The 70,139-nt window shown below is 32.3% G+C and overlaps 3 protein-coding genes and 1 long non-coding RNA gene across 9 annotated transcripts; all 4 read left to right on the top strand.

The window, feature by feature from the left end:
- Positions 1-23,300: 23,300 nt before the first annotated feature.
- On the top strand, positions 23,301-24,593 carry LOC107891102 (BURP domain-containing protein BNM2A). Its single transcript, XM_016815754.2, has 2 exons — positions 23,301-23,527; positions 23,606-24,593. Exons 1-2 carry the CDS (start codon positions 23,468-23,470, stop codon positions 24,440-24,442), a joined length of 897 nt encoding a protein of 298 aa, XP_016671243.1. The 5' UTR covers positions 23,301-23,467; the 3' UTR covers positions 24,443-24,593.
- A 2,637-nt stretch (positions 24,594-27,230) lies between these two features.
- Positions 27,231-29,844, top strand: LOC107892504 (uncharacterized). The gene is made up of 6 exons (XM_016817580.2): positions 27,231-27,577; positions 27,697-28,636; positions 28,756-28,803; positions 29,223-29,285; positions 29,390-29,483; positions 29,588-29,844. Exons 1-6 carry the CDS (start codon positions 27,231-27,233, stop codon positions 29,842-29,844), a joined length of 1,749 nt encoding a protein of 582 aa, XP_016673069.2.
- A 12,447-nt stretch (positions 29,845-42,291) lies between these two features.
- Positions 42,292-43,415, top strand: LOC107892868 (uncharacterized). Of its 2 annotated transcripts, XR_005925810.1 has the most exons (4): positions 42,292-42,562; positions 42,713-42,746; positions 42,823-43,055; positions 43,192-43,415. It is a non-coding gene; the product is annotated as an uncharacterized lncRNA (long non-coding RNA). The 2 variants fall into 2 exon arrangements; XR_005925809.1 differs by having other exon boundaries at positions 42,292-43,055.
- Positions 43,416-62,852: 19,437 nt separating this feature from the next.
- On the top strand, positions 62,853-68,534 carry LOC107891101 (12S seed storage protein CRD). Of its 5 annotated transcripts, none has more exons than XM_041111646.1 (7): positions 63,014-63,034; positions 63,331-63,554; positions 64,294-65,026; positions 65,720-66,650; positions 67,490-67,589; positions 68,019-68,113; positions 68,249-68,534. In XM_041111646.1, exons 2-4 carry the CDS (start codon positions 63,359-63,361, stop codon positions 65,874-65,876), a joined length of 1,086 nt encoding a protein of 361 aa, XP_040967580.1. In that variant the 5' UTR covers positions 63,014-63,034; positions 63,331-63,358; the 3' UTR covers positions 65,877-66,650; positions 67,490-67,589; positions 68,019-68,113; positions 68,249-68,534. The 5 variants fall into 5 exon arrangements, with proteins under 5 accessions (XP_040967581.1, XP_040967580.1, XP_040967582.1 ...); XM_041111648.1 differs by lacking the exon at positions 67,490-67,589 and adding an exon at positions 67,437-67,489; XM_041111647.1 differs by lacking the exon at positions 67,490-67,589 and having other exon boundaries at positions 62,853-63,034.
- Positions 68,535-70,139: the final 1,605 nt, after the last annotated feature.

Below are 70,139 nucleotides of genomic sequence, written 5' to 3'. Positions count from 1 at the left end.
ATATAAAGTAAGTGTATATATATTGTAAAATAAAAGAAAAATGTATATATGTACAAACTAAAGTTTAAAACCAATGAAAACATACATATGTATACAAATAAATACGTAATTTATATACATACTAAAAATATATTGAAAATGTGTATGTGTATGCGGATTTAAAAATATATATAAAAAAGGGTGTATTTTAGACTATAAAGATTATATATAAATATGTATGTATTATGAAAATGAAAATGGTATATAGATATATATAGGTACATAAGTTGTAAAATATATAAATATATATATGTACCGGAAGTTTAAATAAAATCAATATAAATAAATAGGTAATAATAATAGTAATAATAATAATAATAGGACTAATTCAAAACGGGAACGAAACCTCAGGGCTGAAATCAAAAATAAAACAGAATAAAGGATCAAAATGTAATATGCGCGAAAAAAGGGGGACAAAATGGTAAATACCCCGAAGCCCAAAACGCAGTACAGAGAGGGTCAAAATTGAAGCAGAAATAAAAGCTTGTGGTTAAATTAAAAAAACAGAAAAGAACGAAACAAGGGTCAAATTGCAACGCGTTGCAAAGTCTGAGGGACTGCGCGTGCATTATACCATTTAAAGAAAACACGCGGATCCTCCCCCCGGTCGGGTACCGCGTCAAAGCTCAAACGGCCGTTTTATGACTTGTATAATATAAAAAAATGCCAAAAATATATTTTCATCACTTTCTAAAAAACAGAGAGCTTTCTCTCTCTCAAGCCCCCAAGGCCGGCCAAGATCCGGCCGCTTCCGATCATCGGGCCACCCTCCGTCGACCACCGTGCACAGTGGTCGGAGGCACAAAATCGATCTTTTTGGTCCCTTGAAGCCGATTGCCTCTAGACCACAGATCCATGGTGGAATCTCGAGAAAGATGAGCCCAAGATCCGAAAACAAGGAAGACCGCCGTCTCCTCCTCCACCGGCGACGACGAAGACGGGCTCTGACGCCGCCTTCGAAACAAATAGGTACTTTTCTTTCCCCTTTTTCTTTTGTTTTAAAGAGTAGTGTAACAAACAAAAATAAATAAAGAAAAAAAGGAAAATAGAAAACGCCAGAACAGAAAAGAAAAAATGGAATCTACCTTTTCAATTTTTCTTCTTTTTATTAAGTTGTTTTTTTTTCGAAGGAAGACCCCTTACATTTTCTTTGTATCTTTATATAGCCGTTACAATACATTTTATCTATTCTATTATTTTGCACTGTTTTTGCCTCTGCTTTGCGTGCTGTCCTTGCAGGTAATTGATGGGAGTAGTGGTGGCGTCGGTGGCAGAAACTAGAGCGGCGGTAGACGTTAGGAGCCCCCAGGGACGTGCGGCGCCTTAGCTAGGGTTTCAGAAAAGCTGAAACCCTAGTTTGACTTTTGTTGGGCCTTGCTGTAATGGGCTTGTTTGGATTTGGGCTTGTAATGGGGCTGTTTGGGTAGATTTAGTTTGGGTTTAATTAATTTGATCCTTGGGTCTCTGCTTGTTGGGCCCGGGCATAAATTAGGCTGTGCAGCTGCCCCTCTTTGTTTGTTATCGTGTAACGATAACAGAGCAAAGACTAAGAAAGACTAATTTTGCCCGGTCTCGCCGAGTCTTGACTTCTTGTGCTTCTATTCAAGTGGCTTCACTCCAGTCCACTGTGCTTATTGCTTCAATCCATTCTACTGTACTTCAGGAAAATCTGATTTGTAGCTTTAATCTTCTTCGCAAGGGAACGAAATTATGTTTTCAGTCTGTTCCACTGCAACATCAGGGGGATAAGACCTGACACGATCTCCTCTACTGTAACTTCAAAGAATAAGATCCTTTATTTTAATCCACTCCACTGTAATCTCAAGCAGATAGGATTACTATCTTCAATCTACTCCGCTGTAATCTCAGGAGATAAGATACTATCTTCAATCTGCTCCTGTAATCTCAGGGAGATAAGATCTACTTATTCTTAAGATCTCGCTCCACTGTAACTTCAGAGAGATAGGATTACTAGCTTCAATCTACTCCGCTGTAATCTCAGGAGATAAGATCTTTTCTTGTCCACTGTAACTCAGGGAGATAAACTGATGCGATCTACTCTCTGTAACTTCAGAGAGATAAGATCTTTTTTAATCCGCTCCACTGTAATCTCAAGAGATAGGATTACTAGCTTCAATCTACTCCGTGTAATCTCAGGAGATAAGATTGAAATTCTTTGTCTGTTCCACTGTAATCTCAGGAGATAAGACCTGTATAATAAACCTAATTATGCCTAATGATTAGGATGACATGATCAAATGAAACAAATGCTCCTAACTAGACATATGTGAATGGTGTTTGCATGATGCAGAATTTTATTTTTCGAGAATGATCTCGCTTAGGTTGTCATTACTCGAAGTTTATAAGGCTTTGTGACTACGTGCTACACGCCTTCTGCTTGACTGTTTTCTGAAGAAACATTTAGCCAGACTGTCCCCATTGTAAACCTCAAAGTTCTATCCACTGGGACGCCAAATTCGTACCATCATTCTCTCCAGTAATCTAAGGGTAGAAATATGTGGCTTTTCCTCTGTCTCTTTTATCACAATTCGGGATATGATTGAACCGTTCTGGTTTCCTACACCATTCTCAAGGTGTCGTACAAGTCTATGCGCAAGTGAAGGCTCTTTCTCCGAGGTAACCTCTTCCTATTGCCTGATGATCATTGCTTGCTTGTTCATTTAAGCTTTGTAATTAACACGACGCTTGTCATTTTGTTCAATCAATGTTTAGACAACAAAATCTGAAAGGATAGTCTTTAACTTAGACTCTTCCTTCTTAGATATTTCACCCTTTAAACTTGGTATTTCTAAACAATAGTCATGTTTCAGGTCCCTATATTATTTAGAAATTTTCCAGAGTAATGTGCAAAACTTCTTTCCTGAAAGTTTTATTAGTTCGTTAATCATTATTCCTATGCAACATGTTTGCAAAAAGATCATAACAATGGATAAGAATAAAGCTAGTTCTGATCATAACTCAAATAAAACATCAAAGATGGCGAAAGAAAGGCAACAAAGAAGTGGATTGAGAATGTGCGTTTTCACAAAAAGAAAGGAAGAAAGAAAGAAATAAAAGAATGTATTTTCAAGAATACACATAAGAACTAGGTGCCCCAGTTATCGCAGCTTGAGTTTCTCTATACAAACTTTCCGAAGACCCTTCTGAGTTTGACATGTGTTCAGGAGATCTGCAATACTCTGTCAATGTTCCAAGACGTTGCATATCCTTTCTTATTGGTTCAAGTAAAGCAAGATCATCATATGCCCCCGATCAAAATTTGATCCGCTCAAATCCTGATGTTCCAATCCTGCCCAATACTTGAGTCGCCTTTTCCGGGTTTTCGACTCAAGCCCTCTTTGGTCTCAAAGTGCCCTTTACGGGTTTTCACCTTAGCCTCTCCAAAGTTTTTTTTTTTAGGAAGCAAAGCGCCCTTCACGGGTTTTCACTTTGGTTCCCCTTTCTTTCAAGTGAAGTATTTCTTGACGGAGTCTGCGTTTACAGGATTTGGTAAACTTTTGCCATCCATCTCGCATAGGATCAAAGCTCCACCAGAAAAGGCCTTCTTTACAACATAAGGGCCTTCCCAATTTGGCATCCATTTTCCTCTAAAATCTTTTTGCATAGGAAGAATCTTTTTTAGTACCAAGTCCCCTTCACGAAATTCTCGGGGGCGAACCTTTTTATTATAGGCTCGCATCATTCGTTTCTGGTACATTTGCCCATGGTGAATAGCTCTTAGCCTCTTTTCCTCTATTAGGTTCAACTGATCGTACCGAGATTGGATCCAATCGGCTTTATCCAACTGTAGCTCAGATAACACCCGTAGAGAAGGGATTTCAACTTCAATGGGTAATACTGCCTCCATTCCATAAACCAGAGAAAAAGGCGTTGCCCCAGTAGAAGTTCTAACAGATGTTCGATAGGCAAGGAGAGCAAATGATAATTTCTCATGCCAATCCTTGTAGGTTTCAGTCATTTTCCCCACAATCCTTTTAATGTTTTTATTGGCCGCCTCCACTGCACCATTCATTTTGGACGATACGGCGATGAGTTATGATGCTTAATTTTAAATTTGCTACAAACTTCAGCTATTGTGCTATTATTCAAGTTCATCGCATTGTCGGATATGATCCTCTCAGGCATTCCATATCGACAAATGATCTCCTTCTTCAAGAATTTGCTGACTACTGCTTTCGTGACATTTGCATATGAAGCAGCCTCCACCCACTTGGTAAAGTAATCAATTACTACGAAGATGAAGCGATGCCCATTAGAAGCCTTTGGTGATATTGGCCCAATAACATCCATACCCCACATGGAAAACGGCCAAGGAGAGGTCATGACGTGAAGAGGTGAAGGAGGCGCGTGTATTTTGTCTCCGTAAATTTGGCATTTGTGGCACTTCCTGGCATGATCAATACAATCTCCTTCCATGGTGGGCCAATAGTACCCAAATCTCATGATCTGTCTGGCCATCGTGAAACCACTGGCGTGCGTCCCACAAATACCCTCATGGACTTCTTCCAAAATTTTCTTGGCTTCCACAGCATCCACACATCTTAACAGTACTTGATCCTTCCTTCTTTTATATAACACTTCTCCATCTAAGACATATTCAATGGCTATCTTTCTCAGAGTTCTTTTGTCATTCTCTGTCGCTTGATCAGGGTATTCCCGATTCTTCACATATTGTAGGATACTCTGATACCAAGGACAATCATCTTTTCCCTCCTCCTCAATATTGCAGCAATTAGCCGGGGTCTCAGAGATACTCATCTGAACAGGCCTCATTGCCTCAAGTCTATTCACCTGAATCATCGAAGCTAGAGTAGCTAATGCATCAGCCATTTGGTTTTCCTCCCGTGGGAGGTAATAGAAGGTGATATCGTCAAACTCCTCAGCCAATTCAAGAACTAGTTTTCTATAACCGATTAGCTTAGGATCTCTAGTCTCCCACTCCCCTTTGAGTTGGTATATCACCAACGCTGAATCCCCGTATACTCTCAGTACTTTGATGTTCCGTTCAATGGCTGCACGAATGCCCATAATACATGCTTCATATTCTGCCATGTTATTTGTACAATCGAAGTCCAACTTGCTAGCAACAGGATAATGATCTCCACTTGGGGATACCAAAACTGCCCCAACTCCATTACCCGTAGCATTTGAAGCTCCATCAAAATTTAACTTCCATACGTGATCCATTTGAGGATTTTCTTCAGTATTCGCCACATACATCAAGTCCTCGTTTGGAAAATCGAAATTCAAAGATTCATAGTCCTCCAAGGCTCTACTAGCTAGGAAATCGGCTATTGCACTTCCCTTTATGGCCTTCTGACTGACATATACTATATCAAATTCTGAGAGCAAGATCTGCCATCTAGCCATTCTCCCGTTCAAAGCAGTCGATTCCATCATATACTTTAAAGGATCTAACTTTGAAATCAGCCAAGTCGTGTGATACAACATATACTGCCTCAGTCTTCGGGTTGCCCAGATTAGAGCACAACACAACTTCTCAATTGATGAGTACCTCATTTCGCAATCGGTAAATTTCTTACTGAGTAGTATATTGCCCTTTCTTTCTTTCCCGTCTCATCATGTTGGCCCAATACGCATCCCATGGAATTCTCCAACACTGTTAGATACAATATCAATGGCCTATCTGGACTTGGAGGTGATAAGACTGGGGTATTAGCCAAGTACTGCTTTATCTTATCGAAAGCCCTCTGACACTCTTCATCCCATTCACCCGGATTATGTTTCTTTAAGAGCCGGAATACTGGATCACATTTCTCTGTCAGTTGTGAGATGAACCGAGCAATGTAATTCAGCCTCCCTAGGAAACCTCGAACCTCCTTCTGAGTGCGCGGGGGAGGTAAATCTCGTATTGCCTTTACTTTGTCTGGGTCAACCTCGATCCCCTTTTTGCTAACTATGAAGCCTAATAACTTCCCTGATCTGGCTCCAAACGTGCATTTGGCCGGGTTAAGCTTGAGCTGAAATTTCTTTAATCTCAAAAATAACCTTTTCAAGACCTGAACATGCTCTTCTTCCGTTCTAGACTTCGCGATCATATCGTCAACATAGACTTCGATCTCCTTGTGCATCATGTCGTGAAACAAAGTCACCATAGCTCTTTGATATGTTGCTCCCGCATTCTTCAATCCGAAGGGCATTACCTTGTAACAGAATGTTCCCCATAAGGTAATGAATGTGGTTTTCCTCATGTCTCCAGGATGCATCTTTATTTGATTGTATCCAGAGAAACCATCCATGAAAGAAAACAATGAATAGCCCGCCGTGTTATCTACCAAAGTATCAATGTGAGGCAGTGGAAAGTTGTCCTTTGGACTAGCCTTGTTCAAATCCCTATAATCCACACACATTCGTACCTTTCCATCTTTTTTGGGAACAGGGACGATGTTGGCTACCCAATCCGAATACTTGACCTCTTGTAAGAATCCAGCGTCGAATTGTCTTTTGACTTCTTCTCTTATTTTCAACACAATGTCAGGTCTCATTCTCCTGAGCTTCTGTTGAACGGGTTTACAATCCTCCTTTATGGGCAGACGATGCACCACAATGTTAGTACTTAGCCCAGGCATATCTTGGTACGACCACGCGAAAACATCTTTGAACTCTCGGAGCAAATTAATGAGGTCTTGCCTTGTCTTTGCGGTGATTTCAGTTCCAATTTTCACCTCCTTTCCATCCTCTAGGCTCACTATTTCTAATGATTCCCTATGAGGTAGGATATGCTTATCCTCTTGTTCCACCATTCTTAACAAGTCCGGAGATGCATCATAATCTTCGTCATTTTCAAAGTCGCGGGATCCCTCTAAACACACTTCTTGCTCAAAAATAGGCTCCGCGTTTGAGGCAGCGTCACTCATGTCATTGATATCTGAAGACCTATGAGGGCACATCAAAGAATATACCAAGAATATATAAATTTATGAATATGTTTGTGCAAAAGAATTACAAATGAAAGAATTATTTGTAAGACAATCAACAAATGAAAATGTAAAGGAAAAAAAGTGACTGATCGAGATGAACGTAGACACGTATTTCATTAAAATAATGATACTTAGGCCCAATGCCTATTTCACAAAAGATTTCATATCGTTTCTAGGCCAACAAACAACAGGAATGTTTTGAGCATTACTCTGAATAAGCCCTAAAGACTACAGGGATTTCTTCAGCAGTCCAATTGTTTAGCTCGCTTCCAGGCTCATAAGGGCAGATCTCCAACAAGGCCCTCCTTTCCGTTGCTTCTATGGCGTTGGTATAAACGTTTTCCAACATTCCTCCCATGCCGCTACCGGACACTCCACATTCAGAATGAATAAATCCTCCCGACACAAAAGATGTAGATATGTGGGGAAAGGTTAAAGGCTCACACTTAGCTTCATGTCCATTCAAACGCGCCCTTCTTCTCTCTTGTCTCTTCTCTACTTCTTTCTTCTTCTGCTTCATGTCTGGCTTGTACCCTAAACCAAATCTATCAAACTTTTCCTTCGGATTGGTGCCTCAATCCTTCCCTGAAGATATTTTCCCAATCCTTTCCCGGGCAAGGCTCCTCTTCCTACCATCAATCGCAATCCCATCTCAGTGGTCCTGGATATTTTCGGTACTGGAATTCTATTTCCCTCCGCAATAAACATCGCGTTCACAAATTCTAACGACCGAAAAGAACATTCTAGTGCCTCATCGTTGATGTCCACATAAGGTGCATCGCTGTCATCATTGCGATAATATCCTCCTCTGCATCTATTGTTACCAACCGATCCTCCGATACCAACTTCACCTTCTGATGTAATGATGAAGATACTGCCCCTGCTGAGTGTATCCACGGTCTCCCCAATAGACAGTTCTAGGAGGGTTTAATATCCATTACCAAGAAATCCACCTCATAAGTGACTGGGCCAATCCTTAATGGTACCTCAATTCTCCCCATAACCTCCTTTTTTGTTCCATCAAATGCCCTTACTATGCTCTGGCATGCTTTCATGTGCGAACTGTCTATTGGTAATCGACTAAGAGTGGACAAAGGCAATACATTTAGTGCAGATCCATTATCAACCAAGGCCCCGGGAGTGTGTACCCTTTGCATCGGACAGTAACATGCAGGGCTTTAGTAGAACCTCTTCCTCCGGATGGTATTTCATCATCATTGAAGAAGATAAAATTGTCAGCACCAATATTGTTGATCAACCGATCCAGCTTGTTTACCGAAATATCGTCAGCCACATATGTTTCGTTTAGCACCTTTAAAAGTGCATTCCGATGTACTTCTGAGTTTAAGAGTAAAGCTAGTACAGAAATGCGGGCTGGCTGTTTATGCAGTTGCTCCACAACACTGTATTCACTGTGTTTCAAAAACTTCAAAAACTCCTTTGCCTCCTCTTCTTTTATTGGTTCATTTACCAATGGCTCAACTTCTACTGCTTTCCCTTTCCTCTGTTCTTTCTTCCAATTCTCTTCCCTGGAAGACTCTGCTTGAGCGTCATATCTTTTTCCATTGCGCGTGTAAAACCTATTTCCTGATTCCTTTCTGCTTCTTTTCCCAAAATGGTCACATTACACCCGTAATTCCACGGCACCATTTTGTTATCCTTATAAGAGAAATTTGATGGTTTCTGGATTACAATTTTGGTGTTACCTGAGCCCTAACCTCATTACCCTTAGGGCGTGAGATAATGACCACAGGATGATTTATTTTTGAGCCTTTGTTCCCAACTCTGTCGCGCATATGCTCCTCATTTCTTTCGCATCTTCATAAAACCTCATCTCCTTGTTATCCATCATGCTTTGAACCAAAGCCTTGAATCCTTCACATTCTTGGATTTCATGCCCTGTTTTATGGTGAAATTCACAATAATTTCCCAATCTCATGCCCTTCCTCAGAATCTGAAATAACCAACCCTCTTTTCGCCATTTCTTTCCAGACCCGTTTCAATGAAGTTTTTACTTCAGCAATGTCAGTCTTGACTTCTTCTCCCGTACCTTCGCTAACCATATTCACCCCCTTATCTGCGTGATTAGGTAACGGATTCTTTGCGTTAGGTGAGTCGTCAAGTTTGACAACACCTAAATTGATAAGTCCTTCTACTACCTTCTTGAAGGCAGTACAATTTTCTATCGAGTGCCCAGAAATTCCCGCATGATAATCACATTGCGCGTTCGTATCATACCATTTTGGATACGGGGGTTGTAGAGGACTCAAGTAGCGAGGAGCAACAACATGTGCATCGAATAAAGTCTGATACAACTCCTTGTATGACATCGGGATTGGCGTGAATTGGGGCTTTTCAGTAGTTTGCCTAGCTCCCGACTCTTGTCTTGATGATCCCTGCTGATTAGCAACCACTTTCTTTGGTTGATTCACGGTAATTGACCTACCATAAGTATTCACATTATTTACTTCATTTTTCTTTTCCTCGGGGGTGCCCTCCTATTATTTTCTCCTCCATCTATTTTTCCACTTTTAATGGCATGCTCAATCATTTCACCATTCATGATTATATCCGAGAAATTTTTTGAAGCGCTTCCCAACATGTGAGTGATGAACGGGGCTTTCAAAGTATTAATAAAAAGCGTCGTCATCTCTTTTTCCAAAAGCGGTGGTTGCACCTGAACCGCCACCTCTCGCCACCTCTGCGCATATTGTCTGAAGCTTTCGTTCGATTTCTTCTCTAAATTTTGCAGAGTTATCCTGTCAGGCATCATTTCTGAGACATGATTGTATTGTCTCAGGAAAGCCTGTGCTAAATCCCTCCAAGTAGCAATTTTAGCTCGGCTTAGCTGATTGTACCACTTTGACGCCGCTCCCGTAAGACTTTCCTGAAAGCAATGTATTAATAATTGATCATTATTAATATGCCCCGTCATTCTTCTACAAAACATAGTAATATGGGATCCTGGGCAACTAGTCCCGTTGTATTTCTCGAATTCCGGCATCTTAAATTTGTAAGGGAGCACCAAGTCCGGAACCAAGCTCAGATCCTTTGCATCTATTCCATAGCTTTCGATGCTTTCTATTGCCCTAAACTTCTCTTCTATCCATTTCCATTTCTCCTCAAATTGTTTTGGAAATTCCTCCTTCGCCTTGTCCTTTTCAACCATCTCGTCAAGATCTGGGACAGCAATATTATTCGGGCTATCACCGGGATTAAAGCCCGCTCCGGGTTGAAAATTATTAGGATTGAAGCATCGCCTTGGAACTGCTGGGGCCTAACCGACACAGAGGGTCTCCGCGGATGCAGCTCAGTCTGTACCTGCGCATGCGGAGGCGTGAAACCTGGAGGATAAAGTGGTTCACCATTGTTTTCTTCTTCACTAACAATCACAGGACCTTTACCCTTATCTACTCCCTTCAATAATTGCGTCATCTTAGCCACCAGATCATTTTGGGACTCCTCCATCTTTTGCACCATGTCACGCTGAATCTTTTCTATTTGCTCTTTCATTTGCGCCTGCAACTGGTCTTGCATTTCTTTTTGAAGTCGCTCTAGCTTCTCCAACCTTTGGTCCATAATTTTTGCCTTAGCTCGGGTGCCGTAACTTTGTTGGTTTTCCAGGTTAACTGAAATGATTTTATTCGATTAGGTTTTTTTAATGGTCATTAATGCATATGATGTGATGCAATGCATGAAAAGAATGCAAAGAAAAAGAGGCACTGATTCTAATTCAACTTCATTAGAAAACTTTACTAGATAAAGAGTTTCTTTACATAAAATAGACTACATATATGGCTTTGCCCTCACACTCAAAGCCTTAACCTTTCTAAGAAGCCAAGCTAATTCTCGGCCCCTGTCCGACTCTGACTCATACTTCAAACTTAATAGATCAGCCTGAACCACTAGAGTCTGCAGATGATCAGCTACTTCGCGCACTTGAGCCACCGCCTCTCCCATAATATAATCTCTTTCTCTAATCTGCTCTTGAGACTGACGGAATTGTCTTTGCCACTGCTCATTATTTTCTTCCAGAAGCTCTATCCGGATTTCACTATTTTGCAATGCATTCTCTAGCCCTCCTATTTGTCCTTTTAATTCTTTAATTTTGTCTAAGCTCGCCCTTAATTCAACCGTAGCATTACGATTACAGTGCTGGTGAAGCGATCTTTCTAGTTCAGTTATCCGGACCTTCAACTCCGTCTTCTCGTCTTGACAAACTAGTAGACTCTTTCCCAAGGCGACTTCTCGAGCCCGAGTATCCTGAAATTTCTTTTCCCATTGATTAGCTTTCGTCTTTTCCTCCTGAATTTCTTGTCGCCATTGTTCTGGCGTTTTACCCAAGCCAGCAGCTCTTACCGACCTACGCAACTTCTTGTAATCTGTCTTCAGGCTGTCCAAATCTTCTTCTGCTTTGTTCTTTCCTTTTCTCAATTTATCAGCCTCTAATCTTTGAATGTCCACATCCAGTCCTAACTGCATTTTTTCTTCCTCTAGTTGTTCTATCTTCTTCCCCAATTCTAAACTCCTTTTTTCAAATTCTTGTTTGATGATTTCCATCTCAGAAGGTAAAACTTGTAAGTGTTCCTCTAAAGATCGAGCAGTTTTTGAATTTGACGCCGGGATGTTGTCGTTGATCCTTTGATCACGCCACTGACTATACTCGGGGGTAATTGTCAGACCCACGGCTAAGATCTTCATTCGACGAGTCTGGTTCCAGGTACTAGATATTTCTCGAACCTTCTTCTTGTAATTGTCCTCCCTATAGGAAAAATCACAATAGGCCAACCCCTGCGTTGCTGGTATGAATTGTCGTGATCTATACTGTCTTGATACGAGTAGAGAAGCATATCCGATAGCTCCCCATATCCCGAGCAGCGGAACCCAGTCGAAATCTCCACATCGGTACAATATCTCATCAGGAATTAACCAAGGAGCCCTCCATTCAATATCTTCATCCTGGAGATTCTGGAGTATCTCTATCCATTTTTCTTCTGAAATATCATCCCGTCTTGGCGTGGCCACCAATTCTCCTAGAGGGGAGTAGCTATCAGAGAATACCCGATAAGAGACCTTTTCGACTTTCCAGAAGTGGCTATGGAACCATGCCAATAAGAGCTGTGCGTATCCAATAAACCTTCCCTCCCCTGCTTTTCGACACGCATTCAAGGATCTAAAAGTTTCAGCGAGTATTGCCGGAACCGGTGTAACCCCTTTACTAAGCCGATCAAACAAATCAGATACAGCCTCGTCTATGTGTCCTAAAGCTTTGGGGAAAACCACTAGTCCATAGATACCTAAAGCGAAGACATCGACCCTTTTCTTTAAGTCAGGATGTATAAGCACCAAATCTCGCAAACTTTTCCAAGGAACACATTTACTGTCGCCCTTCTGTTGGATCCGGGCAGCGACCCACTACTCGCTCATCCCAATGATGTTCATTAATTTCTTTAAAACGGAGGGACACAAGCAGCTCTGGAATAAGCCTTGTCGACTTGAATCTTTGGGCACCGAAGCAAGGTCGTATACTCCTCCACAGTAGGCGTCAAATCTACTTTCCCAAAAGTGAAACAACTGTAGGCAGGATTCCAAAACTGAGCAAGGGCTCGGAATAAATACTTGTCTACTTTGACATTAAGCAGATAAGGTAGGTCACCGTAGTTACAACAGAACAGCTGCTTGGCCTCGACATCCCATTGATCCCAGACTTCTTTCATTTCTCGAAGGTCATTCTGGATTACACTGATACGGGTAAAATCCCACAATTCTAACACGTACCCTTCGGTAAGACTATCGCCTTTCTCTCGTTGTGTCGTTTCAGCCCATATTCGCACAGCCGCATTATCCTCTACTTTATCAACAAACCCCTTTTCCATGATAAGCTTTCTACCAAGAAACTGAACGTAAATCGACACCTCTTTTAGAATGAAGATGCCATGCAATCACAAACAAAGTAAATTAGCATTAAACACAGAATAAGATTTAAAATAAGCGACAATAAATACAACATTCATTTAAGCACTAAAATTTGGAGTAGCTCTACCTAGGTCAGTTCCTATGGCTCATTACATGTGGTTTGGTTCTAAAGTAGGGTACCTGAACCAGCAGATTCCTCGATCCTCACCCATTATAGGCTCATACGGACCGAGTTCGATTCAGGGGGACACATTTCCCTATGGCCATGCGGAGATGAAAATCTCACGAAGACATAGGTACGGATATATCCCGAAAGCGATTCACTATCCCATGCGGAGGTGAAAACCTCACGAAGGCGTAGCTTCTCACTCCCACTTAAAGGTGTGACCAACGGTCATGTAATGCAATGCGGAAAGATACCAAAATTTAAACAAACAGAGCAATTATAAACCCCAATGGTGATGATTATGATAAAGACATAAAATGCGATGAAAGGATCGTAATTTTAAACCGAATTTTCAATTTTTGACAAAAGACAAAAAGTAATCACCACGTGGCTTGACCCTCTTATCGGTGTCCCCAGCGGAGTCGCCAAGCTGTTGACACCATTTTTTTGGATGAAAAATGGGGTCGACTTGGGTTTTGAAAATGAAAAAGGGAGTCGCCACCAATCCTTTTTGAGGTGTGATTGGGTCACCTGGGAAAAAGGTTGTTTTTAATAAATAATTTGATTTTATTAAAACAACGGTTTTGGTCTACGAAATTTAGAAAATGGGTTCGGGAGTCGGTTATGTACGAGGAAGGATTAGCACCCTCGTAACGCCCAGAAATTGGTACCTAGTTGATTATCTAATGTCTTGATGTCGAAAATTGAGAACTTGAAAGAACTAAAAATACGATCCTTGTATTAAAATGAAAATTTTTGGAAAAAGGAATATATTTCACGTTAATCGAGAAAGAGAATCATATCCAGTAAGTTAGTATACGATATCTCAAATTCTCGATACGCGAATGAAAAATGCTTATTTAAAAGATATTTTAGCCATCTCGGATTTAAAAATGAGATCACGACCAGTAAGTTAGGACATGATTTTTAATCCCGAGGTCGTCTAAAATTTGAGTTTAGAAAGATTCGTACATTTAGATTTATCGAGAGAATCGAAACCCAGTAAGTTAGGGCACGATTTTCTCGAATCCAAACACGAAATGCCATTTTAAAAAATAAATTTTGTTATATCGAGTAAAAATAAAGCACAAAATTATAGTGAAAGCAAATTACATTATTTATGCATGGCAAAATCATAATGAACATGAAAATATAAAAACGATGCAAGCTATAGCAATCAACATGAACGATCAAACTTACAACATACAAAATAACAAAATAAAAAAACGAATAAAGTTAAATCATCATTCAAAATAATAACAAAATGAAATAAATAAATAGCAAATACAATTAAGTATGAAAAGATATATATAGACATGAACTAAGATATGTGTATACATGAATTAACAAAATATATAAAGTATATTTTATATAAGATAAATAAATATGCGTATATATAAAAATATGTACATATAGGTGTATAAAACTATGGAATACGAAGATAAAGGAATACATATAAAAAGTAAGTGTATATATATTGTAAAATAAAAGAAAAAGTATACATGTACAAACTAAAGTTTAAAACTAATGAAAATATACATATGTATACAAATAAATACGTTAATTTATATACATACTAAAAGTATATTGAAAATGTGTCTGTATATGCGGATTTAAAAAATATATATAAAAAAGGGTGTATTTTAGACTATAAAGATTATATATAAATATGTATGTATTTATGAAAATGAAAATGTGTATATAGATATATATATAGGTACATAAGTTGTAAAATATATAAATATATATATGTACCGGAAGTTTAAATAAAATCAATATAAATAAATAGGTAATAATAATAGTAATAATAATAATAATAGGACTAATTCAAAACGGGAACGAAACCTCAGGGCTGAAATCAAAAATAAAACAGAATAAAGGATCAAAATGTAATATGCGCGAAAAAAGGGGGACCAAAATGGTAAATACCCCGAAGCCCCAAAACGCAGTACAGCAGAGGGTCAAAATTGAAACAGAAATAAAAGCTTGTGGTTAAATTAAAAAAACAGAAAAGAATGAAACAAGGGTCAAATTGCAACGCGTTGCAAAGTCTGAGGGACTGCGCGTGCAATTATACCATTTAAAGAAAACACGCGGATCCTCCCCCCGGGTCGGGTCACCGCGCGGGTCAAGAGGGCCTCAAAACGGCGCCGTTTTATGACTTGTATAAATATAAAAAAAATGCCCAAAAATATCATTTTCATCACTTTTCTAAAACAACAGAGAGCTTTCTCTCTCTCTCAAGCCCCCAAGGCCGGCCAAGATCCGGCCGCTTTCGATCATTGGGCCACCCTCCGTCGACCACCGTGCACGGTGGTTGGAGGCACAAAATCGAATCTTTTTGGTCCCCTTCGAAGCCGATTGCCTCTAGACCACAGATCCATGGTGGAATCTCGAGAAAGATGAGCCCAAGATCCGAAAACGAGAAGAGACCGCTTGTCTCCTCCACCGGCGACGACGAAGACGGGCTCCGACGCCGGCCTTCGAAACAAATAGGTACTTTTCTTTCCCCTTTTTCTTTTGTTTTAAAGAGTAGTGTAACAAACAAAAATAAATAAAGAAAAAAAAGGAAAATAGAAAACGCCAGAACAGAAAAGAAAAAATGGAATCTACCTTTTCAATTTTTCTTCTTTTTAATAAGTTGTTTTTTTTAATCGAAGGAAGACCCCTGTTACATTTTCTTTGTATCTTTATATAGCCGATTACAATACATTTTTATCTATTTCTATTATTTTGCACTGTTTTTGCCTCTGCTTTGCGTGCTGTCCTTGCAGGTAATTGATGGGAGTAGCTGGTGGCGTCGGTGGCAGAAACTAGAGCGGCGGTAGACGTTAGGAGCCCCCAGGGACGTGCGGCGCCTTAGCTAGGGTTTCAGAAAAGCTGAAACCCTAGTTTGACTTTTGTTGGGCCTTGCTGTAATGGGCTTGTTTGGATTTGGGCTTGTAATGGGGCTGTTTGGGTAGATTTAGTTTGGGTTTAATTAATTTGATCCTTGGGTCTCTGCTTGTTGGGCCCGGGCATAAATTAGGCTGTACAGTAGGTCGAAGCCATAAATTTCATATCCTTGAAGTTACATTGAAATAGATTGAAGCTACAAGGCGTATATCATAAGATGCAGTGGAGTGAACCAAAGCTACAAGATGCGGTGGACTGAAAAGGGACTAACTAAACAAGAAGAGTTCCAAAGCAAGTCGAGACCTAGCAAGACCAGGCAAATTTGGTCTTCCTTGAAAGTCTTTGCTCTATTCCTGTTGCACGACAATGAGCAAAGAGGGGCAGCTGTAGAAGCCCAAATTGCCCGGGCTCGATTTCATCAAAACCCAACCAAACCTCTAAACCCACTAAAACCCTTAACCCATGACCCATTTACATCTACCCAAACCCATTACAAAACCCAAATATTAAACCCAATTCAAAAGCCCATTAAACCTAAAAAAAAACCTAACCCCCCTCCCCCAAAAAAAAAACCAAGAAACCCTAGCCACCTAGCCACTTTCCCACTTGCCACATTTTCCTCCCATTTTTGATATCCATTGTCTGCCACCATCACCTACAAAAGAAATAGAAAAAGAAATAATAGAAAATCATGTAAAAGATGGCTATAAAAAGCCATTCAAAAATCATGTATAGGGGGGGAATTTTGATCAATACAAAGAATTTATCTTCATTTTTGCATCAATATTAGCAGATTAAAACCAAGAAAGAAAGTGGATAGCGTCGACTACAAACCAATAATCTCAGAAATCGAAAGCTAAAAAATACCTAAAGGTGATTTTATCTTCTTTATTATTTTACTCTTATTTTTATTTTTATTTTTCCCCCTTTTTCGAATCTATTAATCTATATATATACATCATAATAAAAAAATATAATAAAAATAAATATACAAAACAAATATTAAAAAAAATTACCTTTTCCTGCCACCGCGTGCTGTGGCCGGCGCCGGCGACGGACGGCGGCCGACGGTCGGACGGTGACCGGCCTTGTGGCCAGAAATCACCTCACCCCTCTCATTCTCTCTCTTTTTTTTGCTTTTAAAATGCAAGAATGAATTTTTTTTGAAGAAAAAAGGGCCTTTTATAGCCCCCAAAACGACGTCGTTTTGGGGTTGGCCATTAAATCCCAAAACGACGTCGTTTTGACTTGGACCGGTTCGACCAGACCCAACCCGCCTAGGATCCGCGTGTTTTTTTAAGGAAGGGCTAATTGCGCTTTTAGCCCTTCCGCTTTTTATTGTTTTGCAATTAAGTCATTATTCGTTTTTTTTAATTTGGCCCCGAAATTTGTCGCGATTTTCAATTTAGTCCCCGCTGATGTGCTGAGTTTTGATGGGAAGGAATATTTGTTGTTTTGGCCCCCCACTATTTCCGCGCATGTTCAATATAGTCCTTTCCCTTTATTTTTATTTCAATTTTGCCCCAAATATTTTGTTTTTAGTTCAATTTAATTCTTTTTAGTTACTTTACTATTTAAATTAATTATTTTAGTATTATTATCATATTTCATTTACTTATGTAGTGTGTTAATAATTTTTTATCATTTCTAATACGTATATATATTATATGTATTTTATATATAATGTATATATTTTTTAAAGCCATTAGTTATATATTTCTTATACTATTCCATGTATGTATTTTATATCATCTTATGTATATATTCTTAAATACTATTATATATACATATATATATTTTTAAAATACCATATTGTGTATATATTATTATTACAAATTATTACTATTGCTAGTATTATTATAACTATTATTATATTAGTGTATATTTTATGTACATATGTATATATATTTTTTGTACATATCATTATTTTATATTATTGTTGTAAATTTTTTATGTATATATTTTTTATGTACGTTTCCTAATATTTTCTTTTATTGTAGATATTATTATTATTATTACATACTTTTATTATATGCATATATATATGTATTTTTTTGTACATATTATTATTTTATATTATTATTTCCAAATATATCATTTTTCCTATTTTATTATTAGTACATGATTTGTTTTTATTTTTATTTTTATTTTTTTTGTAAATATCATTATTATTGTTATTCTAATATTCTAGTATTCCATGTTAATATTTTTCATTAATGATATCATTTTTTTTGCGTCCTTTATCTATTTCTAATTTCTCACTTTAGGAATATTTTTTCTTATGTTTTAATTAATTTCAAAAATAAGGCAATGTACCGATTTAATATTAAGCCATCGATTTCATCGCTATGTTGGGTGAAATTCGTCGGCTTGTGTTAAAAAACGGGACACCCTTTCTAAAAAAAAATCGAAAACTAAAAATTCTCATTTTTCAATTGGATCGCGAGCAAATGTCAAATTGAATTCGTACTTTTGAAAATCAAGACAACACGAGTTTAATAAGATACCAATTTTGGGCGTCGCGAGGGTGCTAATACTTTCAGTAATCACCAAAATTTGCCCGGATTATTAAAACTAAAAGTTAATAGATAAATAATTAAATATTTATTTAATTTAAACAGTCCATAAAAGTTTTTTTTACAAAGCCCAAATACACAGACCCAACAGCCAAATAGCCCGTTACATTTGTAACCTAATCAGGCCCAAACTACCCAGCAGACCCACAAACACCCGTGACCCAATTAAAACTAGCTAGCCCAAATTCAAAAAGCCCAATTGGTCCAGCTTGTTACACCAAGGCAGGAAACCCTAGGGTTTTTGCCTTTCTCCTCGCGCCGCAAGCAGAAGCTTCCAGAAGCAATTTCAACAGATGCGTCTGCTCGTCTCTCACGACGGTTCAGTAACCCTCCATCAGCGCCGTGATCAGTGCACGCGTCTACACCAGCATGGTCACTGCCGGATCCCTTGCTCGATTGATTGCAAGAAAAGGAAACAAACAGCAAATACGCGAAAAAGCAGAATAGAAAATGGCAAGGAAATCGTAGCACATCAGTCAAAGATACAATAAGAATCAGAGATTTCTTTCCTTATGTAACAAATCTGTAGGCTATAAAAAGCCCTTTGTAACTCTTGTAACAAGAGAGGCGCACAGATACAGAAATAAAAAAACAAATATAAGCAGTTTCAAAGGTGATAATCGAGTGACTTGTTCTTTTTTTTGGCACATATATATGAACTGTTTAGCAAAATACTAGGGGTATTTGAGAAGGAGAAGGACTACCTGTTCTGGATCTTAAGAGACGAGGATTTTTAACCCTCCGATCCTCGTATACAGTGGCCCTTAGGACGGCGCGTGGGCGCGTGGGCCGGCGCGTGGTGTACAAAGGCCAGAGAGAATTTTTTTTTTAAATCGGGGTGCAAATGAATTTTAAGCTGAGATGGTAGCTTATATAACTTGAACGAAACGGCGTCGTTCTGCGATCCCCAGGATCCGCGTGTTGACCTGATTACTCAGGGAGGATCCGCGCATTTTTTAAAATTGGGTTAATTGCCCAATTGGTCCTCTCGTAATTTTTATACTTTTAATTTCATTTTATTTATTTGTTTATTTGGTATTAATATTTTAATTCTGTTTCAATTCGACCCTCCCAATGATTTACAATCGAATTAGGGGAAACGGTGACGTTTTGGGAGTAGGGCTATTTGCCTAATGACTCCCTTTGATTTCGCGAATGTTTCAAATTGGGTTTTAATTCAGTTTTAGCTTTGTGAATTTGCCCTATAATTTTGTTAAACATCAAATTTAGTCCTATATTTATTATATTATTCTATATATATATTGTATTATTTGTTTATTTTAATTTTACTTTTATATTATATATTATAAAATTGTTTTATTATGAGTATTATTTTTAATTATATATTGTTATTACTTATTATATATATTATTTTCCTTAAATTATTATTTTACATCTTTTTATATATTATTATATTTTCACATATATTATATTTATTAATTACTTATACATATATATATATTGTTTTATATGTTACTTTATATCTATTATTTTTCTTATATGTTTATATTACATTTTATTATATAATCTTTATTATGTTTTATTTTCATATTATTTATTGTTTTTATATATATGTTATGTATATCATGTATCGCAAATTATATTATTATATATATATTATTTTAAAAAATGTAAAGCATTATTATTAAATCATATTTTTAACCCACACTATATACATATTTTTATTAATTATTTATTTATTTACTATATATTATTTCTTTTTAAAACTAATGTTGTTATATTATGAAATCTTTTACATACTTCTAAACCAATATATTATCATATAATTATTATTCTTTTTATTATATTATCTATTAAATATTATTTTAAAATGGTTATAAAATGTCTTGTTTTTTAATTGTATGTGTATTTTGTTAGCAATCAATTACTCCTTTTTATATATTAGTTTCTTTTCACATGTTTTATATTGTATGTATCACGTATGTGTTAAGTTTATTTTTTATTATAATATGCACTATATTTCTTTTATTTGTATATCATACATTATTTGATTTATGTTTTTTTATATCATGCATCATTTAAATATTATTTCGTGTGTTTATATACTTTGTTTATTCATTTTCAATACATGTTATACATATATCTTTGTTTGCATTTTTTTTGCTTCGTATGTATTATTCTTTATATCATAGAATTCATTTTTTTATCTACCTAGTACAATAATATATTATTATGATTTATAATGTAATACGATTTTCCACGCATCATTTTTAAAAAGACAAGGCTCTAAAATTTTCAAAAAATATAAAGGCAATACTTGGTGTTTGGAAATTTCGAAAAAGTAGTGCCCTAATTTATTGGGTTGCAACTTTTCTCGTTAAGTTCGAATAGTCAAGTACCCTTCTAAAGTTTTTAAAGGATTTCGAAATATAAATGACTGTCTTGGAATTGCAAAGTGATATGTCCTAACTTACTGGATGTAACATTTTGCTGTTTTGAGATAGAGATTTCTAAGGGCTAACTTATAGTCGATACTTTGATACAAGCAAACCCAAATTTTCAAATATTTTAAAGAGGATTATATCTTAAAATTTTTAAATTTCCGACATTAAAGACATTTGATAATCAATTAGGTACCAATTTTTGGGCATTACGAGGGTGCTAATCCTTCCTCGTACGTAACTGACTCCCGAACCCATTCTTTTATTTCGTGGACCAAAACTAATGATTTTAAAACAAAATGTTTTAAAGGTGATCCAATCACACCTAAAAAGATTGGTGGCGACTCCCGTTTTCGTTTTTTAAAATCGATTCCCATTTTCCAAAACAGAATTTGAAAATGGTTTCGACACCTTCCTCGCGCGTAGCCGACTCCCGAACCCAACTTTACTCTGGCTTTTGACGTAGACCTAAATTCGGCCTTCATTTTTGTGAAAGAATAAGTTTTCTTTTCTAAAAAATGATGATTTATTAGGTGTCCGGTCACACCTAGAAAAAAGATCGGTGGCGACTTCTTTTTTTAATAAAATCGAAAGTCAATTTTTTAAATTTCTAATAAATCACCTCAATTAGCGACTAAAGCAAAATTTTTACGTCGCTACATATTTTATAACAAAAATAATATAATTTAAAAGCAAAAATTAACATTAAACCTTAAAATATAAATAGAAAAAATGCATAGGCGGAAATATAATATGGTAGGCTCAATTAGGTATGCATTTTGGCTTTACTCAATAATTACTGTTCCACTGTTTGATTTGACATTTTGCACAAAATGACATAATCAAAATGGTTCTTTCATTTTATTTTATATAAATTTTTGAAATTCAAATGGAAATTTTATTTGATTTTATTTTTTTTAAAGATAAATTGTACGCCTCAACTGAATTAAGCTTTGAACTCTATAGCAGGGGCAAAGGCTGGAGTAGGTAAGGATTTTGATCTTCAAAATTGAAAAATTACGGTAAAGTTTAATTTTGATATTAAAAAAAAAAGTTTAAAATCCTTTAAAAATGATGAGATAAAAAAATTAGAACATGATAAATTTATTTTTAATATTTTTAAAATTTATAATTTAATTTTGATCAAATTGTAATATTTTATTATCATGGATCAATGACGGAGAGATGATGCTCATCTAATTGGCACCATCAAAAAGTTGACATGGATGACATTAATATATTGAGCATCACTCAAAAATTTTCTTTATTTTTTATGAAATATGAGTATTTATACGGGTGAGTTAAATACATTGGCATCATCTAAAAAAAATTATTTTTTTATTCTTTCAGCCAATCATTGATTGACATGGTAGGATCGTGATGCCAATTTCATTGGCACTAATCATATTCACTATTCACTTCAGATTATTTACATGCAAAATTATTGGAAGATGTGGGTCTAAGCCAATGGTACTTCTGTTTCGCTTTCTGTGGATCAAAATCGTTAGCGAATGATTTTTTCTGTCCTTTAAGACCAACATCATCGCCCCTGTAAGCCGAAATGTTAGGTCTGGGCTCGAAATCTTCCGCAAAAGACGATGATTTTAGTTTATCAATTCCCCTTAAGTAGATTAGGAGGTATTATCACTTAATGTAGAATTTTTAAAATATTTTATTTAATATTTTTTAAAATATTTTAATTTTAAATTTTAAAAACTACATTTATCAAACAAATCAATCATATTCTGTATTTCGTATTTAATTTTAAGAGATATATTAAATAATTTTTATAATTTATTTAACAATTTTCAATTTATTAAACAGTGATTATAAAATATATAATAATTTTCCATGTATATTCTGATTTGAGATGCAACATGATTCACGATTTTCTATGGCCAATCAAATTAGCTCAGCTTGACATCTACTCTTAAGTATTTCATATACAATTTTTTTTTAAAAAAAAATACGAAGCAAATGACTCTCATAACATGAAATACTTTGTTTTTAATGTATGATTAATGTTTTAAGATAAATTATGCGCCTCAACTCAATTAGGCTTTAAACTCTACAAAGGGGACAAAGACGGAGTACGTATTTGGTCGAAAATTACAATTTAATTAATTTATAAATTATAAATTATATATTAATATATAATATTAAAAATAAAAAAATTTAAATCTTTTAAAAAATATGAAATAAAAAAATTTAAAACACAATAAATTTATCTTTTAATATTTTAAAAATTTATAATTCAATTTCAATTTATTTTAAAAATAAATTTATGAATTCTTCACGGTCGAGATGATTTAATCCACAAATATGTTTTTAATGTAAACACAAGTCATTGATTACGTTTATTTGTTTTCGAACTATCATTTTAATAGGTACTACCCATTAACATTTCCCTAGCATTGGGTTGATCACTAGTTATCAACCATATGGTCTGAATTTTATATATCCATCTCTATCTCGTCTTTGACTTAAAGTGGAAGAAATTTGTAGACAAGAATGAGCATGAAATCTGTTTCTTTCAGCTTTCATCTCCTTCTTCTTCTCCTACTTGTCATGGTAATATATTTATCCATTAAAATTTAAGGAGTTTAAGATGTTTTATGTTTAGAACTTACTCCGTTGACCTTTCTGCAGCATGGCGATGGAAGTGGAACCGAGGAGATGGCTGATGATTTAATCTCCAAAGGGACCAGTGTTCTGAGGCTCCATAGCATGGATCATGATCGGCAAACTGAAGATGATGGCACTACAGTTCAATCAAGGGTAGATCCATTATCTCACATGGATCACATGGATCTATCAGTGATGGTGTTTTTCACCTTGAAAGATCTCAAAGTTGGGAACTCAATGCCGATCTATTTTCGTAAGAAAGACTCTTCAAAATCCCCTCGGTTTTTGCCTAGACAAGAAGCCGACTCCATTGCTTTCTCATTGAAAGAACTCCCTAACCTGCTTCGATTATTCTCTTTCTCGCGAGACTCTCCGCAGGCTAAAGCAATGGAAGCTACACTTAGAGAATGCGAAAGTCAAGCAATCAAAGGGGAGACCAAATTCTGCGCTACTTCTTCAGAATCCATGCTTGAATTTGCGAGCAGTATCTTCGGATCCAACACTCGTTTCAAGACCCTCGCAACGGAGCATCTTACCAAGTCAAGCACCCTTTTCCAAAACTATACTGTTTTAACAACACCAGAAGAGATACCAGCTCCGATGATGGTGGCTTGTCACACCGTGCCTTACCCTTATGCTGTCCTGTATTGCCATAGCCAAGTGACTGAAAACAGGGTGTTTAAGGTATCATTGGACGGTGAGAACGGAGATAAGGTGACCGCGGTGGCTGTTTGTCACAAGGATACTACGCAATGGAACCGTAACCACGTGTCGTTTCGTGTGTTGGGGATTGAGCCAGGAACGCCCGGTGTCTGCCATTTCTTCCCGGCGGATAACTTCGTTCTGGTTCCAGACCCTTGAATTTGTAGTAATTGTCTTTCCTAGGATACGAGACTTGGGTTGTCATAAATAATAATACTCGATTCCTAATACTTGATGTCTGGTTATATCTATGGATGTTGTTCTCATGGTAACGAAATCAATGTTTTATGAAGAAAAGATTCCTGGTAAATCGAGTAAAAATAAGGAAATTTCAGTAATGAATTAGTAATTTAAGAGAGGAAAACCATTTAGAAAAAAAAAAGAAAGCATTTTGATGAGTTTTGAATAATATGAAACAGATACGCCACTTTATCTTATCTTGTATACCTTATCGATTATTTAATGTCATTTTAACTTTTTTTTATGTAATTGACACATCATTTTGGAAATTTTTTAAACTTGAACTTTAGACCTTGAAACCTAGACTTTAAACTTTAGACCCTAGACTCTAAACTCTAAAATCCTAGGCATTAGACTTTAGACTTTAGACTATGGACCTAGCATCTTGGACTCAGGGTTAAAGATCCAAAGTTCAAAGTTTAAGTTTAAAAAATTACTAAAATGATGTCTCAATGACATAAAAAAATATGTTGAAATGATTTTAAATAATTGGTAAAGTAACTAGGGCACCACATTTAATATCTGAAAAATGGTTGAAAGAAAGAACATTTTTTACGTTTTACGTTTATATGACTTTGATTTACATTTATATGACTTTGAGTCAGTGCTAATTGATATAAATTTAAAAACTCTTGATTTTATCATTTTTATTTTTACAAAGCATTTTGAGTGAAAACAGTAAAAATAACTTTTTATTGTTTTTTAATTTTTACATTTTTTTTCATTTTCAAAAAACTATTTTTGAAATTTTTAAGCAAACATGTTATCTTGAGTGTTTTTTAAGAAAATGAAGCTTAAGTTTTTGGCTTTTTTATAAAAGTAACCCTAAAAAATAAATTAATTATCAAAATAACCCACCTTTTTAATTATGTACAAAAATAACCTATTTTCTACAGTAAAAAGTGGTGGAGCCATATGATATGGCGCCACCACCACTTTGCCACGTTAGCCAGGGGTATTAAAAAATTATTTTTTGGTGGAGCCATATTGAATGGCGCCACCAGTATAAAATATTAGGGAAATACTAAAAAATCTAGAAAAATGGAGGACTTAAAAAAAATTCCATTTTTGGGTGGAGCCATTCTAAATTGCGCCACCACTTTTCTGATTTATCGGTTCTAATATTTTTTTTACTTTTTTTACTTTTTTTTTACTTTTTTAACTTTTTAACTTTTTTTCTTATATTTTGTCTCTTTCTTAGATTTTTTTCTTTTTTAAGTTTTATATTATTTTCTTAATTTATTTTACTTATTTAATTTATATTATTAATTTTAAAAAATTTGTAATATATATTTAAAATGTTTTATAATATTTTTTTAAATATTTAATTATTTTTTAAAAAAATATTTTTTAACTTTATATATATATTTGTGAAATTAATTATTTATAAATTTTAAAAATGTATTTTTCAAATTAATTTTTTAAAATTTAAAAAAAATAATTATTTTTTCTTTTTTTTAGTTTTTTGAAGTCTAATTTTTTTCTTATTTTATTTTGTTTATCTATTTTATTTATTTTTATTATACATTTCAAATTAAATTTTAGATTAATTTTTCATAGATTTTGTCTTTTTCTTTAATTTTTTTTCTTTTTTAAAGTTTTATATTATTTTCTTATTGTCTTTTATTTATTAGTTTTATAATATTTGAAATGTATGTTTAATATATTATTAATTTTACATAGAATTTTTAAATTAAGATTTTATAATTTTTTGGTTATTTTATTTTATTTTAGTTTATTTAATTTATTTATTTCTTATTATTAATTTTTAAAAGTTTGTAATGTATATTTGAAATGTTCTATAATATATATTTGTTAAAATTTTAAATATTAGTTTTAGGTTTTTTTTTAAATTTTAAATGTATATTTCTCAAATTAATTTTTGAAAATTATAAATATTATTTTTTAAATATTAACCATATTTTTAATAATATAAAATATTAAAATAATTTAAAGATATGATCTTTCAAATTTATTATTTGTTTTTATTTTTTAATAATATAAAACATTTAAACATTTAAATTTTTAAATAAAACTTGTATAAAAATTTAAAAAATGTTAAATATTTTTAAAAATAAATAAAAATTATAAATTTCAAAATTCTATGTAAAATTTAAAAAATATTTAAAATCATTTAAAATATTAAAAATATTTTAAATTATTTTAAATCATTTTAAATGTTTTATAATATTAAAAATATATTTAATATTTAAAAAATATTTTGAAAAAATATTTTTAATATTTATAAAAAAATATATTATAAAACATTTTTAAAAAATACATTTCAAGTTTTTTGAAATAAATAAAATAAATAAGGACTTCAAAAAGAAAAAAGAAAGTCAAAACTTAAAAAAAAAAGGCTGAAACAAATAAGTTGGTTGTCAGACTTGAAAACTGGTGGCGCCAAATTATTTGGCTCCACCAGGAAATGGTAAAATTGCTACGGGGACCCCTATACTCTAAAAAATCACAGTATTTTGGTGGAGCCATTCTTTATGGCTCTACCTCTTGGTTTTCTTTTATATATAGAGTGGTGTAGTTGTTATGTTAAATGAAAAAGTTCAAAAAATTTGTTAAAAATGAATAATGAGGTGTTTTTGGTGTATGTTGTTTTTTATGGTGAAATTGTAGAAGGTGATATTGGCTGTGTATTTCAAGGCCGGCAAAGAGTAGGTTTGCGATTCAAAAAAATGTGAAGCTAGCAGAAATGAAAATGAAGATCAGTGCGAAAATAGCTATCCGTTGTGGAAGGGCGATGTCCAAATTATTTTACAAGTTTCCAATCTCTACAGATCCGTTCAAATTTTGTGCGACGCAACTGTTAGATGATGATGACTTGGGCACTATGATGGAAATATGGTGGTCCATTGGGAGTGTGAACCCCCAACCAGTTGAATTATTTGCTGAGTTAGCAGACTTAGAGCCTGTTGAAAATGTTAGCCCAATAAGTCAATATCGCGAATTTGATTTTGATCTTAATGTTGGATGGACAGGCCAATTAGAATGCGATGGAATGTCGCAGATACCCAAAATTCCTAATTATGGTGGGAGTTCGTACAACAACCTAACCCTCGGTCCCCGTCTACAAATACATCCGGAGGTGATAATAAGCACTGAGACAAATGTCAGAGAAATGACCAGTAATGGTGAAGATTCTGATCAAGACGTTGAAGATTTAGTGACCCCGATGTTGATGAGGTTCCGGACGATATCGATGATGAAGGCCCAAAGGAGGTTGAAGATGTTCACAGCCCTTCATTCTGTAACCCGAGTCATGGTATTATTTTACGAAATGAACCTGGGGGCAACATGTTGAACGTAGATCCAGATGCAGCGCATGCATCCGAGTTCCCTGAGTACGCTGATATAGTACCTGCTCATAGATTGGCGTTAAATTCACAGTTCAACGAGTTGTTCGTTGGGCAACAGTTCGAGAATAAGGCGGATTGTGTGTTTGCCATCAAACAATACAGCATGAAATTGTCGATTGATTACAAGGTTGCCAAATCTACACCGACATTATACGTTGGGGAATGTTGGAGAGCCGACAATATGTGTGGTTGGCGAGTTCATGCTGCATTTATACAGATGACTCAACAGTGGCAAATACGAAAATTAGAAGGGCGTCATATATGTACTATTGCACGCATGTCTCAAGACCACCGAAAATTGGATGCCAAAAGTATTTGCAACTGCATCATGCCACTGGTGAAAGATAGCCCAATCATTCCTGTGTCAACATTGATTGCAGACATGCAAGCTCGATTTCAGTACAGAGTGTCATACAAGAAAGCGTGGTGGGCGAAACAAATGGCCATGCAACAATTGTACGGAGACTGGGATGAGTCATACAATGAACTTCAGAGTTGGATTTCAGCAATGGTAGAGTATGTCCCAGGAACTGTCGTGGACTTGCAAACGTTGCCTTATAGAGGCCCTAATGGAGAATTGAAACTGGGAAAAAGAGTGTTTCATCGACTGTTCTGGACTTTCGATCCATGTGTTATGGCTTTCTCCCACTGCAAACCGGTAGTGGAAGTTGATGGAACATGGCTTTATGGAAAATACACGCAAATACTTCTGATTGCGGTTGCACAAAACGGTAATAGAAATGTACTACCAATCGCTTTTGCAATCGTAGAGTCGAAGAACTCTTAATCATGGGCATATTTCATTCGAAACTTACGGAGACATGTTGTCAGGCAAGACAACATTTGTATTATATCTGACAGATCGAAGGGTCTTGTTGCTGCAATTCGGCAATCGGAGGTTCCGTGGAGGTTTGTCTATTGTATTAGTCACATCGCTGTGAACTTCTACAATGAGTATAAGAACAAAGAGACTGGCGCAAACGAATTGTCAACATAGGTAAAAATATCATATTTAAATTTGTATTTATAATTATTTCTAGTCTATTTCCTAATTTTAACGCATTTTATCGGAATATATACATAGGGTACGAGCTGGAACCACACCGATTTAGACATAAGTTGGCGAGGTTAGAGACTGATATGGCGGGCTGTAAACCTTCTCTTACACAGTGGTTGAGTAGCATGGAGCCGTGGCAATGGGCTTAATGTTTTGACGAGGGGTACCGTTATGGCCATATGACAACTAACCTTGTTAAGGCCGTTAACTCCGTCTTAAGGCGTACGCGTCACTTGCTAATTTCAGCTATTTTTTCAGCCACATTTTACAGGTTAGCAACCTTAATGCCAAAAATGGGGTTGAAACAAGCAAAACAGTTAGAGGCAGGACACGTGTACGTCGAAAAAAGCAGAGATGCCATGAAAGATAACACTCAAAGGGCTAGGTTGATGAATGTAGAACTATATTCTCGAAATTTGGAAACTTTTTGAGTGACAGAATATATCAGTCGTTGGTCAGGAATCCCGCCACGGTCCTATGGAGTTGATCTCCAAAATAGGCGGTGTGAGTGCGGGATGTTCCAAGCACTACGGTACCCGTGTACGCATATGGTTGTAGCTTGTGCTACCTATAGTTTGAATGTCGAACAATATATCGATGATGTATACACACTTGAATGTACGTTGCGTATTTGAGGTAATGAGTTCCCTGTATTAAGGGATATATCGACATGGGAAATGCAATCGCCTGCATTTGAGATGTTGTCTGATCGGTCACTACGTAGGAGAGTCAAAGGTAGACCGACAATAACGAGGATTCAAAACGACATGGATGTAAGAGAACAAGTCGATCCAAAGCGTTGCACCATATGTAGAACAGTTGGCCACAATCGGAGCAAATGTCCCCATGGAAACGTCTACACAGGCCAATCTTCACGGTCTAAAAGAAATTAAATGTTGTAACTGAGGTCTGTCTATATTATGATCTTTTAGAAATAAAGTTTGTATTATTTAGTGTTAAAATTATATTTAAAATTAATAGTTGCAACTTTTAATACTTTAAAAGATTTTATAATAAATTAAATAAAAAAACACTAATATATAAGTTGTGAAACCTTAAACCAATACAACAAACATCACATAATACTTGAAATTTACATAACTTAAAATTGGAAAGAACCAGGAGTGGTATTATCATTTGGGGTATAACGGTTTACGGGCCTTCGTTGACGGGGTGGATGTTGAGGTGTATTGTACACATCTGAAGGATTGGCAACTGGGTCGATCGTGGCCTGAGGCGGGGTGGGGTACATGTTATTACCAAACATATCAACTGATGTCGGTGGTTGCTTTAGGTCAAATGGACTCGAACCGCCTATATCCGGGTGATATGGACTCGAACCACCCATGTTCGGGTGATATGAACTCGAACCACCCATGTCCGGGTGATATGAACTCGAACCACCTATGTCCGGGTTATATGAACTGCTGTGGGACTCATCACAAAAAGTGTCAACCCATTGCTCCGATGTGTTTAAAACTTGGTCCTCCGAGTCGGGCTCCGCTATATGTTGATCCTCTACCTCCACCGTAGGTTGATTTCCACTTCTGTAGCCGTGACCTGGTACTATTATAAGTTGTCCACCATATAAATAAACTCGCCATCGATTCATGTACCGCTGCATATATTCAGTCAAGGGACTGAAGTCAAACATGCAGGAGTGCATCTCAGGCCGCTTGTCGTACCGGGTATTCCATAGTGCTACATAACATTGATGTTCCACGCTCCAATCTAATGTATGTCTCCCCTGCATGGTCTTACCGTAGACATCAGCAAACTGTTGTGGCTCGACCGGCACAAATTGTTTACACCCAAATTGTCGCATAACTCGATCACCGTTGTACCACTCAACGGTTGAGAAGTTGAGCATCGGTGTGTTAATGCACCACATACGAGCTTCAACGTGAACCTTCTGAGGAATAAGGGTTGCAATGTTTACTGTAGAATACGACATCCACAAGAACTGTACAATATAACATAATGAGTCAATTCACATCACATACTGTAAGTGGATAAGTTAAATAAACGTTACTTAAACTATATTAATATATATTACTTTCTCTCCGGTATACGCCTCTATCATTTGACGGTAAATGATTAATGTCTGGCTCGCACCAATTCCCGGAGACGTCGCCTATCTGAAATCGAAACAAATACGTTGGCAGTTAAACTTTGAAAAATATTATCCACACTTATGAGTCGTTAAATGTTAAGTATAATTTTGTTTTTACCTATTTATAAGTGGCCACGAATATGGTTGGTGCCTAACAACCGCTAGAAACGGTATCCTGTATAGAGTCTAAGACTGCAGTAGACCCAAACAACCAGCCATATTACTAGCCCCATGTTTTGTTGCACGACAGAGCTCATAGTATAATGCAGCCAACACCGCAGATCCCCAGCTGTAACTACCGGCACGAGAAAAATCCTCCAATAGAGGCAAGTACTTTAAGTGGACTCTATTAGAAGTGTTGTTTGGTAGAAGTACCCCCCAATCAGCTGCATAATATAGGCTCGAGCAGCATACATCACCTCCTGCTCAGTGGCAGTGTAATATCCCGAATTAGGGCCTAATCGGAATAGTGGTTTCGTGACCATAAATCCGAGATAGAAATAATTATTTTATAATTATTTTGAGGTTTATGATATGATTGCATGATTGTGTGAAAATTTCGTGATGAAATTCTATGCCTAAAGTGCTTAAATTGAAAGTAGGGACTAAATCGAATAAGTTGCAAAACTTGCATTCTAGAAGTTTTTAGTATGAAATTGTTTTGGAATATTAACGAGGAGGTCTTAAATAGCAATTTGACCAATTTTAAGTTCATGGACAAAATTAGGACATGGAAGGAATTTTTAGAAAGTTTAGTAGTAAGGGTATTTTGGTCATTTAGTTATTAAAATGAATTAAAAACAAAATTAAAAGCCAATTTTTGTCCATCTTCTTCATTAGGCCGAAATTTCAAGGGTTCTCCATAGCCAGGGTTTGTTTCAAGCTTCCAAGCCCCATAGTAAGTGATTCCAAGCCCCGTTTTTAATGATTTTTACGTTTTTGAGATCCCGGTAACTCGATAAAGCTTATGTTAGCAATAATTTAACCTAAGGTTTATATTTGGAAAAATACCCATAGGTGAAATTTATGTATTTTGATGTTTCATGATAGAATATGAAGTTTTAAATTATGTTAGACAACTTGTACTACTCGATTTTAAGCAAAAACGAGTAAAAGGGCTTAATCGGTAAAAATACCTAATAGTCACAAGTACATGTTAGAGTGAGAATTTGATGTTGCCATAGAAGAGAAAAGTGATCAGCATGTTGTAAAACATAAGAATAAGGAATAAAGTTTAATCCCGAGCCTAGGGGCAAAAATGTAAATATGCAAAAGTTTAGGGGTAAAATTGTAATTTTGCCAAAATTTGAGTTAAGGATTAATTTGATAATGTGAGTATTAAATAAGCTAAATGTGTTATTTTAGATCAAGAAAGACGTGGAATCGACCTCAATCGAGGAAAAGAAAAGATTGTGGACTAAATTGCAAAATCCTTGTATTTTGGTACCAAGGTAAGTTCATGTGTAAATAATGTAGCATAATGGTTATTTTTAAGTTATTGATGTTAATTATATGTTATGCTGAATTTTATTATGAAATGTATGCTTTGTGGTTAATTTCAAATAATATGTAAATTATGTGAACTACTTGTTAAATATAATTGTTACCGAGTATTGATTTCGGCATTCTACGGAAGACGGCAAGGATAAGTGTTCGAGGAAAAAGCCAGTTTGAACCTTAGGAATAGATTAGGATACAAGTGACATGTCACTAGGATGGTTGAGCATCCGAACTCGTTGAGTTGAGTCCGAGTTCGTGAGATGTAACTAGGCATCCGAACTCGTTGAGTTGAGTCCGAGTTCACTTATGGATGCGAACGCCCGAGCTCGTTGAGTTGAGTCCGAGTTCGCTTATGGCGGGTTACATGATTGCTTGATTGCATATATGGCACTTATGTGCAAGTTATCCATGTATCCGAATTATATTCCGATGTGTTCAACGGGTAAAGTTCTACTCAAATGGAGGAATATTCGAGATGTAAAGAGACGTATTGGTAAGTGATGTGAAATGGATATTTTGGACAGGCATGTATTTAACCCTCGGGTTGAGTATTGATACAACCACGATAAGGTAATAAGATGATGAAAAATGATTAAAAATGTGATATGTGTTTTAGTGATACATGCTAATGTTGATTGGTATGACTGTTTGTTATGTTACTTATTATTTGCATATGAACTTATTAAGCATTTATGCTTACTCCCTCCTTCTTACTCATTGTAGTTTTGGACAAGCCAGCTCAGGAGTCGGGATAGGTCGAAGGCTCAGTCACACTATCCGGAAGACTTTTGGTAATGGCTTGTAAATTTAAGTATGGCATGTATAGCAATATACCTTTTTTGTGTAAATGATCTTATGGTATGGTGATGGAATGGTTGAGGAAATGCTTGATAATTATAAATTATGAAAATAGTTAGTTTAGATTATATTTGATGTTAAGGAAAATTATTAAGATACTTAGTGCATAAAAACTCATAAAAGGGATGAAATTTGCCATAAACAGAATACTGCAGCAACACTGACGCGAGTTTAAAAATTTACTAAAAATCATAGAAGTTGAACTTGGTGATGGACTACATATCAAATTGAAGCTTATTATGTCTAGTTTCACATGAAACAAATGAAACAGGTAAAGGGATTATATGTTACAAGATATTTGAATTTTAGTGAAACAGGGTCATAGCAGTTTCTGAATCCCCTGTTCCAACTTTAGAAATTCACCATAAATTGTAAAGATATAATTAGGTAGTTTATTTTATATTATCAGAATCCTTATTGAGTCTAGTTTCAGGATAAATAAACCTCATAGTCATATGGATTTTTTACAGATAGAAATGTGGTTCGTGGTAAACAGAGGTCAGACCAGTCAAGTCCTGAAACAGGGGTAACTTTAACTAATAAACTGTACTAATTGGCCTAACCAAAAATTCTATAAAAAAATTAGTAGATAGGTATATGAGTCTAGATTTAGGGAAAATTTACGGATCTTGATTTCAAGTTTCGTAACTCGAGATATGATTTTTCTTGTGACTGTGATGCAAGTAGCTTAAAAGCTGTGAATGTAGAAATAAATAATCCAAAGTTCTAAATATGTTAAATTAAGCTTAGTAACACCTCATACTCGACTCCGGCGACGGTCTCGGGCGTGGGGGCGTTACAGGAAGTGCTCGATAACTGCTTAAAATTTGCTCTCAACCATGCTAATGTCAAGCATGTGAAATTCTGTTCCCCATCACGAGGGGACTGTCCAAGCAGTCTGTGGCATACTACAGAAGGTTCCAACACTCTGCTTCAACTCGTGACCACAGCATCGTCAACTCGTAACCCAAGTTGCATAGCGATGTCTTCTAATGTGATAATGCACTCCCCGCACGGCATAATGAAGGTGTGGGTCTCCGTACACCACCGCTCAACCAAGGCGGATAGTAAGTTTGGCCTCAAGTCAAACCTCCGGATCAATGCGACGTCCCCAAATCCCGCCAACCGTAAGTATGGCATGATCCGCTCGTTTGGATCGTACTTGGGAAAATGACACCGCAACCTCAAAACCCGATAACCATCCTGTATGGTAAATTTTTTATAAAAATATGATAAATCAATTATCTATATAATTTAAACATAAAAAAATATGTTCAATAGTAAAATTGAAAGGTTGAGAAAATAAAAACATCACACTTATATTATACCAATGTAACCATTCTAAGTATTTTTTTTATTTAAGTTAAATTAAATAAGTAATAATATATTAATAATAGAATGAAAATTTGTCATAAAATATTAATATTAACACGTAGAAATCAAATGTGATTATTATATCCTAACCATAGTTAAGCATTAAATTAATTAAAATAAATATATTAATAATAAAAGAATGGGAGAAATTACAAGAATATGAACTGGGGACTAGTAAAATTACAAGAAAAGAGAAATTCATTGAGTAGCAACTCAAACTCCACCAGTGTAAAAAATAAGTCCAAACCAGAAAGCAACCCAAGAGAAGATGATTGGTTCAAGCAAGTTCAATTCGACACCAATAGCTACAATAAGTATATATTTCTAATTTTAAAATTTTATGATATCTTATTCAAATTTTAAAGTGAGTAATAGCGAAAAATTATTTTTCAAGGAATACTAATATTTTTTTATATGATAAAATTTAAAAACATAAAGTATTTTTTAAACAAATACTTATGTTTTCTAGTTATTTATAAATTAACTAGTAAATAATCAAATATATTCACTTTTATTATTATTGTTTTAATAATATATATATATTAAAATTAAAAGAATTTTTTTCATATATCGAGCTCGTCAAGTAATAGTTTTGCGTATTAATCCCTACACACCGTCTAATAAATTAAGTATGAAATTAGTAAAAATAGAGTAAAGTTTTAAGTAAGTCAATTTTAAGGGGTAGTTATTTAAAAAAATGAAAATATCCTAATTTATTTTTATAATATATCTATTCTATTATAATTTGTGTGATTAAATTAAATGTTTGGAGGTGAGTGCTACTAACTTTTTTTTTTAAAAGTATACAAATACAATTACAAATAATGTATATCTAAATCAATTATAACAAAAATAAAGTATTACAAAGTATAATCAAATTAATAATCTAAAATGTTCAACAGAAGCTAAATAACAACTAATTAGAGATAAGTATTTTAAAGCAGTCAAAACATGTTCAGCAGAGTAGCGATTAGCAAAAAATTGAGAAACTAAACCGAATTTTTTTTAATTTATAATAAATTTTACTGTTTCGTTGATCATCGATGAAGTGTGATCTGTATTTGCTCTAGAAGACATCTTCAAATCTGTATAATATAAAAAAACAAACATACAATACAATTATTTATTATATTACATTAACTATAAAATATAAAAACAAAAGAATAAAATTTTAACAAACGTACCTTTTTTTTTTCCCTCACTCAACTTCTTCATCCATACAAGGGGACCAAGCCCCACCCATATATATAACAATTTTTTTTTTAAAAACAAAACAATAAAAAGAGTCAAAATAATAAAATATATATTTAATATATTTTTTAAATTTATATTTATATTTAAATTTATTAATAGTCACACCATTGACATGATGTGACAAGTTATAATAAATATATATATTTTAATTTAAACTTTAAAATTTAAATACATATATCTAATGTTAAAAAAAGAATTTAAAATAATATTTAAAATTGTAAAAAAATATATTATAAAACATTTTAAATATACATTACAAAATTTTTAAAATTAATAATAAAATAAATAAACAAAATAAAATAAGAAAAAAAATAAAATTTCAAAAAAGTAAAAAAAAAAAGGAAAAAGACAAAATTTTTAAAAAATATTTAAAATATTATGATTTCTTATATTATTAAAAAAATTATAATTTTTAAATGTATTTAAAAATTGTATTTAAAATTTAAAAAAGATAATCTCAAAATACATATCTAAAATTTACAAATATATATATTAATAAAATATTTCAAAATTTTTAAAGTTAATAATAATAATTAAACATAAAAGAAAAAACAAAACAATAACAAGAGTAAAATATATATATTTAATATTTAAATATATATACCTAATGATAAAAAAAAGAATTTAAAAATAATATTTAAAATTGTATGTAAGATTAATAAAATATTAAACATACATTTCAAATATTATAAAACTAATAATTTCAAAACTAATTTGAAAAATACATTTTTAAAATTTATAAAAATTTAATTTCACAAATATATATATAAAGTTAAAAAATATTTTTAAAAATAATAATTAAAATTTTAAAAAATATTATAAAACATTTTAAATATATATTACAAATTTTTTAAAATTAATAATATAAATTAAATAAGAAAAATAAATTAAGAAAATAATATAAAACTTAAAAAAGAAAAAAATCTAAGAAAAGAGATAAAATATAAGAAAAAAAGTAAAAAAGTAAAAAAAATATAAGAAACTGACAAATCAGAAAAGTGGTGGTGCCATTTAGAATGGCTCCACCCAAAAATGGGAAATTTTTTTTAAGTCCCCCGTTTTTCCAAATTTTTTAGTATTTCCTTAGTATTTTATACTGGTGGAGCCATTCAACATGGCTCCACCAAAAAATAATTTTTTAATACCCCTGGCTAACGTGGCAAAGTGGTGGCGCCATATCATATGGCTTCACCACTTTTTACTGTAGAAAATGGGTTATTATTTTACATAATTAAAAGGGTGGGTTATTTTAATAATTAATTTATTTTTTAGGGCTATTTTTATAAAAAAAGCCTAAGTTTTCAGGAACTTGGTGGAAAGTAGAGGACAGTTATGGGCTTAGGCGCAAGCCCAAACTTTGAGAAATTTTTATTTCTCCCTTAAAGTTTTTAGAAAATTTTATTGAAGCCTAAAATTTTTTGGAAAATTCATTTCTCTCTTGAATTTTTTTTTAAAATTTTAATTAAATCCTTTTAAAATTTTTGAAAATTTTCATTAATCTCACAAATATTTTAAAATTTTTAATTAGAGTCCTAAATTTTTTAAAAAAATTCTCCCTAAACTCTTAAAAATTTTAAGAATTTTACTAAATCTTTAAAATTTAATTCCAAAAATCTAAACCTTAAACACATATAAATGTGAAGCTGCTAAAATATGAGTAATATAACTTAAATCATTCAAATGATTTGTCTCTTTTTAGATTATCATCGTCACAGGATGCTTCAAGTATAGGTTGATGTTTCATTATGAATTTAAAAAGCCATTATGAAATGAAAAGGTTATATTCATTAAATAGTATTGTGCCTTACTAGTATTTATTTTATCTAAATTGCAATTATCACGAGACATGAGTATCACGTGCATGCATAATCGACTTACCATGCAGCATGAATTTCAGAATCTAAGTGCTTGTCAACAAAAAAAAAAAAGAACCCCATGTACGACAAATATCCACGATATTACAATCGATTGGGGTCAGATGTTGGATTTGATGACATTAATTTATATATGAATAAGTCAGTTGATATGGTTGATTGAATGTTAATATAATAATATTATAAGAAAAGTATTATAAATGTTTTTTTATTAGGAGTTGAATTTTATTTTATTCTTTAGATGTGATAATGTTATTTTTGTAGAAATAATTTTGGTCGGAGAAATTCTTAATAGTCATTTTATAAAACTACGAGCTATTCAAAAGTTGATATAAAGGAATTGAATGATTCGTATCTATTATATTTCTAAAATTCATAACACATTTGCGATTTCATGTTCAAACAAGCTACTACATGTTTCATAGGTAACTAGGTGTGCGAGGGAGCTAGTTCAAAATGATATTATGGGTTTTTGACTTCCTTGTTACTTTTGTAATTGTTTAATGCTATTTTATTTACAAAAAAAATTTGTCCCATTTACTTAAAAAATAAATAAATTAATTTTTTATATAATAAATTCAAGAGTAAATTGGTCATTTTTATTAAAAAATTCATCTATCTTTATTATTAAGAATTGCCGTGACTTGCAAAATAATCAAACAGTTATATGTGACGTGTCATTTGTATCTCATGCTGACGTCCAATAACTAATTTTTAATAGAATGATTAATTTATTCTTTAATTTAACGTACATGAATTAACTTACCTATTTTTTTAAATTAAGAGAGCTAAAGATAATCTGACTTTTACTAAAAAAAACTTTCATGATACTTTAAATAATATTATATTTAGAGACAAACATATTAAATTTATGCGCAAATCATTCATTGTCGGCAACTGTACTATTTCAATATACTATTCTAATTTCTAAATATACAGAGAAATTACACATATATAGCTTTCTCTCGATAATTAGTGTATGACCCCACTACAATCATCCACAAATCTTATTCATTTCATCCTTATTATTCTTTTAGGCTTTGACACAAGATAGAGAATAGATAGGAATAGTTCATGAACTAGATCTAATTAGTGTAAGGGATTCCCTTTTGACAATAACGTAGACTTTTGGTATGCGTGAATTTGATAAGTGCTAAAAGTAGCATATTTTAATTTCATTCTTAATATATTTTTAGGTGATTATTCAATGTTAATTGTGAATCTTATACTCTTAATCTTTTAAATTCATGTTTTAATATTTAATAAAGCATTTGGGAGAAAAAAGAACGAAAAATAAGCGAAAATCGGAGCACCGAAGCAAGCTGTAGGAGCCTCACGGGCTGAACCATTCCATATAGCCAGACCACACAGCCCTATGATCCACACAAGCGTGTGTAAGCCATGTTGATTTCATAGAATTACGCATCGAATTGTGAAAAATCACAATTTTTAGGTTTTTCGGGCATTCTAATACGTATTGATGACAAAAAATAAGATGATAGGAGTGAGCCGTCATAGAATACTTAAGAAAACAACTCAAAAAACACCATTGGAGCCGACTCTAAAGTAGATTTCTGTCAAGATTGAAGATTCCCAGTTGATTTTTTAGGAAGTTATCATGAGTTTCTTTATTTCTTTCAGTTATATTGTCTCTTGGATGTTTCTATTTTCAAGTATGAATTAATTTTCTAAATACCTAGGGAGATGAACCCTATAATGATTTATGCCGTTTAATTTTTATTTTATCCAATGAATATTTAATTCTTATTCTTGATTATGTGTGCTTAATTCTTGGTTTGCTATTTCTAGATTATTGATCTATGTTTTATGTGCTTAAATACAAGGTTGAATAGATCATGTTTAATAGTAGATCTTGTGTAATCGAGTGGAGTTGCATGCAACCCTAAAAATAGGATGACATAAATTTACCAGATCAGAGTCAAATCTAACAGGGGAATCCAAAGCACGAATTAATGCGATAATAGGGGTTTTAATTAGAAAGAAATTTCAATTAATCAACCTAGAGTCAGTTGATCTTATGCTCAAAAGAGATATTAGCATAATCTATGGATTTCTACAAATCAAGATACTAAGTAAAGAAATTACATAATTTAGATTTATAGTGATAGATGAAATCTAGGCGGATTCTTTCTTGGGTATTGTTTCGCTTCTTGATTGTTAATCGGTTCTTTTCATAATTTGTTCTTTGTCGTGTTCGTTAGTTAATTAATTTAGTTAATTTTATTTTTTAATCAATCACTCGAATTATTAGGTTAAATAATAGAAAGATTATAATTACTAGTATTCATAGTCTTCATGGGAACGATATCTTTACTTTCCGTAGCTATACTATTAATTGATAGATACACTTAACTTAGTCAAATTTTTAATTAGTTCCATGTACATCAGAATTTATCAGATTACTTACTCAAATTCTTTGAAGCCTTTTTTATTTTTATTTTTATTTTTTAAAAGTCAAAATTTAATGAAAAAAAATATGTCGAAACCATTTTTTTATATTGAAAAACAAGATCGACTTTTAAAACGAAGATGGAGTCGCCACCAATCCTTTTTGTTTAGGTGTGATCGGATCACCTAATAAAATATTTTGTTTTATTTAAATATTGATTTTGGTCTACGAAATTCAAGAAAACGAGTTCGGGAGTCGATTACGTGCGAGGAAAGATTAGCACTCTCGCAGCGCCCAAAATTGGTATCTTATTGATTAATTAATGTCCTAATGTCGAAAATTTGAAAAGATTTTAAAATACAATCCCTTTGAAAAACGTTTGGACAACTCGAGTTGGAATTTAAAATTCACTCGTCCTAAAGGAATAAAACACCACATCCAGTATGTTAGGATATGACATTTTAAACCCTTAAAACCGAGATCATCTCATGATTTCCAAAACATGCTATTAAAAGGATATTTGGTTATTTGGTCAAACGAAAAATCGAAACCCAGCACGTTAGGGCATGATTTCCCAAATTTTCAAACACAAAATATTGCCTTATTTTGAAAAGCTTTCAAATAAGTGATTATAAAACCGGCTCAAAATGCATTTTATTTGGTTTATTTGGAATAAAAATGAGACGACCAATATCAATCAAAACGTTGAAATTTGAATCACGATGCAATAATGTAAAAAAAGCAAAGTTACAAACATGGAACAATATACATAGATACAATATTATACAAATGAATGACCATAATATGAATTTTGAAAGGAACGAATTTGAGTACATACAATGGCGACACATCATACACTATAAAATACTGACATTAATATTTGAAGGCTAATGAATTAAAAGCAAATTTTTAAAGAAATACCAAGCAAATTAACACAAATAACATGTAACAATCTTTAAAACAAATAAACAAATGAATGATATAAAAGAAATGCAATTTGGAATCATCAATATGCAAACAAACAATTATATATATATAAATCTTGAAGTAAGTAATATACATGAAAGTTTGAAATAGATCAAAAAAAAATAAAAATGAAAATAAATAATATATGAAATAGTAATGTATAAATGAAATTTTAAAATAAATAATATATAAAAAAATTAAAGTAAGTGATATACAAAATAATATATGTCAATCTAAATAAATAATATACATGAAATGAAAAAAACTTAATATAAATAATGTATATATAAAAATAATAATAATATAAATAATGTATATGTAAAAATAATAATAATATAGGAAAGTGTTTGAAATAAACAAATATATATATATATATTAAAATAGGGTCTTTAAAGAAATAAATTATATATAGATAGATTTAAAAAGAAAATATATAAACACATTTAAAGGGAATTTTAAGATAATCCACTTGAATAATATGAAATTAAGAATGAAAGTAATACAATAAGTAAAGTACTAAATAAAATATTAAATAATCAGTTTTTTAAAAAAAATAAAAAAAAATAAAAGAAATTGAAGTTGTAACAGGTTAAGGATTAAATCGTAATTGGAAATAAATATAGGGTACAAATTATAAAATACAAAAATTGACGAAACATAATAAGGATCCAAATGAATGCGTGCGAAAACGAGAGGGACTGACTGGGAAAATATCCCAAGTCCTCAAAACGCATAGTTCTAGTGCGGACCCAAATAAATCACTGGTAAATTCATGGGGCAAAATTGAAAAATAAAAATAAATCAATTTGAAAGACCAAGAAAGGAGGAAGGACCTAATGCGGAAATTGCCCGTTAATGGAAAACACGCAGATCCTCCCTGGGTAGGGTCAACGCGCGAATCCAGGGCCTTAAAACAGCGCCATTTCGTATCCGGGGCATAAAGCCCAAAATCGTACCGTTTTAGTACCAGTATTTAAACCAAATTTTAGTTTTTTATTTTTTGTTTTCAACACTTCTAAAAAAAACAAGGAAAGAAAACTCCCAAACTCCCTCAACCCCCTGACTTTTGGACCGATGAGCCTCCGCCGTGGCTCCGCTGTAGGTGGTGGTCGAAGGCGCACAAATCTCGGCCTTTTCAACCCTTTTCGAAGCTGATCGCCTATAGAACGTGGATTTGAGACCAGAATCCCCGAAAGACGGACCAAACTCGGTGAAAAGCAAGGAGAAACATTTCGTTTCCCTCCCTCTCGGGCGTAGTGCAGGTAAAAAAAAAATCCTTTCCTTCTTTATTTTCGTGTAAAAAACTTCAGAAACAACAAAAAAAATGGAAAAATACGAAGCAAAAATCACCTTTAAAAATGAAGATTTTGATATTTTGTATTGATATTGATTGTGTTTGTCCTCGTCTACAGTATACCATCGGCTTCCTTTTTTAGCCGAATAAAGGTAAAATATAAATACAAATTTGCTTTATTTTTCTGCTATTGCTTTGCTGTATTCTGTTATTCTTCTCTTCTCGCAGGTTCGACTGACGCGGATATGGCCGTACAGAGATGCACGTGGTGGCGCGCGTGGAGATTTTTAAATTTTTTAAAAATTTTAAATCAGTAAAAGTATAATTACACTTTGGCCCCTCTAAAATTATAAAAATTTAATTTAATCCTTTATAAATAATAAAGATATAGACTATAAAAAATTAAAATTTCATTCGGCCCCCCAAAAAATTGTTCTGACTTCGCCTCTGGTATGAAGCATGTAAGTCTTTTGTTAAGTTTTACGTTGACTTTGGAAAATGATGTTTTTGCATCAAATTCACATTTAAAGCGTTGTTAAGTTGATGTATTTGTTGCCGGTTGAATCTTAGTTTGATTGACATCGATATTATTATCAGTGCAGGAGAGTGTAGGTTCGAATACGCTGAAGCACATTATCCTCTTATTTGAGGGTTGGAGTGAAGCTTTAGGTAGTTCTAAACATTGTATTAAAAAGAACAAATATGATAATAATCTATAATTAGATTAATGTTGAAAAAAAAAGTTTTATGTCTTTATTTGAGGCAAGTTTTGATTTTGTTATATGGTGTTTTTATATATATATATATTGGGTAAAGTTTTATAAATTTATATAATTAATATTTACACGTTAATAATTTGTTTTACATAAATCTTGACATTGTTTTTATTCAATTTTTTTTGTTATATAACATATTTTAATATTTTCAATATCGGTTTTATCATGTTTCAATCTATTCCATAATTTGTATAGTTTTATCATAATTCTAATTGATACCTAAATTATTTTATTTAGGAATTAAATTATTAAATTAATTATATATTAATATAAATATTATGTTGAACTAAAATTTTTAATCTGACATCAACTAAGCTTGTAGTATTGCAAAGCACTTCCGATAAAATCAAGTCCACCCTTAAAAAAAAATATGTGCTTTTACGAAGCATAGGGAGCAGGATACGGGATGAGGTTGTATAATGACAGGGGTGGCAGGAAGGGTGTAAGCACGCCCCTGGTCCCCAAAAAATTGGAAAATTGCATCTTTTACCTTTTGAAATATATAAAATTATAATTAATGATGGTAAAATTATACTTTTATCTCCTAAAAATGATTACATTTTAATTTAGCTCTTTAAAAAATTATAAAGCTATTAGCTAATACAATGATAAGATTGTGTTTAAATTTTATACCTTAATTCTAGTATCCAAAAAAATTTCTGGCTTCACGTGTATAATGAATAATGAAGATAACGGATGGATAATAGACATAGATTTAAAGGATTAGATGAATAAATCAATTGAATTATGACCCAATCCTTCAAGAATAGGATTTTTTTTAATTTTATTTTTGGTATAATTTTAAATTTTCTTCTTGACATTTACTCATTTTATCATTTCAGCCTACATTCTTTTTTTAGGTCACTTTGGCTCTTAACCTGTAAAATTTTGTCAACTTGTTTTATTTCGAATAAAAAACTAACTAAACTGTTTAAAAAAAAATTGCTCAGTCAATTTGCATATTTGAAACTAGAAAGTTGATGGGAAAAACCAACGACCTTTCTAGTCAAAATTACAAAACACCCGAATAGACAAAGAATAAAAACATTCGTCAATCAACCTAATTCTTAATGACTAATTAAACATATATCACCACCAAACTTTAAATAGATCTAATCTTCTCACCCTAACATTGGCCAAAATTGCAGCCATACTATTACTTTGTGTCTTAACCACTGAGAATGTAGCATTGACAAGCTGATTAATACTCCTATCAACATCGAAAAAAAGGTTCCGCAACAAGCACGATCTAGCATCCCTATTCAACAACCACTTCAAAACCACACCTAAACTAAATTCAAATAAGAGGAGTTTTCACATGCCACCCAATTCCAATGTACATATCCAAGGCACTTTTAATAGCCCATACCTCAGCTGTTTCAGACTCACTAGTTGTTATCGCTGTTCCAGCTTCGTCATCCTTCGCTGCACCTATCACGTTGAATTTCGCCCATCTGGACGGAGTTGGAGTCCAGTGTAATACAGTCTCGTTTCTTTTATTTCTGGAGGGCGTGCATTTCGATGGGCATAACCACCATGTACTCGCCTGAATTTGAATATCTTCATGCACTGCCCTAACCCACATCAGTGATCTCATTTTGGAGTGAAATAACAATGTATCCATTGACGTCGAGGTTCTCTTGAACACAATTTCATTTCTTGCCAGCCAAACTGACCAACAAGATGCCGACACCGATATCATCCATAAGCTTTTAAGAACACCTGTCAAATTCACTTTAAAACAAAGTGAGTAAAAAATCAGCAAAACAAGCTACCGGTTCCCAATGAATATCCCACCATTTAAATATCTTTAACCAGAATCCTTCAATAAATTTACATTTGAAGAAAAGATTATCCGTTCGCTCTATCTCTCGATCACACCATGGGCATCCACTATTCATATGTTCCAGCTGCACTCCCCGACTTAAAAGAAAATCTTTAGTTGGAATACGATCAATGGCCAGCATCCACAGAAAATTTCGAACCCTTGGATGTACCTTTAGCTTCCAAATTTTGTCAAAAGTGAAATTATTTTCTTCCCCCCCCCCAATCCCCATTATTTATCAATAAAGCTGATAATTTCTTCACCGAAAACAGTCCCTCATTATCATGAATCCAAAATAATCGATTGTCCATCTTGGGCACAAAAACCGTATCCCCCACCAATGATTCAAATGATTGAGCATAATTACAGAAAAAAAACATCCCATTGGACCTCACTGAATCCAAACTTTCGAGAGAATGCTTCCACCACCTCTTTTTTCGCTTTGACAAGCCGAAACAACCTAAGAAATTCCATCTTAAGAGGACGATTATCACACCAAATATCCTCCCAAAAGAGCACTGATTTATCGTTGCCAATCAACCAGCGAAATGAATCATTTCCAACCCATTTTGCTACATTGGCAGTTTTAGAATTCTCCACCATTCCACGACACACAATCGACATCTCTTTCGCATTAAACGTCCTAAACCTCCAATGTTGAGGGAGATCCCCATACTTAGCTTGAATGACTTTCCTCCACAAAGCATTTTTCCCGTCGCGAATCTCCAACTCCATTTAGCTATAAGAGCCCTGTTCTTGATTTTTTAAGATTCACCACTCCCACGCCCCCCTTCTCTTTCGGTAAACAAACCTGTTTCCAACTTACTCTTGCCATCTTTTTTTTACCAACCGCACCACCCCAGAGAAAATTTCTTCTAATCTTATCAATATTTTTTATCACAGTAATCGGCACTTGAAAAAGAGACATAAAGTAAATTGGAAGAGTGGATAATACCGAATTAATGAGTACAATTCTTGCAACAAATGAAAGTGATCGACACTTCCATCCGGATAATTTCTAACGAAATCTTTCCACTATCGATTACCAAGTTGCTATCGTTCTCGGATCAGCACCCAATGGGATCCCCAAATAAATGAACGGAAGATCCCCAATCTTACATCTGCATAATGCTACCATTCGAAAAACAAACTCCTCATCCACTCCAAACTCGACTAAACATGACTTCTGGAAATTAATGCTAAGTCTAGAAAAAATCTCAAAACATCTTAAAATATATTTTATATTTCTCACATACTCCTCCTCCGCTCTCAAAAAAAGTATCGTATCATCTGCAAATTGAAAATGTGAGAATGATTGATCGGGGATATTATTTTGAATTCCACCAATGATTCCAATTTCTTCGGCTTTTACCAGCATTAGATGGAGCACTTCTGTTACCAAAATGAATAAAAATGGCTAGAGCGGATCCCCCTGTCTGAGTCCTCTGCTAATTCTAAACTCATTGGTAGTCGAACCATTTACAAGCACAGCTATTCTAACCGTTAAAATGCAGTCCAATATCCAACCTCTCCACTTCACACCAAATCCCATTTTATATAATACTACCTCCAAAAAATCCCACCTTACACAATCGTATGCTTTCGAAAAATCTAGTTTAAAAATCAGACTACCACGCAATTCTGAATTTTTCTTGATCGAATGGATTATTTCATTTGCAATCAGAATTCCATCGAAGATTTGCCTCTCTTTTATAAATGCGCATTGAGTATCACTCACAATATCCCCTATAACTTCTCTGATTCTTCGGGACAGCACCTTTGCCACTATTTTGTTCAGAGAACCCACTAGACAGATCGATCTAAAATCTGAAATATCATTCGGATGTTCAGTTTTGGGAATAAGTGCTATGAAGGAAGAATTTATGCTTTTTTTTAGCTTCCCAGTTCTAAAGAATTCTATCATCATATTAAATAGGTCTTCTCTTACTAATTGCCAGCAACCTTTGAAAAAACACATGTTAAACCCATCCAGCCCAGGAGCTTTTAACTCATCACAACTCCATACTGCTTCCTTAATCTCCTCCAACGTAAAAGGTAACTCTAATTTCGTTGTCGTTTCCTCGGATAACTTCTTGAAATTCAACTCCATATCCACATGTTAAACTGTTAATGTTTTAACAAGATTGATGTGGTAACTTGTAACATCCCTACACTTGATCCGACCTTCAAGACCCGGTATAGAACTATTATATTTGACACCAAAATACTTTGATCAATCGAGAAATGAATGAAAATATGTTTGTCACAAGAATAGTTAAATGGTCTTGTAATTTTATCAATACAAAAGATTTTTTGAAGAACATTAATGTTGATGTTATCATTAATAATTTACATCTCAAAATGATCGTGGAACTCAATTTTTATGATTTTTAATGTTTTTATAATTAATAACATAAGAGTAAATTAAATGAAAAATATATAATCTGATTTTGATTTGAATTGCAGAGCTGTGACGGGAGAAATGGGCAGTAAAAATTCAGTTTTGAATACATTTCCTTCAATTGTGCAAGTGAGCCTTAAGCTAGAGCTGAATCAACATTTCAGGCAAATGATGGAAACTGGCACCATTATTGTCCCACCAATGAACTTGTACTAGGTCTTATGATTGTGTAATTTTGGGGGTTTCCATAAAAATGCATTGTATGTTCTATTACAATGGTTTATGAGTTGGGGTGTTGTCAAATTTGAATAATAAATGATTTGATTTGATGAGAAAATTGTATTGTTATGTAAAATATATTAAATTAATGAAATATTTTATATATTTATTATAACAGGTGAATCTTGATAAATATTTTTTTAAATTACAACTTTTAAAACTATTTCAGCAATAATTAGAATTATTTGAATCGAATCAAATGGATTAGTTAGATTAGTTGAATCGGAAATTGATTTATATATCGATTTTAATATGGAGGTTAAACTAATCTCTGAGCGAACTATTTAAAATCAATAAAAAATTTAAAACCGAAAAAAAAACAAAGATTGAACTGATTTTATAATTTTATATTTTTTAAATTTTTTAATTAATTATTGAATTGTTAGTCAATCTGATTGAACCAAAAATAGATGGTCTAACCTATTCGACTACCAATCAAATTATTAAAACATGGGAAGCAATTCACTTATCCTGATGTAAAACTTAAGTAGTTTTATAACCTTCTGTAACATTTTATACCATTAATATTTTAACAATTCAACCATTGAATTTACCAATATATTTTTATAACTTTTAAATCGATATGATATCTCTATCATACATATCTAAAATATTGTCTATATTGCTGATTGCATCTTAGCTCGATTAGCATAAGTATTATTGTTAATGCAGAAGGACGTGGGTTCAAATGCGCTGAAATACATTATCTTCCTATTTATAAATTGAGAAAGAATTATGTATAATTTTAAATATTATGTAAAAAAATAAATACCATCAAAATAAGTTAATTTAACTATTCATCTATTATTATATGTAAAAAATTTCACCTGCTACACCGACCATACCCCATCATTTAATAAATTGGACAAAATCTCAGACTTTATGTCCACAATAATTTAAGTCCTTGGGAAAAAGACAGATTTCAATGATTACCGTTTCTTTCAACATATAATGATTTGGATTTAGAGTGAGAAATATGTATTTTAATCCCCTGGATTTGACCCAACTATATAATTATTGCAATTGGATATTAGCATACCCAGAAATTATGGCAATTGGATATTAGTATAATCAGTGTTATACCCAGAAAATTATTTTTTGTTTTGATATCAGTTGTACTGATATCAATGTGTTTTGATGCATCAACGAATAAGATCCAAGTACAAAAGGAGGCTTATTTGTTCTCACTATTTGCACAACAGAGATTAAATTGGCGTGACAACTTGGAAAACTTTTGTATGAATCAATCAAACATGAAATCTTTACAGCAAACATTACAAATACACAACTAAAAATGATTATGAAATCGGGATTTTGTCATAGAGATTGTAGATGGTGGTTTTTTTGTTTTTTTTTGTTAGACCTTGGTGGGAATAACCCCACATTTTGCCCACTACTTTTATTTTGTGTGCTAGTTGGGCATGTGATGGTGATTGTTTTTACGGGGATCATCACTATAAATGCCTCCTAAGCCTAAGATCTTTAGGAATAGGCAAATCTAAGGGGAGGATGAAAAATTGTTATTTAAGTCTTAAAATTTTAAATCAGTAAATTTAAAATTACATTTTGACCTCTAAAATTATAAAAATTAAAATTAATTATTTTAAAATTATAAAGATATACACTATTAAAAATTAAAATTTTATTTCGATCCCTCCTAAAAAATATTTCTGGCTTTACCCTTGTCCCTATGCACCAAAAACATTTTCTGAAAACAATTATATCTAGTGAGGTTTTTGAGTGCTTAAAAGGCTTTGACGATTTTTGGTGTTTTCCAAATTTTGTGTTCTCGTATAGTTAAATACGACGTCTTTATCTGTTGTTTGGCACACTCAATAAATGGTGCTACAGTATGAATAATAATTTCGAGAAATGTCATTCTTTGCATGAATACTTTTGGGGACAATTTTATATCGGGAACAACTATTTCCGAATAACCTTAGAATGTTGCAGGATTTGTAGATTGTTTCACTTTTGATATGTCTTAAAAAGCGTGATTTGTGCAATGTTTATATTCATCATACAATCAATAAGTATTTTATTTCAATATTTGATTAAATAGATAGATAGATAAAGAATAGGTCTTTGTCGTTGCATTGTGCATGAAGTGCTTATTTTTAAATATGGCGTGCAAGTTTTTATGTGTATGTCACAGATTAGGTCATATGGCAATATATGTATGTGTGTGTGGAGGTGTTGTGTTGTATTTCCATAGTATTGTGATGTAAATTTCTAGTTTGTTTATTTGTGATCTCGTATTTCAGCTTAATTTGATGTTATTATTGATGTGTTTCTGTTTATGCACATTTAAATTTTGACTCGAAAGTTTACTTAAAATTTTGGAGTAAAATTTATTGATAACTTTGAAAGAAAAGTTATAATTTTTGAAAATTTCTTGAATACAATCTTGAAAAATATGGACATCACATAAATAATAATAGTAATTACATGTTACTATTTATTATCATAAAGATTAGCCCAAATTAAAAGTATGAGCCGAATATGTGTAAATACTCTAATAACTAATTTCTAATTGATGATGGGCTGATTAGAAATTACAGTTGCAAAAGTTATATGTTAGGGTTATGGCCTCCAAATTACACATACATAAACATAAGTTTTAAATTTATTAATTAGGCATGTTCAAAAAATAAAGTATTAATTAAGTCCTATAATTTAATTTAATAATTATTTATTTAAAATTAAAATGGCTAAGATAAAAAATTTAAGATTGTTATAAAATAAAGAGAGATGGGGAGAATAAAGAACAAAGAAAATATGAAAGCAACAGAGAATTTACTTTATTAATCAAATGGGTGATTACATTGCTTCATCAGAGTCTCTATTTATAGGCATAAGAAGTATAAAGTAGAGATCTAATTCTAATAACTATTAGAATTTAAAGTACATTAAAACTTTATCTTGATCATGATGAACATTCGCTTAATAAGATATTCATAACACTCCCCCTTGGATGTCCATTGATAGATAATGTGCCTCGTTAAAACCTTATCAGGAAAAGTCCTGTGGGATAAAAACCTAATGAAGGAAAAAGAGTACACGATCTATAATATGCATAATATGCTGCCTCATTAAAAACCTTACCAGGAAAACCTAATGGACAAAACCTCGGTTAAGGGAAAAAGAGTACAACGCGTATTTACTCCCCCTCATGAAAACATAACATAATTTCTCATATTCTACGTATTCAATCTTGAATACTAATTTTTCAAATTACTATTTGAATGTATTGCTAAGCATTTATGCCACCATTCTTTTGAAAATCATGAGTGAGGGAAAATTTTGGGGAAACATATTTTGATCTCTTCAGGAATTTCAACAATAATCATAGCAAACTTTAGTCATGATCCTTCTATAAAAATACAAATAGGTATTTTGGATCATTTTATAATCCACTTTCATCTACTATTGACTAAGTCAAATTCATATAAATGAAAAATTTCCCAAGAATTTCAATATGCTTCTAGCATTTTAAATTCTTCAAGGATTTTAATATAAACTTTACTATATAGTGATTCATAAAATGTTGTAACAATATCCATTAGACGCAAGTTAAATCATTTATGAATTGTCAATTTAATAATATATCTAAATGTTATTGCATCCACTACAAAAGAATATTATATCTTTTCATAATCAATGCCAGGACTTAGCGAAAAAATTCATATTTTTATTCCACTTTTGCAAAACTACTTTAGTTGCACCTTTATTGGCTTTATACCTTTAGATATTTGGACTACTGGTCCAAAAACTCCACAAATTTAATTGTACTTGAGTTGCGTCTTTCTATTTTGATCAATTTATTCTATATCTATATTTCTCAATAGATTTATTCAGGATCTTCCTTTTATTTCATTATAATAATACTGCATGCAAAATCATTGTCGACCACTTTTATTATTCGGTTCCACATTTTCTTGAATTGACATAACTTATTGAGATCTCTTATTTTCATTATTTTAAAATTCAGTTTTAGGTACCTGAATCTCTTCTGAAGTTTTACTTATTAGTTATGTCTTGGGTCTCTTCTGGAGCACCCGCCTCTACTATATGACCATCTAGAATAATTTTCATATTTGGAACCGATAAATCTATTATTTATTCCAATTGATTGTCCTACTGTGACTTTGAATCAAATTAAAATATTATATGGTATATAACACTTGATTATTCTCATTAAGTTTGTAAATACATCTAACAGTTAACTTGTAATGAGTTATCCTTATTGAAATTCTGGTTTAAATTAGTCTCCCCTTAACTCATTACAAGTTATTATTTCTCTCCCCTAATGTAGAGAAAACTATCGAATCAAAATTGTAATCACAGATAAACTTGTATGTTGACACCATTTTTTGATGAAAACAGGGTCGACTTGGATTTTAAAAAAAAAAATGAAAACGGGAGTCGCCACCAATCCTTTTTTGACAAGGTGTGATCGGGTCACCTCAAAAAGTGGTTGTTTTTAATAAATGATTTAATTTTATTAAAACAACGATTTTGGTCTACGAAATTCAGAAAAATGAGTTCGGGAGCCGGTTACGCACGAGGAAGGATTAGCACCCTCGATACACCCAAAATTGGTACCTAGTTGATTAATTAGTGTCTTAGTGTCGAAAATTGAAAATTTGAAGAGTTTTAAAAATACGATCCTTAAAAGAAAATCTGATATCGTGAATTGAAACATAAGATTCTCTTGTTCCGAAGGAATATCACATCCAGCACGTTAGGACACGATACTCTAAACCATCGAAACCAAGATCACCTTATAGTTTAATGAAACCATACTTTGAAGCTTTAAGAGGATATTTGGCTATTTAGTCAAACGAGAAATCGAAACCCAGCACGTTAGGGCACGTTTTCTCGAGTTTCCAAACGCGAAATATTGCCTTATTTAGAAAAATTTTCCTTTTGGTGTTTAGTGTCAATGCTTGACAAAACAATAACGAATACGACAAGGTGAGCAAAGTAAAGTGAGTAACAACAATGCAATAGGCAAAATGAAATGACGAGGCGATTACATAAACAAAGCATACAAATAAATAAATAGAACTAACATTTAAAAAAAAGCACAAGTGTACACGAATAAATAAACAAACACCAAATAACAATGATGACAATAAATACAATTATGTAAAAATGTATATGCATGTATAATTTAAAGCCATAAAATAAGAAATGCATATAAATTATAGAATATGAAACATAGATAAATATATACATATATATAAAATCGGTAAGTATTATAAAAATAAAAATGTAAATGTGTTTATATATATTTACAAATTGTGATAATATAAAATATATGTATGTGAATTATAAAATATGTGAAATATACAAAAAGCATTTTTAAGAATATAAAGAATATATATAAGTATGTATATGATGTAAAATATGCATAAATATATGTAAGTATATAAGAATTATGAAATATGAAAAATATATTTAAGTATGTATAAGTACGTATATATACATATATATGAATTAAGATGTATGTATTTATGCTTATACCTATGTATACATAAAAATATGAGATATAAAAATATAAAAAAGTATATTTATAATAAATGAAAAGTATGTACGTAAATATATTATAAAAATGTATCAACAATTTGAAATTATGAATATTAAAATATTTTAATATAAATAATATATAAGATGATGACATATATATTTAGCGATATTAAAAATCCATATAACATACATAGAACATATATAGTATATGCATACCTTAGAAATGATAAGAATGATAATAAAACTATTTTCTACACTACATAAATACATACACATATATATATAAACGACAGTATATACAATATAATATTAGAAAAATATATATAATAGTGTAAAATATAACTAATAATATTAAAATATATACAATGATAATATATATAAAAGATATATGTATATATAATTATATAATATAATATTAAAATATAATAATACGACATAAAAAACATGACACAAATAAAGTATAGTATTAAGAACACATATATAATACATGAAGAATATACATAATACTAAAATATTTAGGTAATATATGCGTATATTAAAAACTAGTAATAATATTACCGAGGTATATACAAATATGTCAAGTATATATACGTATTATAAATATATAAATATATAACAAAGCATAAACTAATAAAAATAATAATAATAATAATAATGATAACATTGGAATATAAAAGAAACAAACATAAGATTAATAAAATATTAGAATAAAAATGAAATAAAAATATTAAATATGAAAATATATATATGTATACACGTACATAATAAAAATATATACTAATACATAATACTAATACTAATACTAATAATACTAATAATATAAAAATAACAAGGATATTTAATAAAGATATAAAAATAAACGAAAAAAAGGACTAAAATTGAATTAAAAACAAAGTTGTGGGGCCAATTTGAAATGAAAACAAAGAAAAGGGACTTAATTTTACGCGCGTGAAACGTTGGGGGACCGAAACAACAATTATTCCTTTCCATTAAAACGCAGCACATTGGCTGGGACTAAATCGAAAAGCGCGAGAAATTATTGGGCCAAATTAAAAACCATAAGAAACTTAATTGTGAAGCATCAGAAAAGCGGAAGGACTGCGCGCATAAATATCCCATTCAAACGAAAACACGCGGATCCTCTAGCGGGTCGGGTCGGATGGGTCGGGCATGACCAAAACGACGTCGTTTTGGGGCTTAAGTGTAGCCCCCAAAACGACGTCGTTTTGGAGGGCTATATAAGGCCTAAACTAACCAAAAAAATCATTTGGGGAGAGGGAAAGAAAAAAAAAGAAGAGAGAGGGAAGAGAGAAGGAAGAGAGAAGGGAGGGGGGAAGGAAAATCCGGCCAGGGGGGCCGGTCACCGGACGGCCACCGGAGGCTCGCCGGCGCCGGCGCCGGCCACCGCACGCGGTGGCCGGAAAAGGTAAAAAATTTATTTTTTATTTTTTTATTTGTTGTATATTTTTATGTTAAATAGATAGAAAATAAAGAAATATATGTATATGTATGTAAAAATCGAAAGGAACAAAGAAAAAAATACAACCTTTTGTTTTTTCTTTTTGTTTTTAACAATCACTGCTATCTGTTTATTGAAGACTGTAAATTTCTCTTTAGTGTTTACAAAGTAGAAAAGAAGAATAAAGAAAAAAAAAAAGCCCCCCGTACAATTTTTGATTCGGGTTTTTATAACCCATTTTCATCTAATTTCCTATTGTTTCTGTTTTGTCTCTTTGCATGGGATGGGCACGATGGAGGTGACAGAGGCATGGGGTGCAGACGGTGATGGGCATGCGTGGAGGCTGGCGCGGAGCAGAGGCGTGCGAGGTTGAGTGGTTGCGCACATGGGGCAACGGCGCAAGTGGGCAAGTGGGGGGGTTTGCTGGTATGGGCCCGGGCAGATTTTGGGCTTTACATTGTAATTAATATATATTCCCAACTTTCTTTCAGGATTCACTCATCTTTGTCCGTTGTGGTGGAGCAATTGAAACATATACGCACTTACAAAAATTCAAAGATGAGAAATATTTAGGTATTGATAAAAAACCAATTGTAATTGGGAGTATTTATAACTTATTGGCTTGATGTGTACAACACGTAAATCAACATAATCTCATGTTGAAATAGAAAGTTTAGTTTTCATAAGTAATGGTTTAGTTATTAGTTGGAGGCATTTGATAAACAATTCAGCTAAATCATTTTGTCTGTAAACATGAGCTATAGGATGCTCAACTTTTATCCCAATTGACATGTAATAATCATTAAAAACTTGGGATGTAAATTCACCAATATTAGCAAGATGAATTGTTTTAATTGCATAATCTGAAATTAGTCATTTAAACAAGCAATCTCGCAAATGATAGGTTGCAAGTTGATAATGCATGTGATTATTTTGTAGATCCATCTACAAAAATCATATAATATCAAGACCATCCACATGGTGGATGAATGGGCCCATATTCATTTTAGAAATGCAAAACATTAAATCGTAACTTTAGCTAGTGAGTTTCTAATAATCAATTTTCATTGAGAACAAACAACAAATGAGAATTCTTTAAATTAAAGAATCTTCTAGTTTTTTTTTAATAAATGTCCATATGAATTCTCAATTAATTTTCGCATCATATATGATCCAGGATGGTCTAATTGGTCACGTCAAGTAGTAAACGCATTTGTATTAGTAAACTTCTGGTTTACTTTAACATGTGTTTCAATTGTACTAAATTGTAACAAATTGATAATTTTATTGTCATTCTTTTTATTTTGTATCCACATTAAATACTATTGTGACATTTACTACTGGAAATGTCTAAATTACTGTGAATTTTATAATGCCACCAAGTCAATAAATATAATTTCCAAATAATTATATGCAGTATTCGCTTCAGGGAATATGCCAAAATCTTCAAATGCCCAAAAAACTATTAATATCAAACTTTGAGAGTGAATCTTATTTTCCAGGTGTACAACAGGTACATAACCAATAACTGACATACGTTTCTCTTGCAAGTTCTCATCAGTAATATTTTTCCACGTAATTTTAATTGAGAACTTATTATGAATACTGTAGAGTATACTCAGTTTTTAAAAAACTTGCAACTTTAGGTGCATCCAACTATAACGAACTTTAGATAGAATTATTATATTCTATTACTCATAAGTAGATCTTTCACAATCAAATATTTTACTTTCAACCCCTTTAATAGGGATGATGACAAAAGAATATCACAAAGATTATAAATTAATAACCCAATTCCCTTTTTTTATTCATATGAAATATAATATTTTTCTCATTCACAATTTCCATATGAGATCCATTATGAATATTTTTTAAAACCAATGGATTAACCATCACAAGGTATTAATATATTAGCTCTTCTGGAGCTTTCGACTAATTTTGTACTACCAAATATTGGAATAATATTGGTTTGTTTTAGTACCAAATAAGATAAATATTTTCTATCTGTAATGATAAAATCATTCTTCAAAAAATATTAACAGAAACAAAATATTTGGGTATACGCCACATATGTGGCCAATAATCTTTCATATCACATTGATAACATAAGTTATCTTTACCAATTGAAAAGTTATCTTGAGAACTCTCATTGTTCTCTTATTTATTATTATGTTCCTACTTTTAGTGGTCCATTAGTATATATTTTATTTTCTTTATGTTTACATTCACTTCGGGGAATGCAACAAATCTAATAGGACGGACTTATAAACATCCCAATAGATTCTTTATTTCATAATCAGCATCGCAAACATGTGTAGATTTTAAATTAAAATCTATCTATTCATGTTGTCATGATTAGTCTCTAATTATAATAAATATGATATAATAAATAAATCATAGTAAAATATACCTGAAGATCTTTAACATCATCGTCATTGTAATAGCCTAAATTTTCAGTGGTGTCGGAATAGTGATTCGAGATCACTAAATCCGACAAATGAGTAAAAAATATTAATAATTTAGTGAATATAAGTTAAGTGTGAAGTTAGGAAAATTTTTGAAATAGCGAATAGTGTACTAGAAATAAAAATTTTAAAAATTAGAATTGGAAATGAGATATCGAGAGTTTGGAAATTTTAAAACGAGCCATAAATATTTTTACAAATATTTATGGAGTGTTAATAAGTTAGAAATTTTAAAGTTTCGATAGTTAATTGAATAAAAAGGATTAAATTGTAACAAATGTAAAATTATGAAAAATGATTAAATAGCTTAAAGGATAAAAGAAAGAGGGTCTAAAAGGCAAATAGACCCAAGGTCTATTTGGGCTGGACGGCAAGAGGCATGAAATCAGCAGGAAAAATGATGAATTAAGGAAAAAATTGAAATATTGCAAAATTTACTTAATAAACCTAGGACTAAAGTGGAATTATCTAGATTTCTCATTATTTTTCTGCATTCTCATCAGTAAAAACACCATAGAAGGGTTTTCTTAAGCTGGTTTTTCATACTTTTACTGCAAGTAAGTTCAATTCTTGATTATTTCTTGAAATTTTTGTTTTTTTATGACTTTTACAACTAGGTCCACTTGTTGAATTCATTAGTTTTTGATTCTATGAAAGAAATTGGAAGTTGCTATGAATATGTGCTGGAAGTATATGATGATTTAGCATGGAATTAGAGTTTTAAATTGTTTATATGCTGATTTTATTGAAAGAATTGAATAGAAAGTGAATGTTTGGGACCTAATAGTGAAAGAGTTTGAAGTTAGGGTTTTATGTGGAAATTATGAATTTAAATAATTGTGAAATAACTTATAATGTCTAGGTAAAGCATTAATTAGGAAAAGTTATCTTCATTGAGGGATTGATTGAGCAAGGACTGAATTGTATGAACTGTGAAATTTGGGGCAAAAATCGAAATCAACATTTGCACTAAAACAGTTTTGGACAGCAGCAGTAGTCTAACTTTGAAAAATCACCATAAATTGTAGAAATCGAATTAGAAGATGAAAAAAAATGAAATTAAAGATTATTGATTCTAGTTTCTCGGTGTAAGCAACGGAATTGTAGATCATGAGATATAATAGATTTTGTGAGACAATGTCAGAATGATTTTGGGTTCCCCTGTTCTGACTTTGGAAAATCATAAAAAAATTGGAGAAAAATAATTAGGGGCTTAAATTTATATTTTTAAAATCTTTAATGAGTCTATTTTCAATTGAAACAAACATGGACATCATCCGAATTCTGTACGAAGAGATAATTAATTTTTAGTGAAGAAGGGTCAGAATTGTCAGACAGCAGAATAGGGGTGACTTTAAAGAATAAACTGTACTTATTGGCTGAACCAAAAATTCTAAAAATTTTATGATAAGAAGATATATGAGTCTAGTTTCAAGGAAAATTAGCGGATCCTAATTTGGAGTTCTATAGCTAAAGATAAAAATAATTTAGTGACTATGATATGGATGGACAGCATTGGAATATACATAAGTAAATAATTAAATTATAGATAATATTACTTACAATGATAGATCGAGAACCCGAAGCAAGTCGAGGAAAAGAAAAAGTAGTTGATTAGTCCCTGAACTTTCACAAATTTTGCAAATCGACCCAGGTAAGTTCATATGGTTGAAGTTTAATGATTATGTTAATTTTATGAATTATATAATGTAATATGTATGATGAAATATATTTATTGATAAATAGAGAATAAAATAACAACTCGAAAATCGAATAAATGATTAAACTGAGCGGAATGTCAGATTTGAGTACTTCTGATCAGTGACAAGTGATAAGTGGTAGCCTCAGCTACACTTATCTGATCAGTGATAAGTGACAAGTGATAAGTGGTAGCTTTAGCTACACTTATCTGATCAGTGACAAGTGATAAGTGATAAGTGGTAGCTTTAGCTACACTTATCTGATCAGTGACAAGTGATAAATGTGATCAGTGTAAGACCATGGCAGGACTATGACTTCAAAAGGTGATAAGTGATCATACGCAATACCATAGTTATACTATGGCAAAGTGAAAGTGAAGTACTCAATTTTCCGTAACCATTCCCTATTTTGGTTAAAGAATGATATGTGACAAATGGGCCCAAAAGAATTAAAGGAAATGGATAAGTGGTAGTAAGTTTATACAAGGGAACTCACCAATGGCTGTGGTTGACAGGTGAACTTAATAATTGTGTATATTGTATAAGTGTATAAATATTTGGTAAGATTTATGTTTTATGCCTATGAACTTACTAAGCTTCTATAAGCTTACATGAGTGTAATCAATGTCTCTTGTAGATTGACGTAGAAGTATACGGAGGATCGGATCAACACAGAGGATCACACTATCCAGATTATATCCGGTAGCTTTTGTAAATTTCTTTTTGATTTATATGGCATGTATAAGGTTTGATGATTATATACATACTAAGACTTGTTTAAGAAATATATATTAAAGTAAAGAATGATGAATATGTTAAATAGTATAATTATAATAGTAGTATAATTTGGTATCAAATTGATTGAAATGAATTGGTTGGTTGGATTGGTCTCGGTTTTAAAATTTGCAGGGAAGGTTAGATATTTATAAAGGGGTTATATTGAGCAAAAAAAAAACTTTGGGATTTTGCAAAAAATTCCCTATGGTTTCGATTTAATTCTGGTTTGGTCTCGAAGTATGTTTTTGGCTTTGGAGGCCCATCTAAAGGACGCCATGACATGTTTTAGTAAATGAATAGTATTTAACTCGTATCAATGGAAAATTAATTCGGTAAACTCCGGTAATGCCTCCTACTCTATTTCGGCGACGAATACGGGTAAGGGGTGTTACAGTCATCACTAGAAGGTATGAGATAGTTCGAAAATATTCTTGATTTTATATAGATAACGGTAGCAAATCTTTCACCATCCTTAAGAATAAAAAGTAAAATAAGTTAATCAAAATAATGATAACATATAATGAAAGAAGAATGAAAAATAATAATCAGATATGAAATATTAAATAAAAGAAACTTCCTGTAAAAACTTTGCATTTTGCCGTCAAAGAAATTGAAAATCATGGAGGATAAATTTGATCGTCGATAAAAGGAACTATCACTTTGAGCAAGATCGTGCTGATAGCGTGTTATAAAATAAAGAGAGATAGGGAGAATAAAGAACAAAGAAAATATGAAAGCAACAAAAAATATACTTTATTAATCAAAAGGGGTGATTATAATGCTTCATCAGAGTCTCTATTTATAGGCATAAGAAGTATAAAAGAAGTAGAGATCTAATTCTAATAACTATTAGAATTTAAAGTATATTAAAAATTTATCTTGATCATGATGGACATCCATTTAATAAGATAATCATAACAAAAATTTAGTTTAAAATATATCAATATTTTATACCAACTGGTACAAGTCGATCTTAACCAAAATGGGTTGAAATACATTGAAATAGCCGAAACGCACTATCAAAACAAAACATAGACTAGTTAATACAAGTTTAGGACCAAAACAATACATATTAACCGTTACCGATGCAATATCAACTATCATAATTACTAGAAGTTGTATTGTTATATCCTTGTTTGGCGTATCCCACATTTTTTTAATAATTTTTTAAAAATATTTTTAATTTATTCAAATCTCATTATATTATTAACTAAATAGGGCATTAAAAATGAGATTGAATTATTAAAATAAAAGTCACATAAAAATTACAAGTACATGTTATTTTTAACAAAATAATAATATTAATAGGAACCATGAGCAATAATAATATAAATACGTAACATATAGTACAAACGGTAAATAAATCACTATAAACTAATGCAGAAATACCATGTCTACAGAATGATCTCAAAAGAAAAGAAGGACAAACTGATAGTAATTGTAATATTAGAACAATTAAGAAACAAACCAAAGATGCATCAATTTGATCAAATCATTGAAATTTACATCTTAACCTCGCCATCATCAAATTAACTTGACGATGAATACCAATCAACCAAAAAAAAAACTATCAAAAGTCCTAAGAAACCTACTGCATCAGAGATGCACAAAAGGCCAAGTCTCAAATAGTCTATCCTCCTCCTCATCATATCGAATCTATCATGATAAAGTATTTGAGAATGGTTTTTAATAGATCTAGTGACACCCTTATATTGACAAATCAAAAACTAAAAATAAAATCACAATAATATAAACTAAAAATAAAATCACAATAATATAAACTAGATGTGTGCATGGGCCAGGCCACCCAACCCGGCCCAAAGGCCTACCCGAAATGTGGAAGGGTTTGGACAAAAATATAGGCCCGAAAAATAAGTTTGGGCAAAAAAATAAGGCCCGTTTAAAAAATAGACTGGGCCTCGGGTAAGGCATTTTTTGCCTGGGCCAGGCCCGAATTCACTACATGAAAAAAAATCTTTTTTTAATATTATTTTCTTATTGTTTTCTCCCTATTTTGCTACTATTTTGTTGTTATTGTTTGGATATTGTATAAAACTTATTTTATTGTTAATTTTTTTATTATTTTAAAGACATTTATTAATTTTGTTATTATTTTAGAAACATTTGCTTGTTAAGTTGTATCTATTTTAGTGTTATTTAAGTATACATATTTTTTAAAATTTATTTCAATTTGTTGAGAAATATTTATTTGATGTTTTTAGTATTTTTGATAGTTTATATATATTTTAAAATTACATAAAAATAATATAAAAATTAATATGAGTGGGCCGGGTCGGACCTGGATTTTAACATATTTATTCAGGTCGAGCTTAAGCAAAATTTTAGGCCCATTTTTTGAACTGAGCCCAGGCCTAACAAACGGGCCTAAATTTTTAGTTGATCCCGACCCTAATCCGACCCGACACGGCCCATGCACATGTCTAATATAAACTAAAATTTAAAAAAAGAAAATCACGAAAAATAATATTAAGCCTAAACTAACTCAACCTAAAGATACAGAAAAATTCGAGGGGATAATGTTTTTATGTGAAAAGAAAAGGAAAGGTATAATTCTTCTATCTTGTGATTGTAAATGGTAGCTATGACATCCGACACCCACTCCGACCACATCCGCAAATTTATCATCACGAGGTGACTGTCACCTTTCCATCATTTTCTTTGTTGTTTTCAATCATTGAGAACAAATTTGTTGACAGCTAATTAAATTGGTGTAAGAATTCCAAAAATGTTGTATAAAAATATTAGGTTAAAATCTGTCATTAGTCCCTCTAGTTTAATAAAATTTGAGATTTAATCTATATAAAATTATAAATATATATTTTTTTCCATTAATATTTATCAATTTGATATGTCAATTAAACTGCTGTCATATGATATATAATTAACGAAAAGTAAACATGTTATATTAGCAAATTTTAACTGAAATTACTAACGAAACTTAAAATAAACAATAAAATTTTAATTTTGATTTTTTTACCGACTGATGTTAGCTTAAATTTACATCAAAATAAAACATTCCGATTGATACAAGCGATGCCGAAACGGATGTAACTACTATATTGACTATCTGAATTGAGAAATATAATTAGGTGGTCGAAAGTCGTAGCCAACCCAACTTGTTATCGGCCTATCCGCCACTGCTATTTCTATATATACCATATCAAGTTCTTGTTTTCATCAACAAAAATATTTCTTTCCACATTAGGTATTAAACAAATTGCTCTTTTTTATAATTATAATTATCACCCTCCCAATCCCACCTACGTATAGCTACTACGTATACAGATTTTGAAGAAAGCTGTATTTATTGTTTTTTATGACAAATAGGTTAACGTGTTCTTCTCCGACACTACTAACATCCATTTTTCCACTCCCACGTGGTCATAAACAGTTTGCAAGCTTTTCACGCATTGAAAACAGCTTCAGCTGCTGCCTAACGTTTCTATATATATATATATATATTGTGTTTGTAATATACATAGTAATACCATTTATTTGCAGGAGTAAGGAAAAGGTACAAGTCAAGAAAATGGATATGGACTTATCTCCCAAGTTTCCGGCGACGTTCGTGGAGACAGAAGATGGCGGATACTATAATTGGGCAGCTGCCGATTCTCCGGTGCTCCGCGAGGCCAAAGTTGCAGCTGGTAAGCTTGTGTTGAAGCCTCGAGGCTTTGCTCTTCCACACTATGCGGATTGCTCCAAAGTAGGTTATGTTCTTGAAGGTTAGTGATCTTGAAGAGTTCTCTGGTATAATACCAAATTTAGTCATTGAGAAATGGGGAGAAAAATGGGCTTGTCACTGGATTAAGAGGTTGCTAGTAAAATTTAAATATGATATTAATATATTTTATATTTTAAAAATATATTTATATTATTTTTAATTTAATAGATGGTATTCTTTTTTTATATTTACATTATAATATTATATATTACTATAAATTTAGTTTTTATGTGTTTTAAATTATATAATATATCTATGTATATAAATAATTTAATATATTATATTATAAATATAGAAAACATGCTTAATTTTTTGTCCAACTAATCTTATATTTTTGTGAAAGCCCACGCAAATTTTAGACTGGCCTTTGGACTTGGCCAAGTAATCTAGCTCATGAAAAGTCTAGTGGCAACCCACATGGCCGTTTAATTGTACTTCACGTTAACATGACACTATTAATTTTATATGTTACATTAATGAATAATTTAAAATTTGTAAAAATATTTAAAAACTTTTAAAAATTAGCATGAAGTATATGTAAATTATCATGCAAGCTGCCATATTTAAAAAATTAATGTTTTAGTCTATATTTCTGTCAAAATTAATGTTGAGGGTAATATTTAGCTAAAATAATAATAAAAGTTAAATGATATAAAAGATTGAAAGTTAAATTTCATATTATACTTCTCTCTTTTTATCGCCATACATATATGATGAACATCAACATGATTTTTTGTTAGGTAAATGTGGAGTTGGATTGACAACACCAGCTTCCAACACAAAAGAAAAAATGGCATTCATAGGTATTAAAAAAGGGGACATAATACCAATCCCTTGTGCATCAGTTTCATGGTGGTACAATTATGGTGATTCAGACGTGGTCATAGTGTTCTTGGCCGATGCAACCAATGCCTATGTTGCCGGCGAAATCACCTATTTCTTGTTAACAGGACCTCTGGGTCATTTGCATGCTTTCTCACTTGAATCCATTGCCAAAACTTACCAAATCACTCTACAAAATGCTCAAAAACTTACCAGTAACCAAAAGGGCCTTCTGCTCATCAAGCTTAACCAAGAACAAGCCAAAACCATCCCAAAACCTAACGAGGAGTTACTAAATATTTATACCCAAAACATCAATGGTTCATTACCTGATGTTGAAGTTCACAATGGTGGCAATTTTACTACTTTAAAACCCAGTAAATTTCCCTTTCTTGAACAAGTGGGGCTTAATGTTAGTCGCTTGGTACTTGAAACTAATGCCACTAGGGCACCATGGTATGCATCGGATCCACAAGTGGTGTATGTTGTGAAAGGAAGTGGTGAAGTACAAATTGTGGGTCTTCAAGGCAAGCTTGTGTTGAACACTAAAGTTGAGACCGGCCAATTGTTTGTGGTGCCAAAATTGTTCATGGTTGCCATTTCTGCTGAGGAAAATGGCTTGGAGCTGATCTCAATCGTAACATCTACTAGGTAACCAATTATTTAATTTCTTCACACACATATATATATACATAAAAAGGTAAGTATATATTTTGGTACTTAAATTTGACTTCAATGTTCAAATTCATACATAACAGGACGAGCCAAGGGGTTATTTCGCTAAATAAGTAAATTGCTTTTTAGGCTCTCTCAAAATTAAAAAATTCAATTTTAGGTACATTTTAAATTTTGATTAAATGAGAAATTATAATTTTAGCCTTTTTGAAAAATTGATAATTTAATTGAAGCATTTCTAATAGAAGATTTTTAATTTTGCCCCCTCCTCAAATTTTATAATCTTATCTTGGTCCCCTGAATAAAATTTCTAGCTTCACTCTAGGTACCTAAGGTTTTTTGTCCAATTAGATCCTAAACTTGGCCTCAAGTTTCAATTTGGTACGTCAACTTTTTTTTGTTCAAATTAGTATACTTAAACTTGGATTCTTAGTTCAAATTGGTTCAATCATTTACCGTAAGTACTAATTTGCGACAAAAAAACCCAAAGTTCATGTACCATACTAAACCTTAAATCCAAGTTCAAGTACCTAATTGGACCAAAACAAAAACTCTTAGATACCAATTTGAACTTTAAAATCAAATTCGGGTACCAAAATGTATATTTACCCTATATATAACTAGCTGCATGTACTTGTATATATAATCTGCTTTTGAATTGAATTGCAGGGCTATGATGGGAGAAATGGGGAGTAAAAATTCGGTTTTGAATACAATTCCTTCAATTCTGCAAGTGAGCCTTAATGTGAGCTCAGAGCTAAATCAACAATTCATTGAGATGATGGAAACTGGCACCATTGTTGTTCCCCCAATGAACTTGTACTAGGTCCTATGATTGTATCATTTTAGGGTTTCAATAAAAATGGACAGTATGTTCCATTACAATCGTTTATGAGTTCGATTTTAAGTTTTAGATTTGATGAGAGGGATTAGAAAGTTTTATTGTGTTATGTAAAATGTATTAAAAAAAAGAAATATTTGAATCTTGATAAATATTTTTTTAAAAATTATATCAATGATTCCGATTAATTGAGGATTTCTTCTTTTTATCAAAAAAAAATTATATCAATAATTATCGTTAGAATTATTTGATCCGAATCGAATTAGTTATTTGACCGGTTCAATTAAAAACTGACTAGTATATTAATCTTCATATAGGGATTGATTTGAACAGATTATTTAGAATAGGTAAAAAGAGATAAGGAAAAAAAAACGGTTGACCTGATATTATAATTTTATCTTTTTTGAATATCGTTACCACGAATTATTGCACCGACAATGCCCCAGATTTAGGCCCCGTTCTTTATTGCGTTTTAAATGGACTTTTGCGTTAAAAAGTCCTTTTCTCTTAAAAGGAGAGAAGAACGGCCTCCATCTTCTCAAAAAATTCTCCATCTCAAACGTTATTTTTTCCTGATGGAGAAGCTGAAAATTTCACCATCTAAAAAGCTTGAAGTGCTTTTGGCTGATAAATGACCAAAATAACCTGTCTTCTCCCCCTTGGAAAAACGTTCTTTCCTCTGCTGTGAAAGTTCTATACCTATTTTTTTCACATTTTCGCTGTGAAAGCTCCTTCCTGTTCTTTGTTCCTCTTCCGCAGGTGAGTTCGTTTTCTTCTTCTTCTCTTTAATTATTAGTTATGCTTTGTTTTTATTTACTTTTTAATTCTGGCTTTTGTGCCTCTTTTGCTTTACTGTTTTGTGCCTCTACTGCTGTTTTGCTCTGCCTCTTTTGTTTTGTGCCTCTTTTTCTCGCTTCGTAACTCTTCCAAACTATTTTAGTTGATAAGAATAGAAGAATCATGGTTTTACCCTTGTGCTGTGAATCAGTCGAGAGAAGAAAGTAGAAATATGACAATGGAATTTCCATGAATTTATAGTGAACTCAAGACAACATAATTCCTAACTAATTGTCTGACTCTAAACTCAAAGATAGACTCAATAGACCACTCTTTTTCTGTTCTTGGAAGCAAATCCCAGACCTTTTGTAATGGGTATTTGACTTCAATTTGTCCCAGACCTTTTCTGTTCTGAGTTTACTTTCTATAATTTTCCATGTGATGTTGAAAATGGAAATAATCAGGCAGGTTAGAATTTAAGTGATAGGGATTCTGGGAAAGCAATATCCTCTTTGTATATCTTATGTCCAAGAATATTTTGTAAAGCGAGATGTAATTTGGCTTATGATATTGTTTTCCCCTTCTTTTACATACGTGTCTGTATCATGGCATATACAGTTGTTTCTGCTTTCATTTTTGGTTTGATATTACATGTTACTTCACTGTCATCATATATAGCTCAAATCTGTTTGCTAGACTTTAGATTTTGGCCCTATAGGATGTTCCATAATTTCTAATTTCTAACAAATGGTTGTCCTTGTTATTTAGATATTTTATTAAAAACAATCATCACATGCCGAACCATTTTGCTGGGTTTTCAGGTAATTTCTAGTAAAGGTGAAAACGGTGTCCTCCAGAATATGAACCAAACAACAGCCACAATGAAGCTTCCAGATGAAGCACCAAACTTTAATTTTCTTTGTTAGATATTTTATAGCTTTAGCAAGCTTAAATTATACAGGAAATTCTTTGATGGATTTGATGTGATCTGTTTTTTGTTTCATCTTGTTTTTTTTTTTAATTTATATGAAAAGCATTCAAGTATATCAGCTTTAGTTTTTGCTTTAGTTTTTGAGGTATAGAGGTAAACATTGAAACATCAAGAGTTAGTGTAAGTTTTATCCTCCCAAAGTTAAGAGAGGGGACTGCTGATGGAGTTTCCTGCTTTAAAAACATGTGTTGCATGCTTTAACTGGCCCCTCCAAATGCAAAATTATCAATTTTTGTTAGTGTTATAGGCTGAAGGATAAGAGACCAAGAATGTATTTGATAATATTGAATTGCAAGTTGATGCGAATCATAATTAAATTTATGTATCATTGCTATAAATGTAAATTGTTTGACATGCAGAGATGCTCTTGATGCTTTGGGATTGGTTCGGTACTGCTGTAGGAGAATGCTTATGACTCATGTTGACCTCATTGAGAAGCTTCTGAACTACAACAGTAAGCTGTCTTTCTTTCTTGCCTTCATTCTGTTTGGACTTCCTCTGTATCTCATGCTTCTGTTCATCTTAGTGCTGGCTTTGTTTAGAATTGCCTTCTCTACTTACTGCCTTATTTTTATTTTTTTTGTGGTAGCATTGGAGAAGTCGGAGACCAGTTGAGGAAACATGTAGAATCTAAGGGTTTGTTGCAGTTTGTTTGAGCGCCTGTCAATGATTCTCAGTTTTGTTTAAGTGGGGCCGTGTTTGAATCCAGAAGAAGGGAAGGAAAGGACTTAAATAGTACTAGTCTAGTTTGTTTTCTTTAGCTCTATGATGGATCGCTGTATGTACGAAATTAGTGGGATTTGAAATGCTGAAAGTGATTGGAATGCTTTGCTGTTTGCTGGGATAATTGTATGATCAAAGACTAACTTTTGTTAGTTGCATTGCTACAGATGTGTTAGTAAGTGTAGGATGCATGGGAACCTTAACCGAGCATTTTAAAATCAATAATGACATGACCTTCTGGTAGCTTACAAGCTAAGTGAGGGAAGTGGGAATGAAGCAAAAGACACCATTTAATTATATCCTTTCCTTCTACTTGTCTCGACTTTCATTTTCATATGCTTATCAAATATAAGTATTATATTAATCAAATTATTTTCATATGCTTATCAAATATAAGTATGCTATTGACAAATCATTTATTGAATATAACCAAATCATTTTCATATGCTTATCAAATATAGCAACTAGTTTAATCAATTCACTTTAAATTGTAAATGCTATTGACAAATTTTTAGTATTTATATTTGGTATATAAATATTATCCCTTTTTAAAACTTTAATCTAAATATATGTAATATTTTAATTCGTTAGGTTTATGTTTTTTATGTTATGTTAGTATATAATATGAGTTATATATTCAAATACATTTTAAAATAAAATAATACAAATGTGTTAAAAGCATTAATTAAAAATAAAAAATAATTTTTATAATAATACAATCGTGTTAATATTTAATTACAAATATTTAATTTTTATATTTAAATATTTAAATATAGTTTATATGTTATAATTAAATTTTATAAATAATTAATATTAACTACTTAGAAATATTTAAAATTAATATTATATATTAAAATATTAACAATAAGTTATAATGAATTATTTTTTTATATTTTTACTAAAATATCATAATATTAACTAATTTGAACATTATTTAAATAAATATTTATTATTTTATAATCTCATGTCTAAAATGGACATTTTATTCTTCAAAAGTACTTTTTGACAGCAATGACAAACACTCAAATTTCTCAAAAGCACTTCTCAAAAGCACTTCTCAAAAGCACTTTTGAAAAGTACTTCTCAAAAGCAATGAAGAATTGACCCTTAATAAATTGGAAAAAATCTTTTTTGTCTTGGACACAAGTGCTTAATGGTGTGACACTCACGATATGGTGGGTCCATCTCTATATTATTTTATCCATTGCTTCTTCTACCTTAGCTAAAAGATAAGACTCGAAAATAAATTTGTTCATGGATCGAGTTCGCTCAAATTTGAAAAAGGTGCAGGTAAAAATATTATACCTAAAAACTAGACTTAGACACAAAAAATAAATCCGTTTAAAATATGAGTCAGGCTTAGATTTGAATATTAAAGGCTTAAGCCCGACCTGGCTCGATTCATTTTTAAGTTTATAATATTTTATATTATGTTATTTTTATATATATTATGTAATTTAGAACACATTAAATAAATTAACATATATTAAATATATAATACTACTCTAATGTAAATATTAAAATAATATAATGTAAATATTTTTTTAAAAAATAATATGAGCGGGCCTAAAATAGTTTTGGGTTTATCTTTTGTAAATATGGACGGATTTGGGCAAAATTTTAAACATATATTTTGGATTAGGTCGAGCTTGTACAAACATAAGATAAATTAATATCATACTTAGACTCGGCCTAATCCAACGCAACCCATGAACATCTCTTATATAAACACATGAACCCGACTTACCTGAACTCAA

The sequence above is a fragment of the Gossypium hirsutum genome, chromosome A04 (assembly GCF_007990345.1).
Source record: "Gossypium hirsutum isolate 1008001.06 chromosome A04, Gossypium_hirsutum_v2.1, whole genome shotgun sequence".
Taxonomy (NCBI): Eukaryota; Viridiplantae; Streptophyta; class Magnoliopsida; order Malvales; family Malvaceae; genus Gossypium; species Gossypium hirsutum.
The sequence above is the reverse complement of the archived record's forward strand: the minus strand, read 5'-3'. Positions and strand labels throughout refer to the sequence as shown.

Bases quoted from the DNA above. Each gene is read 5' to 3' on its own strand.
- LOC107891102 (XM_016815754.2), top strand. From the start codon at position 23,468: ATGAGCATGAAATCTGTTTCTTTCAGCTTTCATCTCCTTCTTCTTCTC. The intron at 23,528-23,605 runs GTAATATATTTA...ACCTTTCTGCAG, and splicing joins TTCTTCTCCTACTTGTCATG to CATGGCGATGGAAGTGGAAC.
- LOC107892504 (XM_016817580.2), top strand. From the start codon at position 27,231: ATGAAAATGAAGATCAGTGCGAAAATAGCTATCCGTTGTGGAAGGGCG. The intron at 27,578-27,696 runs GTACAACAACCT...AAGACGTTGAAG, and splicing joins CCTAATTATGGTGGGAGTTC to ATTTAGTGACCCCGATGTTG. The intron at 29,484-29,587 runs GTACCCGTGTAC...TGCGTATTTGAG, and splicing joins GGGATGTTCCAAGCACTACG to GTAATGAGTTCCCTGTATTA.
- LOC107891101 (XM_041111647.1), top strand. From the start codon at position 63,359: ATGGATATGGACTTATCTCCCAAGTTTCCGGCGACGTTCGTGGAGACA. The intron at 63,555-64,293 runs GTTAGTGATCTT...ATTTTTTGTTAG, and splicing joins AGTAGGTTATGTTCTTGAAG to GTAAATGTGGAGTTGGATTG. The intron at 65,027-65,719 runs GTAACCAATTAT...ATTGAATTGCAG, and splicing joins TCAATCGTAACATCTACTAG to GGCTATGATGGGAGAAATGG.